General features: G+C 31.1%; 2 protein-coding genes and 1 long non-coding RNA gene across 3 annotated transcripts; 1 reads left to right on the plus strand and 2 right to left on the minus strand.

Annotated features, from left to right (window-relative positions):
• Positions 1–29,664: 29,664 nt before the first annotated feature.
• On the minus strand, positions 29,665–31,064 carry LOC124543241 (fork head domain-containing protein crocodile-like). The gene is made up of 2 exons (XM_047121385.1): positions 29,977–31,064; positions 29,665–29,818 (listed from the first exon to the last, which is right to left on the minus strand). The coding sequence occupies exon 1, from the start codon at positions 30,999–31,001 to the stop codon at positions 29,991–29,993; it is 1,011 nt and encodes a 336-aa protein (XP_046977341.1). The 5' UTR covers positions 31,002–31,064; the 3' UTR covers positions 29,665–29,818; positions 29,977–29,990.
• A 12,629-nt stretch (positions 31,065–43,693) lies between these two features.
• LOC124543307 lies at positions 43,694–45,929 on the minus strand. The gene is made up of 4 exons (XR_006967443.1): positions 45,723–45,929; positions 45,581–45,610; positions 45,345–45,478; positions 43,694–43,722 (listed from the first exon to the last, which is right to left on the minus strand). It is a non-coding gene; the product is annotated as an uncharacterized LOC124543307 (long non-coding RNA).
• Positions 45,930–47,830: 1,901 nt separating this feature from the next.
• LOC124543453 (zinc finger protein 778-like) lies at positions 47,831–50,143 on the plus strand. Its single transcript, XM_047121684.1, has 4 exons — positions 47,831–47,899; positions 48,551–48,718; positions 48,864–49,087; positions 49,170–50,143. The coding sequence occupies exons 1-4, from the start codon at positions 47,831–47,833 to the stop codon at positions 50,002–50,004; spliced, it is 1,296 nt and encodes a 431-aa protein (XP_046977640.1). The 3' UTR covers positions 50,005–50,143.
• Positions 50,144–63,493: the final 13,350 nt, after the last annotated feature.

Consider the following 63,493-nt stretch of genomic DNA (forward strand, 5'->3'; position numbering starts at 1 on the left):
AACAAAGTATATCAAGATGGCTGTTCAAGCTTGTAGAGCTACAAATCTTTGTCCATAATTTCAAGTCAAACTTTTCGAACTTCCTATATAAAAACAGCTTTTGACAGAGCTAACAATATCTTAAGAGATATAATAAGTTGCATAAATGTATTATTAACTTATTTTGTATACCACATAGGTGAAACAATAAGTAATCAATGTGGTAAATAAATAATGATTAATGCTGAAATGTGTAAGATTAATATTTAATATTGAATAAAACCTCTAAAAATACAGACAGTGACGATAGCGGATGTAATATAGACGCTACTTAAAATTTCCAAAGCAATCTGTTATCAATATTATTTATACAATTAATCTGCTTTGTAAGCATAGTATAATCTTAACAAAGGCGAGGTGAAGTTTGAACGTTTACTGAATATCGCATTATTAATATTCTGAGGGTTCTCAAGCCCGCGGTCATCTGTGGCTCAACTCAGCACCGCCTCAAGGAATCCACTTAACGCTGAATCGATATCTAATTATGCTCAATACTTGGCAGTCCGATTAAATTCAATATTCAATTTTCCGCCTTATATTGAGATGTTCTTTGTAACTGAAAGAGTCTTTTAGTGATATGAAGTATAACAATTGGATATATAGTCTAAAAACAATAAGTATTGAAAATAGTAAAAAAGTCTATATATAAAGATAGAAAAAAACCTATGCAATAAGTTTAATCCCAAGTGGCATTAAACTTATGTTGGTCTGAAGGTACAGCAGCAAAATTGGCCGTATTTCGACCACACACGATACTACAATTTCGAACCATTTAATAATACTTAATTATTATAATTACTCATGTATCTACTATGAAATTCTAAAAGATTTGTATATAGAAATATACCTAGTTGGTACTAGATCATTTCCAAAATGTTTCAATAGTCATTCTTCCAATAAAAAATATTTAGCATCGACGTTTTCAAGCCGCAGGTTTTATATTTTAACGTGGGCCGTAACGAGTGACGCAGCGACAATGCCGTCTTTCAGAAAACGGCCTTAAAGTCTGTTACATACGATTCATATTGCTTTGACATACACTCTGTGGGTACTCTATTTCGAATGTCATGGATTAAATCGACAATAAATGTGTAGTATTTACTTTACATTTACTCTTTAATTGTACATCGCGTTGACTAGTGACGAGCGGACACTCGCACGAATTCTCTTCATGACAAAGCACGTTTGACGGTAGGTGAGCCTGCACTGTTATTGTATGAAATTACCCTCAACACGACTCAGTGTGGATATATACTAAGATAATATGTTAAGGCACCTTTGAAATATATGTAACGATTACGCTTTATAAATGATTGCAAAGTGTATTGCAGAACATTTAAGATACTCACTGAATATTTTTATCATATGAATGAAACAATTTTTTTTATTTAATCCAAAGAAGCTAAGAAGAAGAAGAATATATAGAGATCATAATTTTAATAACATTATAATTATGCCTTTGTGTAGGTAGCACATCCATAATGCAATCTAAAGAACAAGAGAAGGGAAGCGAAAGCGTTCAATAATGTTACACGAAAGACGCATGCGTCAACCCCTGGCTTACTTATATACCTACCTATAATAATCATACACTATGTAAAGATACGTAATCTATACTTCTATCTTTATATACTTTTAGTTAAAACGTATTTCAATTTTAAAAATACCTTGAATATTATAAAGTAAACTACGTAAATGTACCTACTGAAAATATGGGTAAGTAGGTAACATAAAATCATAATCAATTATATTTTACGCCTCATAATACCTCTAATTCGATTTGTATCATCACATCCCGGGGGGTCTACCAACAACATGGCTGTTGTACTTCACGTCATTCACATTCAATTCATAAATCGCTACTTTTTGCACTTTATTTTGTAAATTTCGATCTTATGCCTATAGTAATAAAACAAGATTTTGCAACGTGATCTTAAAATAGTTTTGATGTTCCTAAACAAATAAATGTTTTTTTATATTTTATAAAGCACAACAATAGGAGCTTTTATTGGCCGTTTTGTAGATCAGAAACTGTCACGAAACGTTAAGTCATCATCCTATCGGCTGTGTAAACATTGGAAATTAAAACTCAAGTAGAGCGCGCTTCAGAAAGAGGTATTCTATATGTGTTAATGGAATTGTCAATGGGAATAAATATATTTATTAATTACAGTTCTAAGTACCCGTACGCCCCAAAAATAATACGTTATCAATGTTACATAATATTTTACATTTAGCTAGATAAGTTGATAAAATCTAAATAAAACATCCCTATATTAAAAAAAAATACTAACTTTTTTACGAGACAATATCTACATTATAAAAAAATATTCAATTGTTATAATACATTCGAGGTCATATATAAGTATTCTTGTTAGCATTCTTTAGAGATCTTATCTTGATTACAGTGTGACATAATTTTCTATTTAGCAAAGTACCACTAGAGGAAGTCGTATCGGATAAGGGAGAACAAACGTCTTTCCCATCACCGGAACACTAAAGTCATTCGAAAAAATTAATCTTAATCCTCATTGTGAGGTACGTCGCAATAACACTGACTCGTAAATTCGTAACCACCACAATAGGAATTAGAAGTACACTCTATTGTCGCAAATTGGGCAGTCCCTCGGCCGTGAAATCACCGTGGAACTATTGACAACGGGCGTTAATAAAAACATGACGACATGTCAAAACTGACCAGATTTGGTAGGCGACAAGTGACGAGCATTGTTCGAGGCCCATTGAAATCGGTGTGGGCCTCATCGACGCCTACGTGGTGGCGCGGAGATGACGGGAATGCGGAGTGACAATGTTTGCGCATCAGATTGCTCGAAGATTTAATCGTTGTGCCTCGAAATTAAGCACGCCCTCCATTCATAAATTTTTGTTGAAAACAATTTCAATGGGAACGTCGTTTTTACGTAAAAGAAAAGCTTAGTTATCATTGATTACGCAAACGTAGGACATAAAGGTAGGTATATGATTAAAAGTACACACAGAATAACAATTGAATTTTTAAACTAATGATTCAATTTCATGTTTTTAGAACATCTTAAAAATTTATAATTATTAACGATTTTTTTAAATTTGAATGTTGTGTGTAAAATAAATGTATCGTAGGTATACTTCGTAGTTGAGTTAATTTTCGTTTTTTTTTCATTTTACAAAAGCTTTAAGGAGTCAATAGTGTCTCAATAAGACTATTATTAATCAGGTTTTATCTATCAACTTTGATTTTGAACTACACCGATAGCGATTAGCATAAAAAAATCATAATATTTTTTTAAATATATAACAATTCGATCGTTCCGACTTCATTTAGGAACTTCGTACAAATAATATAACATTGATATACATGGTAGGTCAGCAGATTTAACTCAAGTAACCTTTGCTTGTCAACCGATTTTTTTTTTTCGTTGTATTTTTAGTATATTTCAATAAAAGGCTTTTGGTTAGGAGAATAGAAATCATCATAAAAAATTTCCTATGTTCTTAAGCATTTTTGGGGCATAAGTTTGTTTTTACAGACGAATTTAATTATATGTTATGAACTATAAAGCAGTATATACCTATTTTATAAGTTATACTTTCATAGTACCTATATAAAATAAGTATATAAGTATATATAAGTATCATACCTTGTAGGGAGAAGATTATTTTTACTAGACATATAAAAAAATTAAGTTCAAGATATCATACATATCTACAATCTTACATTTACTTAAAGTTTCGTATTAATATATATTTTGTTTTATAACTAAATACATATTTTTGTGTAAGTATTACAGAAAAATGTGACTAAGTATATACATAGGTATATATATATTTATTTCGATCTGTCTTCGGGGTAACTAAAATACAATAATAAAAGCATTTAATTGATAAATAAAAATAGATACATCACTTTTCGTTTCACATACGATCTTACATCAGCTATTTGTAAATATTAAGAAAACTGTTTTTGTCTACTAATTAATATTTGTATATATTTAGCGAAAATCTTGAACAATTTGACTTCACGTACAAATATTATTCTATAATTGTGATATTTCTTTTAAATATCATAAAATAATATAAAACATTAACTACATTTTCATGTTTTTCTAAATTATATTTGATTACATGATAAGGAGGTTGAAATATAAATTTTTCGTAGCTGGAGAAAATATACCTTATACCTTTAACCAAAATCGTAGCTTTATTTAGCGTGAAAAGTAACATTATTTATCAATAAACAATATTATTTCTATTTTTTTTAATAATATATCAATAAATAAAAATATTATTTATTTCTGAAAGTAGTTCGACAAATAAAGTGGTGTCAGAACCCGAGAGTGACTCGACACCGCTGTGTTTGTCTTGTATATTATACATACCGTCTAGGAAATCCTTCTTAAGTTTCTCGCTGTGAGGTTCCGCTTTTAATAATTTCATCCTTCTTGTTTTAAAAAAGGATGCGAGTGCTGCATCGTGCTATGTTAAAATTAAATGTAGAACACGTTAATACATAGACTAAACGTATCTACTGTGCTTATACCTGCGGATAATAAGAATGACATGAATACATAATATATTGATTTTATTAAATGAAAGAGTCATAAACAAAAATCGTCTTAAATTATAAAATTGAAACTGCAGTGAGGTGTGTTATTTTTATTTACTAATTATAGTTTCTCGTAGTATAAATTTAAGAAAAAATAAAAACCTATAATGTATGTTAAAAGTTGTATAATGTAATTTCATTTAGGTATGAATACGTGATCGTTTCGATCAAACTAAAGTTTGTTGGTTATAGTTAGGGCTACGGATTCGTGACGTGACTTGGCCAGCGGACACTTGGTGGGGCTGAGGTTAAAAATTGTTATACATTGGATTACGTCCCGTGCTCCATGTGCTCGCCACATTGCTCCGATGTGGCTGCACTGATCTAAGACAAGATATGAAATATAAATGTTTGCCTTTAACGGTATTAGGAATTCCATATCTACCTTCATACGCAGCTTCAAAAAATGGGTGTGGGAGTGTCCAAGGAATCGTCAAGTTACGAGGCGAATAATTATAAATAGTTATTATGTTTATTGCATTTGTGTAAGAAACGTATTAGATTACTTATTTTATTTATATATAATATTAATATTTATATTATCTAGTCGCATTATATGCAATATTCTTCAAAAGTTTCAAAAAAACAATGCAAGCTGTAAAAAAACAAATTCAATCGAATAAAAGACAAATTTATAAATAATATATTCGTATAAAAATTAATTAAAATTACTCAATGACTTTGCGAATAGCGCAGTTATTTCAATAAACACTCAGACAGATAAGCTCTTCTTTTACCCGATACCTATATTAGGGGAGATGTGTTTACGCAGGGGATATTTGTGTGTGTGTATTTAATGTTAAAATAAGTCTACCGACCGAAATTAGGCGTGGAGGCTAAATCCAAATTGCAGCTGTTTGCTTCAAGCCGACGGCAAATCGATTAAATGGATTGAGAATTTCTATAAGTAATAAGTGTTTAAAATATGATGTGGGTACTAGTTTTTCTTTGATTACAAACTAATTTATTATATTTATCAATATTACCTTTATGAATTTTTGAAGACTATTTCGGTTTGAGACTAAAAGAAATACCTAAGTAACTATTAGTTTATTTTTAACAACATCAATGTGATTCTTACTTCGAACTTTATTTCGGAATTAATATAAATAACATTCAGAAATTGTTATAACTTATTACTAAACCCCTATTTGTAACAAGAATGAATTTAGATAAGAATAACTTTTTCATCAATCAAGTACCTAGTTATCTAAAAACAATAATTATTGCGATACCGTGTAATAATGTAAATTGGCAAAATTATATACTGAATTTACAAATGTTTTTGACTAAACAATATTATATTATAAATTGGATTTGTTTTCGCATAATTCATTTAAAGACTTTATATAATTGAATGAGCAAAATGCAAGTGTGCGCAAATGCGCGAAAATATCAGTTAGCCGTTAGCCCGTGAAGGAGTTTGAGTGTTGGCTCTTTTTTCTTCTGAATGGCTCAATTAATTACAATGCCTTTGAAGTTATTAATGTAGGCTTATGCTCGCTTTAAAGAAACTTAAGATGTCAACTCCACGTTTTTTCTAAAATTGCAAGTGTGCACTTGCCATGCAATTGCGCTTTCATATTCATTACATGAAAATTCGGATTTTAGAATAAAATAGGCCTTGATCTAATGAATATGTTAATAAATATAGATCACTTGAGCTGTTTAGCGTTTTTATAATGTTGTCTTCGTGTATTTAAAAAAAAATTATTGTTGTAGCCTAAGTTACTCCTTATAACATCAGCTTTCTGTCAGTGTTAATTCCGCCAAAATTGTTCCAACGATTCTAGAGATAAGCCGGAACAAACAGACACACATACAGATCGATAAAAATTGAAAAAAATTGTTAACTTGGTATATACCGTGTATATGTACAATGTGCGTATGCATTTAATAAAAAAACTGTTATTTTAATATTACAAACATAAACTCCACTTTTATTGTATGTAAAATAAATAAATTATGATTATGGCGAAAAGGTTATATAGTATATCTACACTTGCAAAAAATTGCACAAACTCTAAAAAAAAGTATTCCTTAAAATAGTATTCTTTGCAAAGCTGTTTCGTGGTAATCCTGTAATAATTCAATAGCGTATTGAGTCAGGTGTCATCAATTCAGACGTCACACTTGATGACCCGCTAAAAACGTTTGATCTGATCAAAACAGATGACAGACAGATCGCTAAGTCGTTTGATTTGATCTCGCGTATCCGCCGTCAGTGTGTGAAATTTGGCGGGTTTTTATATGCCATACGGATATCCGTTTAAGCCGAGTATTTTTTATATTTCAAATATCACTTCAGTCATATTTAGTAGAATTTGAAGATCTATTCATAAATACTCATATTAATTCTTAATTATACTCAATGAAAAAAACTAGAAGTTATTCGATATATCTATATTAATAAATGTGAAAGTAACTCAGTCTATCTGTCGTCTGTCGCTCCTTCACGACCAAACCGCTGAACAGAATTTGATTAAATTTGGTATGAAGCAAACTTGAACTCCAAGAACTTGACACATGACAACCAACACCCTAAAACGCGAACAAAGCCACGGGCTACTACTAGTATTTGTATATGGATATTGTCATTGCATTGTACAAATACAATTTAGTTTCACTATAACTTTCTGAATTAAGATATAATCTAAAATAAAATAAATAGTACTAGCTACAAATTAAATAAAAAATAGAAAATACTTACTAAGGAAATTAGAATCTAGTTAAGCAGTTACACCTCAATCGAAACGCTCGAGGGGATGTTTCTCGTTTATCAACAGCGGACTCAATTGAACATCATTACAAAGGCCGCGACGCAAAATATGCTGATCCGCAGACAGTTTCGAATTAAAACCGCATCGAGGATCAAACTGAAAGGGGTTGCGGCCGTGGCGCGGTGCGATAACGCGGCGCCGCCGATGCGTGAGCGCTGATCCCCCGTTGCATGCGCTCTGAACAAACCGTGAAAAGCGAACAAATGAACAAACCTGCACTAATCCCCGCATTGTGAGTCCACGCGGGCGCCCGTCGCGAATCTACCGCGACCCACCATCCGCGATAACTTATTATCTTTATAACCTAAACTTCATACATACTTAATTAAAACATTTAAATTTAATAAAAACGCCAGTTGAATGTATATTTATTTGTTATTGGTGTTATTTTTTATAAAATATTATTGTCATGAAGTTAACAAATCAAATTTACAATAATTTTCAAATGTCGTTCTATGCACGACTCTCTTTTGTTTTTTAATAATCGGTTTGCGAGTGAAAACATCTTGTATTATTTTATACAGCCACACGATGCTAAGAAAATATGAGTTTATTAAATATATTATATATACATATGTATATATAAACATTTAGTATTAGCATAAAGAAGTATTTCTAACACATTATATTTTTTTTATTTCCATTTTTTTTCTTATTTATATTAGTCTAGGAGCTTTAGATTATTCTTGTATGTTAATAGAGTTTTGCAAACGAAATGAGTATACAACGTCATTATCTTAGTACACGAGAGCTACTTTTGACACTCGTCAACGTCATACACATACTACTTTTTTAGTGTGCTTGTACTTAGTGGCGAACTGTTGACTATTATTTATTTCAACGTGTCTTCAGCGCTGACAGTCTATCTAGTCATACAAGTAATCAAAGCTAAAAACATCTCAATAAAGTAACGTAACCATAAAGTGTTCTTCCTTTTAGTAAATACCTTATTGGAAGCACATTACATTTAATAGGGATTGTTAAATAGCGTGTGATTATTTTATAATTTACTTAAAATATATCAATTTTAATCCATACTAAAATCCATAGCCTCGACAAAAACTAAGTAATTTGTTATTTAACAAAAGTTATTGTTTACTTTTCAAATGACATGAATGGTGTTCGTAGGGATTCATTAAGAAATGTATTTAAGGAAAAAAAAGATTTTGCAAGTGTATTTTAAACTCTATTAGCGATGAAATAGAATCTTTAGAAACTACTTTTGTTTATCATTTTAGAGAAAAAATCCGGGACAAACGGACGGGATGAATGGTGTCAAAATGACATGTCAACTTTTATTTTTTCTACAATTTTTTAGACAACTCTGCCACGCTGACACGTACAGTATGGGCCTATATTCGAGACTTTTGGCCGACATTATTATTTTTATTAATTAGTATCATATTAATGTCATATTTAAAACAATACGTATTTAATATGCCGAGAATAAAAATTATAAACAAAATTACTTACTTGTTCGTTCGATTTTTTCGAGACGTGTAATTTCGATAGGTATAGTATTATTTTCTGGTGTATTTATTCGTGTAATAATGTACTATAAAAATGTCGAAACTTCTTAATTGAATTCTTACTATTAGGCGGTAAAGATCGTAATAATACCGGTGAGTAATGTAATTGTCTACCTGTTAATTTGCCAACATATTCAATCGTGTGTGATAGAGCTACCTGAAAAGCGCAGGGACCACCAACAATACATCAAAATGTTACTTTCATTGTTAAAAAATTGAATTAAAGTTATATTCCTGGGCGTATAAAAGATAAAAAAATTGCTGCTACATTTTTAACTATTGATATCTATGTTTTAAGACGCACAAAAGAAGTTTAGCCTTAGACTACAATGGCGTGTTGGTAATTGTGATATTGTTAGTTTTTGCGGATTATATTGAGCTTGGTATTGTCCCGCGGGTCGGAGCGCGAGGTGGATTATTCGCCACATTAGCCACTGCGAGATCGATTCCCAACTGACAATAGTTGCGCATTTCGAAACCGTCCATTCATTTTTAATTTTTTCACATTTTTAATACCGATTTTGTTATCTTCATTCTATCGACATTGTTATAATTACAATGTTAAACTGACTCATACGTCTAGTGACTCTAGAATTGCAGATACAGTGGGCCAACCATACGTTATTGGAAGTTTGGGATACAGCAGAAGTATAGTCCAAGGTCAACTGAATTATTTCCGGTCGTATTGGATTGCCGTCCAACTATGAAGATGAATCCAATTCGACCTATGATATTTAAGTAAAGTCATTATGGGAAATGTCTTTAAGTCTACACTTGTTTACTTAAAAGCCCTTCAAATGTGCCTACCCCAATAGTTAGTGTCGATTAAGAATGTGTGCCTTACTCAAAATCGATCAGAAAGACATTTCGTCAGGTCAGTCAGGGGAAGGAAAAACTCTGGAGCGCCAAAACGGTGATTTGTAAATGTAGTTTAATAACAGCAAACCTTAATTCCCAAGAGTAAGTTTAGCTTTTCTATCTTTCTACTCAAGATATAATAACAATACGCTTAAAAAAAATTATATCAATTGTTTGGCAGTGGTAGGTTGAACATAAATATTTTTACTTATATGGGACTAATACTTAAAACTGAAGCAGCGGTAAATTGATCGGTCGTTAGCGGTAAGCTCGACCCTGGCGCCATTGAACGCGGGTTTGTTATGATTACCGCGCCGCAGAAACATACCATAATTTTCGTCATTTTTACAATTTATCCTTCATGAACATACAACGTAATTGTGTTTTGTGTTGAAATCTTTAATGAATAGTGTAATTCTAGTGGATTTTATGATTATTGTATTGTAATAAATTTGGGGTTATATTTAGATATGGGAAGGTAAAGAAAGAGTTGGTGGTAGAGTGCACTCGGGCGTAATATACTTATGTACCTATGTAGGAAACTTACAGAAAGTTGTAAGTACCAAATCAATTTCATATTTACATAACTTTTGAAGTAAACTAACGGCAATATTTGCTACTGCAAATGAATCCGATAATGAAACGTTAGATACATTTGAATAATTTTATAATGAAAAGTGTAAATAATGAAGCAGAAAGGTGTGCCCTTCATTTTTGTAAACGACATAATTTGGTGTACACGATTTACGACTTCCAGATTGCGTAAAAACACGTCTATAACAAACTAAACAAACACAGGCGCGCGCGCAGCCGTCTATAAAGCGCAAGTTATCTACATTTAATTACATTCGGTATTTTTGTAAGTATGGTCGAGACCGCCGGCGACGCGCGCTCTGGTGGCCACCTTCCGCTACACTGCGGTTTTATCAATTAACCAATACTTTCCTGACATTTTATGTAATAAGGTTGACACGATATTTTCTATATTGAAATATGCATATTTTGACTTTCGTACTCTGATATAATATGGTAAGAAAATCGGGTATATTTTAAATCTTTTTAAAATATAATTTTTTATCTGTTATATTTGAAGCAATCATTTTTATTTATAAATCTATATAGTATACACATTTTAAATCACATTCTGGGTCTGACTAGACAAGAGATTGAATAACTAAATAAGACTATTAAATAAATAAATATCAAATTGATTTTAAAATTATAATTGATCATATTATTTCTCTTGCCTTTGTCTGTATAACGTAGATACAAAGGTAAGGAAAGCATATCTGCATCGCTTGGTACAGCGCGTAAGTAAAGTTTATTTTCATAACTCGGACAATTTTATGTGATGTTATTTGCGCCCAAATCATAATATTGTCTTTCTGTTAATCTGAAATAAAGTACCCGAAAAATACGACAATGTCACATTTATTCATTGGTGTCGCTTAATTCATAATAATGTAATTCTAGAAAGATTACTGGATTAAATGTATGTCCTCTTAATTTAAGCTGTTGTTTTGACATTGATAATATATATTGTGATGTATAAAGCAAGTTAATAATGTAGGCTAATGGACTTTCATGTCGGATATTTTAATTATCTAATGCCGTTCAAGCTGCAATTTAAAACATTGATTTAGCGTTTAAGGATATCGTTCAAAATATCTATTTTTTATAGTAACGTAACGTTATTAAATCACACTTTGACACATTGCGCCATTACAAAAGACTTCTAGATCTCAATTTTTATTTCACAAATTGTTACTCGAACTTTACGAAAATAGTGAATATTTTATTTTAATATTTTACTAAAGTGATGAATGCAGCTGTTTCGTAACGAACGTTTATAAACTTCGATCAAACAATGTGGACATTTTTGGAATTTTATATATAATATCGAAACGTAAACGAGTTCCAGCTAATTGCCGTGGCTCGTAGAAGGGGAGAGTAATACATTAGTGAGTACATAAGGGGAGTGGGCAAACATCGAGTTATAAACCGTTTCCACTGAACGCCCAGGGCGGCATTGGTCCAAAAGAGGGTTGGCGGGAATAGGCTAATATTTGCCTTAAGGGCTGAGAAGCAGCCGACTAATTGTTCTTTAAATACCTCAGACCCACCCTACACCAAACATTTCTAAAATCAATTTACCGAAGTCACATCCCGGTTATTCTACTTTTTCGATGACGATGTTAAATAAGTCAAGTCGTTCAGTGAGATACCTCTAACCGAATTCTGACAAAAAAAGTAAATTAAATTTAACTACAATAATAAACTATAACAAAATAAAATATATTCAAACAATTATCATTACCATCACCAACATTTATAAACAAGCTGTTTGAAATTTCGTACTGCAATACTGAAATGAGAATTGTACCAAATTATTTCGACGCAAGAAATGGCAATTATATCCCTATCATCTGGTCAATAAAGTTCTTATAAAAGGTCGGTAAACAGTCTACCTGTTTATTCGACATCATATTAAATCGTGTGTGATAAAACTACCTGAAAAACGCGGGGACCACCAACAATACATCAAAATGCTGCTTCGTTGTTAAAATTGAATTAAAGTTATACTCCACGACTTACGAAAGCTGCAATAATAGTACAGTTTTTTATCTCGAATAGATTTAAGACAGATACAAGTATGATATACTTAGTAAAAACAGACAAAGGTGAAGTAAAAGTACAGTATTCCCAGTTTAATAATTACTCGTTTTCTGCGACATATTTCGTAAAATATACCTATAGATAAATAGTTAATCGCTCGTGAAACTTCGCTTTTAGAGATTTTTTAAGAATTTTGAAGTCTATGACAGGTTTTGTTTTTTGGTGCCAATGATGAAATCTTATTTAAATGTTTTTTCTATACAGCACCACTCTCTAAAGGGCCAGTAACTTTGTTCCGTTCTCTAAATTTTTTTTTTAAATTGTAGCAATTTAGTAAATATCAATTAAAAATCCTCTTTAATTTTCTGCGCATTTATGGTTGGAGTGCTTAAAATAAAAACATTTTTTTTTTCATGTGCAGCTTTCGTTTCATTATCACAGGGACGGCTTACGCTATTAATGTTTTAACATTTTTATTTTTTCACATAATTTTATTTATACGAACATGATATTCACGCTTGTCACATTATATCAATAGTATAAATTAGAAGCGGCTGCTACTACTCTAAATCTTTTCCAAAACACGCTGCATCTTCTTATAAATTTTCATATCGGTTAAGGAGTTTTTTCAGTATAAAATGTTCCGTCGTTTATAAGGATAATTTACAAAGAACCTAAACTATAGTCTATAGAATAAGGCAATCATACCTGTATTTCCTGTGTTCTTTCTTCCGTTCTATAAATTCACCGTTCCGCCGCTTACAATATTGTTATAAAAGCACCTCTATTTTTAAATTAACATGAAAAATGGAATGTGAAACCATTAGGTCGGGGCTGATCGACGTTTGTTCCACTGTCAGCGTTTCTATTTCTGCCGCGTCTATTTGTCACGCTTGTCTAATTTGTGTTCATGTTGAAGTAAAGATTTATTGTTACACATCGGATAAAATTTTAACGTTTGTGACATTTTATTACAATCATTATGACTTTCATTGTTTTTTTTAATATTGTCAATATTTATTTGATTGATATTATATTAAATTTAGTAAAAATCAATAATAATCGCTATATAATTCAAAGATTATTTAAAAATAAGTATTATTACGTGCTAAAGTGTAATTTAAATGAACATAACAACTTTTTTATCAATGTAATTTGAAAACAATAAAAGATAACAATTGAACATAAGTATAGGTAATATTACAATTGTTATCTTCGAAGTTCTTCGTATAATCCACAGATGATGGATTTCCGAACGTTAGACAATCAGATAACCGCTGAGTGTTTCAACAACGAAAAGAAAGAAATTAAAATAACTAGCCGCGTGGCTGGGTCCATATGGGCCATGTCTTGGCCTACCCTTTCTGGGCCCACTATTTTTGTAATGACACTTCGCAGGCGGCCGAACCGCTCTGACGCGACCGTTCCCGGGAAACACCTAATTGTGCCGCTCGGCTCCGATTCGATGAATGAATCGTTATTAAAATCAATTTATTGCGTAGTCTAACGTTCTATCCAGATTTATTGGCGAGGAAGTATAAATCTATTCACACAATACATCGTCGAGTCCATTTTCTTTTTCCGACCCGATGGAAGATTTATATGAGTGATTTGTAGCATGGGTGACGCTCTATTAGTTAATCTTGATAAAAAAACAATCAAGATACTTTAATTTAAAATCTATAACACTATAGTACTGAAACAAAAAGCTGCTTGGCCTATTATTAAAGTCGCAATATATACATAGCATTAAAATATTTTATAACTATGATTTTAATATTGTATACTCAGTTATAAAATGAAAACGAATGTCGTCCAAAGATCTCACGGTTGCGTAAACGTTACTAAGTCAAGGATTAGTAGAATAGTTTATTTTAAAACGTCTTTATTTATTTACTTAACAAGTGCTTAGTAGTAACACGTAAACTAAAACTAAACGAAAACGTGTGCGGCGATACCCGACGCGAGAATCAAACCCGGCGACGGACGCGATGGCGGCCGAACGCGTATCATAATAAAATAATATTTAATTGAGATTATGTTTTAATAATAATTAAATATATTTCACTAGCTATTATTACAATGAACACTTGCCTATTAACGTATCGGTGTAATTGAATTCGATATCATTGTCGACTAAATCGACTTTGTAACAATTGAAAAAATACAAAGATTTAAAAATTGAATAGATATCTTTTGTTTTATGTCTTATAGCATCGTCGGCCAAAAGGAAGGCATCTCACAGTACGGTGGCCGGTTCCGTGCCAAATTAGACTCGATAAAGTAAATATTTATCTAAGTTTCAATATAAACGTAGGAGGTGAGATAACCGTCAAATCAAATTGCTTTTTCGAATCGGCTGCGGGTGGTAGCGTAGTTTCTCGGATTTCCAATAAGCTTTTAAAGTTTTAATCTATCGAGAAACTTATACTCGCTGACTCGAAACTTTACGAGACTATTTATATTGGACGTATTAACTTCTTAGGCAATTTACTCGTGCAAAATTGTTATTCGTAGTAATTATTTCAATAAAATTACAAAAGTATAGTAGAAATAATAGACACCATGAAACAATGTGTTTTTGGTAAACCGACACTTATAGGTACTATAATTAAAACAGTTATTATAATATGAATGAATATTCAAAATTATTAACTTTTGTTAGTCTAAGTAACCAGAGCAAGTCGGAAACTTGCTAAGAATACCGTTTCAAAAACAACATCAGTAGGTAGTTGCTTCTGCAATAAAATTAATTCAACGTCGTCAAGTTTCATTCGAGTCAGAAATTTGACATGAAAGCAGTCAATACGAGTGAATGGCAGTTGTGACAGGTTGGGGGAAGACTGGGGCGTATCCGGGTGAGGGTAGCGCGAACGTGGGGTCGGTTTGACGGCTTATTTTTCAGGGGTGATGTCCTGTTTCACGTCAAAACGCGTCATAATATGGACTTACAGCCGTTACTTATTTATAGCTAAATATTTTTTTATTTATTAAATTATAAACGCTCCGCCAACGTCTCAAATCATTAATTACAGATCGCAATAACTAAATACTCTTAAAATTGATGTACATTTAATGTTATGTCAACATCTCATACAGTACTCTGATCCCAATGTATGTACTTAATGTGGGCTTATAAAACCCAAAGACTAAAAAATAATTGTACCTACATATATTAATTTAAACGTTAGTTTAATCATACATTGTCATATAAAGTTTTTGTGAGTACAATATATTCACAAAATATTCGAAAATAATTGTTCACATTTGTAGGTATGTGGACTAGAAATATCTCAACTGCCCAGGGTAACAATTAGGTTTTACCTTATTATTATTACATTATATACAATACGAGATAAAAACGAATAGCATATTTAGTATTGGTATGCCAAACTGTAAATACGAGTAGGTCTTACCGTTGTATCACGTTTTCTATTGTCATACGCTTTTTCAAATATCGAATTTTAAGATGTCATATCAAAGAAAACCTTTCAATGACTACGGACATGTTTTTTAAACTTGCGTTACTATGGTTACAAAAGTAGTTGTCCGTCTGTCGATGCGCTAATGCGAGCAAGAGGAGCTATCAATTGTTGATAGCAGTGATAATTCTTAAAAGAACGGTCATTTTTTGTTGTGAGTCTTAAAACGACGTTATCAATAACAAGCGCACCTTGTTTACATAATTGAGTGATTCATTTACTTTTAAGCCGTTAACTCATATTGAATCCATTCACTCTGTAGTGAATGGATAGCTTTAAAAGCACTAGAACTCAAGTCTAAAACTCCAATACCAGAAAACCTGCATTTTTTTTCGCTCGTACTCGATGAGGAAAATTCTTCGGGCGGCTGGCATTACCACCGAAAGTAACACTATTCGAATAAAATATTGATTAGAAAAGTGTCACAGGCCTGGAGTATTTAGCTGAAAATTTGCTGTTCAGAAAACTTATACCGATTTGAATTAATTGATGAAAATATGGCTAGCTACTCTGCTATCCTACATAAGTATCGCTGTAACCCTTCAGCTTTTTGATTAAGTGTTAAAATCACAACTATTTTAGACAGTACTGATAGTGCTAATGTAAATTTAATTTTATGATTTTGTTTAACAACCTCTTGGATGTTTTAAATACTCAAAATCATCATTTTTGTGCTCTTGAAAGACTCTTGTGCTGCAAACACAAATTAGAAGACTACATTAATGCATGTGAAATAAACAAGGTTTATCAAACGACATGTCGAGACATAGATTTTCAGAATTCACGGGGACGTAATTTTGTCAATTTTGTACAGTTTCATTTTTTAAATATGTTTATATATCTAACATTAAATCGAATATCACCTACATATTTGATATCCACGGTCACACTCAAGTAAATAATATGTAAAAATTTAAAAATTGTCTTAATAAGACATAATTATAGGCTATAGGCACAATTAAATTAATTTGACTGTAAACGTAATGCGATCCGTGCGAACGCGTGCGAACTTAGTTCTCTATATAGACTCATTAAATTACATTTATATACACAATTGACGGTTTCATAAATATTGGAATTTGCTCCTGTTTGATCATCAGTTAGCGATGAAATCATTTTGATTTTGTAAGCATTTATAAAATATTCGAATAACAATACATAATACATTTGTAATCAGTCAAAAATATATAAATAAACAACATGCAGTAGACTAGACACAAGAGAAATTAAGCATTTAATTCGATATATTGATGTTCTCCGAGACTTAGGTCTAATAAGATTTTGGCGACTATAAGGCTAGTTAATGCAAAAATAATATATAGGTATATACATATATATTAAGAAAAAAAATTGCACAAATGACAAAATTCATGTGGTTGCTTTTTTTCTCATAGTCGATAGTTTAATTTTAGTATTTAAGTTTACATCTGTTGCAATATTTAAAATGGTTATTTTTTAATAATTTGGAAATGTGTCAAAAAAATGTTTATTAGAAATAATAAATGTATGTATTTTTTAAGTGTTTTGAAAATAGCGGGAAATTGTATAGATAGCCTGCGGCCTTATTACGTCGCGCAATGAAAGTAAACATAAATAATAATTAATTTTAAAAGTATCAGTAGTTACTGCATCAGGCGGTTTATTTTACATTTAATAATGTATCAGTTTTATATTAACACAACGCAAATTAGTATTGCAATAATGTATTATCTGCAATATTGATTATATTATGTTGTTATAATGATTGCCTAATCCACTTAAAACCATTACAATTATGGCCATTATCGAGCCAAATAATTTCACTATAATCTCTTCGAGAAACAAAAATAGATGAAAATTATTGTGACATTGAGCGATCGTGTCGACTGAACCCCTCCCTCCATTTCTCTTATCTTCACTGTGACATTATTTTAATTTTGAACAACTTGTTTAGTAATAAAGTAAAGTAAAGTAAAGTTGTTACTTTAAACCTGAACCTGACCTGTAAATTTCCCATTGCTGAGATAAGGCCTCCTCTTCCATTAAGGAGAGAGTTTGGAACATGTTCCACAACGCTGTTCAAATGCGGGTTGGTGGAAGGCACGTGTGGCAGAATTTCGATGAAATTAGACACATGAAGCTTTCCTCACGATGTTTTTCTTCACCGCCGAGCACGAGATGAATTATAAACACAAATTAAGCACATATATATATAGCGGTGCTTGCCTGGGTTTGAACTAACCACTGGGCCACCTCAGTTCCTGTTTAGTAATAGTTATAATAATTATGTGACAATGCATCTACTAGATAATATATCTACTCACTGTAGGTACAATTTAAACCAGTGAAAGATCCACATGTATAAATCGATGACTCTTAGGTAGAACAAGCAGTGCTTTGGATGGAAATCGTGGTCAATTGAGAATGTAATCTATGGGAATATAATAATGGAAATGGTTGAAAATACTCCTGCAGGCTCAAGTTGCTGTGACGTGAAAGTTAGACCTTGTTTTTCTATCAATTTGTGATTTAATTTGTTGTTTAACAGCAACGTATGTATATTGTACCTACACCTTCGTGCATGGTATCTATTGATATAATTATTTTTAAAGTTATGATTTGTCTTATTTTTATAATACGGTTTGAATTAAATTTGAAAAATATTTTTGTTATGATAAAGGTAATTTGATGCATCATAAAAAAAATTAAACGATTCCCTAAGAATGTAGAGTCACAAATAATGGTCAGAAGTAGCCAAGTCTGCTAAAATATGATTTTGTTGTTATAGTCTCTGTTAAGAGGAAAACACATGACATAATCTATGAGCATCATGGCTATGTTGTGATCGTTATGCATAAGATATACCCCCTCCATGGTAAATAAGTTAAAAAAAGTTAAATAAATATTACGATGTACTCTATCGCGGGTGTCTGTCTGTCTGTCTTTCTAAACGCGATAAACTTAAGTCAAGCTGACGAACAGATTTTCATTGCTTTTCCACCAAGGGATGCAGTGATTCATGTGAATTATTACAAGCCCGGGCACCACCAATGAATTTTCATGTGCCTAATATGTGCGAGTAATAATAGTCATAAATGTTATTCTGTCATGTATGTAAGGAGTTCCGAACCTTATATACACTGCTCCGTGCTATCTGCTCAGCAATCTCATATCACCCGCAATGGAATGAGTTTTACACCCAACCCTTAAAAGGAGTTTGCAATAAGACTTTAGCTAGCAGTCGGGATATTGACATGGTTGCTTTTATCAAATACATATAAACAACTTGAAATTAATAAAAATAATAAATTATAATTTTCTATTTCGGCTAAGCCTAGAAGCCTAGGTTAATGTTTAGCTATAGCTCTACATTAACCTAGGATTATTGCATTAGAAATAGACGTTTAAACTCCATGTTTTTGAGAGCATAAAATTATGCCGTCGGTCCCGACTTTGAATTTATGGAATATTAGTTGTTTTTACATACTCAATATTGTGAGTAAAAATAAAATCAATGACTATTTATAGGAGTCCTGGTATACTGTAATGTTTAAAAAAAAACAGATAGCACTATAACTTGCAACCCGTGCCCAGTGGTTAAGATGACTTCGCTCGATCCACTGGGCTATGGATGTGAACAATAATCAATAACAAGTAACCGTAATGTATAGTGTATACCTTATACCTACAACTAAAATGATGTTGTGTTGACTAGGTTTTCCTAATTGTATATTATCGTGTGTAAAATATTTACTATGCTTTTATTGAAATGTTGAATGATTAAAACAAAAACTTTAGAGCTTATATCAAAAATATATTTGGTAAATAAAGTTTTATTTTTTTAAAGCGATGATTTATTTATTAAAGGATACTTACCTTAAATATTGGAGCTCGTCACCGCACTGTCGGTCGTAATTCACGCCGCGGATTATTTTCTTATACGTATGATACATGACTGTGCTCAGATGCTTTCCATTCCGGTGCGCCGGGACTATTAGAGGCATTGGATAAACAAAGGATTAAATTATCGCGTTAAGACGGAGATAATCCATACAGATGAGGTGGTTATTGACCTTCGATCCTCTAAGAAAAGCCGTCTGACTCACTCGAGGTTAGTTTTAGGCACTTTCTTTACAATTGTCATAATTAATACCTTCTGTGACCTGCTGCTATCTCCCTAAGACTCTTGTCAGTTGGTTATTTTATATACCAAATATATTATGGCTTTTTGCGTAATTTTGTATGTGTTAGTAATTTTGAGCCTCTGATATTTTATTGCACATATTGTGTTTTGTCAAAAATATATTTTAAATAGATATTTATATTTCTATTTAATCATTAAAATACTACCGTAAATATTTCATATTTCGTCACGTTTACACGCATTATTTATTATAGTAAAACTGTAACATATCGGTGATGATCCACGCTGTTTAGATTTCGCTTTTTACAGCAATTTCATATACAATTCAATTTTATCTCCCAATTTTATTAACGTACGAACTTTGAAGTTTATTCGAGCTTAGAAACAAAGTGGAAATAAAACTGAATTAGTATTTTACAATAAATTACGGTGGTTACCTACTTACAGCGTGTTTATGGTGGAGAAAAATATAATCATCAACATTGTCGTAAACCAGAGCGTTAGATGGCGTGGGCTTTAGGCTCGGTACACGCGATCAGTAAAGCGTTTTACGATACTTTAATGTTCATCAAATTTTAAAGTTTACGGAGGATTTGATACAAACATTTACTGATTTATTTTTCTAGGAACGAATTTGTTTACATATATTGGTTTCTTAAATTGATTAATTTAATTCATATTTGTAAATGCTTAAGGATTTAATGTAAATTATTCTTATGCAAATAAACAATCATTAATTTGAATCTTTGTATGTATGTACTTAGTATTAATTACAAAGAGAAACGTCACGAAATAATTCGGCACCTATTCACGATATTGTTAAATAGATTTGAGTTTTTTTTACTGAGTTCCAATAGTGCTATAAATAATAATCGGCAATCGTTCAACAGTTAAATATTGCTCTAGAAATATGCCCTACCAAGAGATCAAAATCCCGTACAAAATCTCTTATGTTCATTTGTATATTTCTAGCGTTAAGTAATTTTGAGTCGAAATTGTAAATATATTTTCATGAAATAAATAATATCACTTTTAAAAATAATAATACGAATATCGAATGTCATTGTTACATAATAAACTTATAATATTTTTATGATTAAGCGTTTATCAAATTACTTTTTTGTTCCATTCGCAGTCGAAACGCTTGGCCCTTGGAGTAGTGGTGCAAAAAGCTTAATCATAAATAAAATTTTAACAAAAAGAAAAACCGACTTCAAACAAAACACTAATTTAAAACAAATGAATATGCACGAAAAAGTAATAAAAATAATTGCGTATTCAACATATTTTTTAGAGACTTCCTAAGTTAAATGAAATGAAAAATATTAGACTACTTAAAAGTCGATTAACGATTATATCATGTAGTTATAGTTATTGGTATATTTGGAGCCGGTGTCAGCCACGGTGCCCTTGCCCCAACAATCAAAAGAAAGAAGCGATACGAGCCCCTTGATTCATCCAGTATATTATTGTGTAAAAGGTAATTTGTAAAAAACATATTTGTTAAAGTATTCTCGTATTGTTTTTTGATAGATATACTGTAGGGTTTTATTGGCTGACACCGACTCCACATATAACAATAATTATAACTACATGATATAATCGTTAATCGACTTTTAAGTAGTCTAATATTTTTCATTTCATTTAACTTAGGAAGTCTCTAAAAAATATGTTGAATACGCAATTATTTTTATTACTTTTTCGTGCATATTCATTTGTTTTAAATTAGTGTTTTGTTTGAAGTCGGTTTTTCTTTTTGTTAAAATTTTATTTATTTTTTGATTTTAAGTGAAGCTGATGTTGACTAACTAATTTTTTTTAATATGGATAGATTAAGCGTTCCGTTTATATGAGTCAGAAACTACTTGGAGGACAATTTCAAAGGAAACTTGCGAATAAAGCAAAAATAGACTTTCGAAAATGCGGATTTAATACGTCACGCGGCGTAAACTACAAGGATCCCTCGAAAGAGCTGTAATCGAACTCAGCAAAAAAACTTTGAAAAAGGCCAACTATATTTCGTACATCATATGACATCACATCACATACACAAAATTTGATTAAAGATAGTAAGAAATTCTGCCCCATATCGCACCCTAACTGCGAGCCGTATAGGAGCTCCATCACTACATAGTATAAAACGTCGCTTTCTCTGTCCCTATATCTTTAAATCTACGCAACGGATTTTGATGCTGTTTTTTTTAAAAGATAGTGTGATTCAAGGGGAAGGTTTGTGTATATAATACATGAACAATATAGTAAAGAAACACTGATAATTTTAGAAGTTTGCGATGTGATGTCGTATATAAACAAATTCTGTAGTATATTTAGTATCAGTATTGCACCCGTGCGAAGCCGGGGTAAGTAGCTAGTTGATTATAATATTCGACTATGATAATTACATAAACATAACCACATTACGGAAGGTGACTCAAATATCCAAATAACCTATAAATAAAAGATTCGACCGAGTATCGCTAACGTGCTCCTCAGAATTGTTCCGTTCCCTCCCGTTCCGTTACTTTGTCATGGATCCTGTGCTCAGAACCTTACCAAACTTTCACCAAATTACCCTTGAAGTATATATTTTATAATAAAAAAAGAATTATCAAAATTGGTTAACGTGATTTTCAGTTATTCACCTATTTGTCGCGCATATACATAATGCAAATTTAAGTCTTATGTCGTTTTCACATGGATACCATCATCGGAAAAAAAAATAAAAAAAATGGGACCCCACGGGAAGGACTACCTTTCAAACAAAAAAAAAATTATCAAAATCGGTCCACCCACTGAAAAGTTATGAGGTAACAAACATAAAAAAAAAAAAAAAAAAAAAAAAAAAAAAAAAAAAAAAAAAAAATACAGACGAATTGATAACCTCCTCCTTTTGGAAGTCGGTTGAAAAGTATAACACCTCGCCTCATTGCCTCCACTGGTGACATGGTGGTGGCTGGTTCGTTTTTTGCCCAGAGGATCGGACTTGCGATTCAACGGGAAAATGCTGCTAGCATTCTTGCCACAATTTCACGAGTTCAAGATTTATACAGTAACTAGTTTTAGATCATATTTTTATATATTTAAGCATTTAATGTTATTAATTCTTAGGTTAATAAAATGTATTACGTATTAAGCATGAAATGACTTTTTATTGTGTTACTTTAGTGTGTTACTTTTACACTACTAGTGTGTTACAATTACAATTTTTCTTATAAGTCGTATATCATTGTCATTACGAATTGCAAGGCATGATAAAAAGGCGACGCAATGTTTTCATATCATTTTAGTAATAATGGTCACTACTAAAAATGCTTTCAACATTCATTATATTTAAACATGATTCCACAAACAAAAGAATAATACGTCATTTTCTATGTATGTGCAAGTAGGTTTCTGACAACAGCGTCAATAAGAAACGTGGGGTCCGAGCCAAATAGAATCGATGCGGTTTCAAATTCCAACCGATGTCAGTTAAGCCTGTTGGCGAAATAACATTTAATTTTAAACGCAAATATAAAAAAAAGAGATTGAAAAAAGAAAACAAAGCAATAAACATATTAACTAAAAAAAGTGTTCGATTTATTATTTAAAGGCGACCAGTTCTGCCAAAATGATGTAATTCGACCTAACTGGCCGAAATTTAGCATTTAAACAAATAATATGGATGCCAATGTAAACATGATTTTGTAGAAAAACAATAAACAGGGAGCTGGTTCACTGACCGATACAGCAGCACGCTCTGCCAAAGTAAGCACCCCTTACCTTCCACAATAACAATATATAGGTGATTATATTCGAACTGTTTACCGAATCCTCTATTTCAAAAGATATTCCTCGAAAATACTGTATCGTATTATTGTTAATTTCTATTTCGTTAATATGCTATTGTTCTTATTTAACACTAGCTGTTCCCTTGATCTTGTACGCGTTTGAATTTAACGAACAATAATATTATTGTAGCCTAAGTTACTTCTTATTGTATTGGTTGTCTGCCAGTGAAAGTCCCATCAAAATCGGTGCAGCTATTCCAGAGATTAGCCGGAACAAACAGACAGACAGACGAAAATTGTTAATTTGGTATATGTACCGTGCATACATACATATGCATTGAGTAAAAAAGGGCTATTATATGTTACAAACAGACACTCCAATTTTATTATATGTATAAATTGACACTTGTAAGAATTATTGTTTTTAGATAATAAATTAATAATTGTCCTAAAATGAACGTTTATTTTATTGCAATAAATAGGTATAGGTTTATTATTTTTGTGCATTTAATTGTGGCGTATCTCCGCCAATTTATTGATGTTTTTTTTTTCATTTACTTACTAACCTTAAGTCTTAAAATTATTAACTGAAGTTACTTCAGTTCAATTCGAGATTCAGTAAAATACATTTCCATTCAGATAGAAATTTTATTTAAACTCTTTTCTTTTGATGATAGTGGGTGGTGGACGTCAATTGAAGAATCCAACACTAAATGACAGTACGAACCCCTTGACGAACGTAGCCACCAGCTTAGAGAGACCTATACCTCTATAGAGTTATGGTACAAATAAGCCAGATTGTGGGATCATAAAAATTGGTAAGTATCCCAGCATTGTTGCGATGAAGCTCAGCTCCTTGAATCGCCACTTGTATTTTTTAGTTAGCATCGGAATGCGAGGTCTAAATCAACGCTGAAGTACCACAGGTACTCGATGTATCGAAATGATTACGATGATGACATTGCTTACTTTTTACCTCGCAGTGACGTGATGAACATTATATTATAACTCTTTTGTGCGTTTAAAATAAACCAGTTATTTATATTCTTATTTCCTCCTTACATTTATTTTTGGAAGTTAATGGAAACAAAGGATTATTTGAAAAGCTCTTTCCTTAAATATCTATATCGTAATAAAAATGTTTCATTCAGAAAGTACATTTAATGTACTATAACGTAATAATACGTAAATGTACTAGCTACCTATACTATTATTAGTAATTGTGCTATTTTTATTATTATTAACATTTTAATAGTGACACGTTCACTTTTTGCCTAACATTTGCTCTATTCTCTTTATACTCCTTCCAATAAAACTTTTGAAGTTAGCTAAAGAATTAAAATATAAATATTTACAACCATAATTTCGAAATGTAATAAACACTTAGTACTCGTTCGAATTTAAAATATGATTTGCGAAATATCTAGAATTTGTTTTATCACTATCTATTTAATTAGTTGCGTTGAATTTAGGTATGAAATGATTAATTATTATTTGCTGATGTAAGTATAAATAGTAGAAATTACTTTAGACCTTAAGTTTCTGTTTAGTTGAAAGATAAAAAACCCAGCATTTTTCCAAAACAAGAATAAATAAAAATATATAAAATAAAAACAACTTTAACTTTAATTATCTGTTGATAATATCGTTAATTTTTTAAATTGATTCAACGATTTGCAGCTAAAGCTCTCAAGAGTATCTACTTGAGCTTTTTTTTGTTTAACGAATACTCGAATTAAAATAAGGACGTATTATAATTGACAAATAAAAAAGCATGCGGTTATGCTAAATACAAATAACCATTTATTATGTAAATACATATGTACACACAATTAAGACAATTATCACAAAGTCATTAATTAAAATAATCTAAAATTTCCTTCACTACTTATTCATTTTAAATATTTTCTTACAGCATAGAATAATAATATGAGAAGTTCAGTATTGAATTGAAGTACCTAAGTGAGTAAGATCTATAAAATAACCATTTAAGAATAGTGCAATACTTCGGACTTCTGGAATTATACGGAGTACATTTCAGAATAAGCCGTTATAACTTAAATTATTTGTTGTAGACACTGTTAAAATCCATACAGTATTCGGAATTCGAATATTTGCCTTCACGCGTAATACACCATGATAGTTCGATAGAGTTGCATTGCAAGTTCATTTAAAAACAAAAATATAAAAAATAATTAAATTAATATTCTATATGTTTTCATACTTACATACAATATGGATGAATATTATTTTAATTTAATTTTACCTTTTTTTATTGGTATATTGTTATTGGAAAAATTTAGGCCAATAATTGCTTATGTTAAAAGATTTAATTATGTATCGTTTATTTTATATATACCGTACAAGGCGTTTAACTTTGGCTGATATGAGGTTTTAAATTTTAAAATAAAATGGATCGTACAAAATTTAATTGTAGTATAATATCATAATCATACCAAGTCTTATTTATATATAGGTAATCTGAACAAATAAAACTTGATGCTATTTACGAAACTACCTATGTACTATAAATATTCAACGAACATAATTAAATTTATTAGATTATTAATAGTACCATAAAAATCAATAATACGTTTACGAACGTTATTTAAGACTCACAATTAATAATTGAGTCTGGAACATATTATCGTTATATAATACAGCATAATTATACCTATATTATATATTTATGTTATGATTTCATACAATTAAATATAATATTATATGTGTTTGTATACTAACTCAATAAATACTAAGTAATGTTAAGAAGTAGGTACATTAAGATCAGTTATAGGTGAATAAAGAAAATGCTTTGTTATAAAAGATGTTCTATTTAATATAAATAAAACATAATTATCGAACGAAACACTTTATATCAGGTAAAATATTTTCGTATCAGCATTTTTATATGAGATCGTTATACAAGCATTAGGTAATATATCTTAACATTAAAATGGATTAAAAATATAATTATATCTTGTTATTCTGAATCTAAGCGGTTTTCGACATCGGTATGAACTAATACTACTTTATAATTTAATTACAAATAACTACGATTTATTTCTGTTGTATAAGTACTTAACCATTTACATTCTAAGCAAAGTCTATAAATCGTTGTTTTAAACAATAATATGACGGGCCGTAAAACATCCTCAAGATAATTTTAGATCTGATGCAGTAGGCAAATATTAGTATGGTACCTAGATTATTTGCCGTCAATATCGGCTTCGTATTATACTCGAACGGAAAAGGAATGTAACTGTTATAAAAAGCTATGTCGATATAATAACTTTAAATTATTTTCAAGACTATATATAATATATTGTAAAATTCCTCATGCGATATTTATTAATTTATTAAATCGAGTGAGTTTCGCCGATAAATTTATATTAAAATTGTTTCAGATTTACAATCACCTTAATCCTACTGCGTTCATCAATTATTATCAATGTCTTCAAAAACTTGAAGTACTGTTGTTAAACTGAGACAAAAATCTTTTATACTGAAAACGATAAGATTTCATTTTTTATTAAATAACGATATATATTACGTCGTTTTAAATTAGAGAACAGAGTAATCACGTTTACCATAATATAAGTTGGTATGTGTTTGTATTCGGTATATAAAACAATTTCCTTCATTTTTCATGTGTTGATACACCTCGAAGGTCGCAGTACAATTCGTCGAAAAAAAAAAAACATTACAAGCATTCAAGATCTTACATTAAACTAAAAATAGTTTCTTTAAGAACATCGTAATCAACGTGTAATTATTCTTACCTTAAAATGTAATTAACCACTAACTACCAACATAAAGACTAGAAAAAGATAGTTCTTAATTACATCTATAAGGTTCTATATCGCTAACTTAATTGTATTTAACAATATTTAGTCGTATGTACATTGAAGATAATGAATATGATTAAATTAATTTCGTGTAGTCTTTCACTCAAATGGATAAGATACACGATTAGAAGATCTTTATCAATACTTACTCGATGGGTAAAAGCAGAGCTGTCATTGAACTTTATAATTATATTTATAACAAAATTACATTACGATATCTAAATATTGTGTGTAATATAAAAATATATTACAACACGTTGTTAATAAGGTTCTATGATAGCACTATCGATTCATTAAGTATATTATTATATTAAGTATATTAAGGTTTCTAAGTGTGTATATCTAGTGATAATATTGAAACAAACGGTAGGACTACTTTTTATAATACGTACTAGTGTTCGAAATTCACTAGTGTCACTTATTACCTATTGTCAATAGGCATTACATCAAACACTTCCCTGCTCTTCGCCTCCCGCTGTCTTCAAACCGTTCTACCTGGGACAATAATAATAAATAAATGAATTTGTGATCGTTTGATCAATCATCATTTTATGAATTATTTCATTAAATACATAACATGTGGGTAATATCGAACATTATTTCAAAACTGTTTAAACTTTTAATCGTCGAATGGTTAAGGAATTCACGTGGAGTTTGTTTTAATGTTTCTACGATTAATATGAATACCAATTATTTAATGAGACCGTTAGGAAAAAAAGATATGAAAATAATTTTTTACAAAAAAATTAATAAACCTTTCGAAGTTATTTTTGACTAATACTATTTATCTTATACTAATGTTAGAAATAGATATAGGTGGACTAAGATGTCACACCTCCCCATTTTCAATCATATGTACTTATATAACAAATTATTTACTTACTACCTCAGATATTATAATAAAATATATTTTATTTAGAGTTAGATTTGGCAATATCTAAATAACAATCAGATAGTTTGGGTATAAATCTATTCACTAACATCTCGACTCGACTCTACGATACCTCTCTACGTTAAATTAACTGCGTTTTAATAAAAATGAATTTACTATTTTAACAAATATAATCTATTTTATTTTCGCTTATTTTATTTTATTGTTTTTACGAGCGTCAGTGAAGGGGAATTCCGTGAGTATTTAGATCAAAGGAAGTCATTTTTTATTGGTGAATAAATAATAATACTGACACGAAAAAAGTTTTCCAATTAAATTAAGACTATGTACTATTTCTACCATTAAATTTATTTAATTAGAAACTAATATCAATAAATAAACATAGATATATATGTAGTAACTTAGGAATAAAATGAAAACGTACGTTAACATAAGTTCTATAGGTAACTAGGTATCTCCAATAAGTTTATGTAATCCCTAATGAATGTGACGTGGAATTATTTTTAAGATCATCTTTTCCTTAGAAATGTTAGTTGAATATTTTAGAAATACCAGAAATGTAAATGTTTGACGATACATTTTTTCATCGACAGGATTCTACGCACTTGGTCACCAGATGGTCAGTAATGTTATTCTTCGATGCACAAAAGATAAAAGCGGATTAATGGACACCCAAAAACATTAAAACAAACTCCTATTGAATGAGAAATAATTATCTAGTATTTCTTTTAAACATGAAATTTTTAGTTTTTAATCTAAAGATAAAAATATTTACTTTAACTAACATAATATTTATATTAAACAAAAATTACAAGTATAGATTTATTTATGTTCATTCATTTGTTATGTAAGTAAACATTTAAACCGTGGAGACAAAATATCTCAACGGTTTCTTAAGATTTTAAGAAATTTTCGTATGCTCGTAATGCCATACGCATTACGAGCACGTTCGTGGAGTACCAAACAGTTCACATGTTGTCAAGCAATGTCGGGGGCTTCACGACACAAACCCTCAGCAGTGGAACGGCGCACCTCGGCGCTGCACGGACAGTCACGCCACTACTCATTGTTACGGGCAATTTTAAACACATGTGAAGTTTCGACATACCTATAGGTGTGAACGGAGCGGGAGGCGGCAGGGTCGGCCGCCGATCTGTAAACAGTGGTTATCGACGCGCCGCCACTTGGCTTCACGGCATCTCCGGCTACAGCGCTATATTTATCCGCTCTGGAACTGACGCGTACGGCTAAATCCGTTCGGCGCCGTGTGATGCCGGCCTCCTGCAACCACAACCACGTCACGAAACTACCCGACGCTTACCCCGCGGCCGCTGGGGTTGAAGTCGAACGCAACTCGCACAGCGTTATTCGCGACGCCTAAGCTAAACGGTTTAAAAACATTCGCAAGGCGCTTGCAGTACAAATAATGTTTGTCTTACCTGAGGGCAATATCTCAGTAGGATTTATGAGCTGATGCGGGTGCAGCGGCAACACATGCTTGATGATGGTAGTAGGAGGGGGCCGGCGTACGGTAGTGGTGATGAGGCGGTGGTGATGCGCGGTAGGCATCGGGAACGGGTGAGCCTCCTCGGAATCCTGCCAACTGACAACTTGGTGGCTCAAAAAGATCACGAAAAGCCGGTGGCAGTTGCTCAGCTGGTGGTTCAGGCGCAGCATACCAGCCAGTTGTAGCTGCTCGAAACTCCTCAGCAGCAAGTGAATACGGCTGGGGCGAGCAGTAAACTGCTGATGGGGGTAAACGGGGTTCACTGAACTCGTCCATGGGCTCTACTAGTTTATCGTATCTCGAGCAATCTGAGCCTGGTTCTCTTTTGGGTCTACATTCAAATATACGAGGCTTTACATCTGGCTTGACGTCGCGTGCTTGCCCCAAGGCGTCCGCGCTGCTGAGCGCCTCCTGTGCAGCCAGGGCTTCCTGCGCTTGTTGCAGTTGTTGCTGGCGCTTTAGAGCTTCTTCTTTTTCTTTCAGAGCATCTTTTTTCTTAAAGCGACGCCGCCGTCTTAAGTATGATCCGTTGTCGAACATGTTATATGAATCAGGATCCAAAGTCCAGTAGCTCCCTTTGCCTGGTTTCTTATCGTCTCTTGCCACTTTAACAAAGCATTCATTGAGACTCAGGTTGTGTCTTATTGAGTTTTGCCACCCCTGTTTGTTCTCTCTGTAGTATGGGAAACGTTCCATTATGAACTGATAAATACCGTTAAGCGTAATTCGGCGGTCAGGGGCATTTTGTATCGCCATAGCAATAAGGGCAATGTAAGAATATGGTGGTTTGACCATATCTTTAGGAGTTCCGACATGTTGTTGGTGAGGATGAAGATAGGGCGGCCCATAGCCATATCGATACTGTTCATAGGCATATGGTGTCACTCCAGCAGAGTAGCCTCCCGTGGCTCCGCTGCGGTACGCATAATGGCTCTGTTCACCGAACAACGCGTGCATCGTGATGAGTTACGTTCACTGGCACAACATGATAAAACCCGACCGCGATACCTCGACGCGCTACTCCTCCGGCAACAAAACGATGACTGACTGATTTTGTTTAGATTCACAACAAGGCTCGTTTACATAGCGGGCGCTAAACGAGAGGCGAATGAGCGGAATTGTGGGCGACACCGGTTGATGCGTTACGTCGCAGCGAGAACCGCCCACTACAATATATCGTTTGTCTCGTTTCGGCGGCTGACTGAGAACTATACCCCTCTCATTCTGATCAGAGCCAGGATGTATCAGGTGGGAGGCTAAGCGAAGTGGGTGTGGCTTAGGGCGGCACCCGACCCGAATTTAAAGGCACTTCTGAATGTATATCTCCCTTGCGTCCCTAGCTCTTAAAGCCCTTTGTTCGGCGCGATTGACAATTATTCTTGCTGCCACAATTCAGCAGAACTTGAACACTTGTTACAATTCCACATTTATGGAGTAAGGAGGTAAATATTTTTTTTATTAGTTTAATGAATACGTTTTAAAATTTGATGTATTATATACGTAGGTACGAATTCTGTTATTACATACATAAAACAAGAAAAGTTCAATAAAGTTTCATTTATAACAAAGCTGCATTATGATATAAGGAGGTAACATTAGATATCAATTGTAAGAGATTTATGAGAAATTTGGAATACTAGGTAGGTATGTCTTCTACCCATAATAACTAAAAAACAAATTAACTAACTAAAAAACACTTAATACAACCATACCTACATAGTTTTGTGTTATTTTTATTCTAAATTAATAGTAACACAATTTCCATATTTTAAACAACACAACAAATATAGGTATTATATTTAAAAGCTATCTAAGTAAGTAGGTATTTTATACTTGGGGGGCAACTAAGTTTATAGGTAGTTGTATTTATTAGTTAATAGATTTAACTGAAACAATTTATAGAAATAAAAAAAGAATTTCGTAAAGCTTCCTACTTGTGGGTACCTACTTATAATACGACAGATGATACGATACGATAAGTGAACGATGATTAAAACGTTGCAAATGTAGGTACCGTGATAAATGTTACTTATAGGTAAGTGAATCCTACAGATAAGCCTTCAAGAGTGTTTAATAAATAGTAAGTACCAATACATTTATCATACCCAGGTTTAAATAAATAGGTACATTATTAAAAATAAATATAACAACTCATATACTTATTAAGTAGTTATATTATCTATAGTATAACGTATATTTAATCTTAAGGATTATAAAATTGTTCTTATTATAGTATACTTGTTGGTTTCATCTCTTGATAGTCTTAATTAACTTTTTATTTTACGGAGGATCTACCTACTTACTTAATATAGTATTTAGCCAGCTACAAGACTAAATACATACACAAACTTAATCTATAATCAATTTACTTATAAGTGTTTATAATAAAATAACAAACAATAAGTTTAATGCAGTAAATTATTTTTACCAAACTCTATACCTACTAGTAACACCAAATACGTTGATTCCATGTACCGGCGCCCGATGTTTTTGCAGGACTATCAAATGTTTGTCGGTTACGGAAAATCAGTATTGCCACTTAAAAAATTAATTACCAACCAAATTATTGTTATCAACGTCAAAATAATGCAAGTAGCTCTTTCAAAAAGTGGCTCCCTAGTGCTACTTCTTCTCTACGTAATACTACTCTTGTTAAATTAGAAGCTCTTCCTATAGGTGACTACCTAATATAAGTAAGTAGATACACATATTTAAATGCCTATTATAATAAGACACATGTGATGCTTGTTATCGAATGAGAAAGCCTTAAATATATCTTAATCATCAATAGGTATGATAATAACATAATTCAGAAATAAAAAAAAATGTTGATTTAATTAAATTAAAAATTAAATATTTTCTAAAATTAAATAGAACCATATATAGCATGAAGACTGAATTTCTATTCAGGAAAAAAAAGTTAATACAATTTTTTTGAGTACTTTTTTTTTTAAGTAAGTAGGTACCTAAGGTCGATTTTGTTAATACTCAGGTATATTTGGCAAGACTATATGGTTGGCCGCTATATGTATGCTGTCTAAGTCTATCGTTTATTAATAGATATATTTTTCTAACTTGACTTCTTTCGTGTCAATTCAATAATTTCTTTTTTATGAATACATTTAGGTATAATAGATTCAATCAAATCAAAGCTCAGAAACCTTTTTCACCTGCTTAAGTGCTCTAGATATATGTAGGTATCTTCATATCTCTCTAAGGTTTGTTCAGCATCCCTGACCTAAGTGTAATGTCTGTTTTTGTAAATATCACAATAAGTTTATTTACTTTTAAACAATGTTATAACACACAACCAGCTCTGTTTAAAATGATGAAAGTAATAAGTCTCAATTTTTTATTTATTTTTCTGTAAATTGTACAATAAAAATGCGATCGTATTTTCATATACTTAATTAAATATTTTTATAAGCATCATGGTGTGCGTTATTTGCTAAGGTCATACGCAGGAGCGTACAATATACATATAAATAGAAAATAATAATATATGACTTAACTGAACTAAATAATTATATATAACTTAACTGAATAAATAATTCTCCAACCAAAGAGGTTGGCCTCAAACAAGTGATAGGCAGCAAGGAATTCTCTCGACTTTTCACTTCCTCCCGAGTCCCCTATTCCATCCAGTGACACGTGCTCTAAATATCCTAGGATATCACCCACACTGGTTACCTACAAATGATTTAATTTCCTAGATTCTCTGCAACTAGGTATAACAACAATGTTATAACACACAACCAGCTCTGTTTAAAATGATGAAAGTAATAAGTCTCAATTTTTTATTTATTTTTCTGTAAATTGAACAATAAAAATGCGAAATAAAATAAATGTACAATAAAATGAAAAATATTATTTGCCGAAAATAATAAAATTAAAATAACTTGGCCAAATGTTTGACTTGAATCGATAAAACACTAATATTTATTTAGACCAGCAAGCGAACAAAAATCCAATATTTATGCCATTCTTAACATGAGCTGTGCTGTATATGTACCTACTGTTATTAAATTCACAATATCACTGCAAACCTAATAATTCTGTCAAAGTTCCTTTTCTCTCATTTTGACTATAAGCCTTCGAGCCCAATTTCCAGATTTACTTGACTACGCTCTTTAACTAAGTACGTAGGTATGTTTATTAAGCAAAACATACATGTTTATTATATGGTAGGCACCAACACTTAGTGCTTGACATAATTATGTATATACATATGTAGACTGATAATATCTGAAGTAGGTATATCTATAAATATATATTTAATGACATATAAAATATTTTATGAAAGCAGTCTAGAAAGTTGGCCACATAACAGTAAATAGTCATCCAAAGGCACTGAAAGCAGAATTACTTTTGCTCTTTTGGACAAACTTATATCATAAACCACCTCCGAGAATAAGGTCTATTTAATTCTGTACACCGTGAAGTCAAACCACAGACGCCTTACAAATCATACTACGTCATGGCTACATACCTAAAGCCGAGCTCGAGTCAAGATAGCTCAGTGGCTAGAGCACGTGAATACGAATACATATCCGGGCAAGTACCACTGTAAAGTAAAAAAGTACCACTGACTTTACATAATTTGTGTTTATACCTCATTTCATAGTCGGTGATTAAAGAAGATGCTGAAGCTTAACATGCATGTCTTAACCTCTTACAATCATAAATTTTGACAACAGAATCCACCAAACTACATTAGGATAGCTTGAAGGGATAAGTTCTAAATCATTATCCCCTAGAAAAAAGGCCACTTTAGAAGTAGCCTGAAGAAGATGAGAACTCGCTGATTTTTCGGCTGCTACTGTACTTTAACTTGAATTATAAATAGAATATATTTTAATTGTTAATTTAAGATATTGACGCACCGTCAAATATATTATCATCCATTGTATTTCACAACATGTTTTTTTTGAAACTATAAATCCTTGACTTTACATAAAGTCTTTACAGCAGATCTGGAAGAAAACTATTGAAAATCAAATGTTGCGAAGTGAGAAGCATAAGAACGTCAGAAGAACGAAGGAGAAAGGAATGTATTGATATTTAGGTTAAGGTAAGGTTTGGTAAGCTAGGCCTAGGCCTAGGTCTAAGGGATGAAATACGGGCATCCTGGGAAGCCGGAATACCAAAATACGTCCTCTGGAAAAATCAAAAGTTATGCTACGCTTATAGCATTCCATTAGCTTTGTACCTATTCGTAAATGTACCTGCTTTATATAAGAGTTATCTTCGCCGAAATTAAAATGAGACAGCTGAAAAAGAAACTGATAAGAATAAAAATGAAAAATTTAGGAAATTGCAAAAGAGATTATATGAGAGAGTATAGTAAAGATTTAAAATAAAGGTATTATTTCAATAGCATTGGCCTCGGGATTGCAAAGGTAGGACTTCGCAGCGATTATGAAAATTTTGCTGTAAAATTGCATTTTCCACTCGTATGACACACAAAGTTCATTGTTATGTAAAATATAAAATATTTAACAATTAAATTAATACATATACATATGTCTTATGCTCAAATTCAAAATACGAATACAGATTGTAGCGAGACTAGCAATGGATCCGCAATTTTTCTATCGGTCGTTTTATGTAGGTGAATACGCCCAGCCAGATAAACCGTTCCTTTACCGACAATTCGACGTATCGCAACTTGTCTAACACAACATACGAAATTTTAAATTTTTAATATATCATCATAAGCCCGGCCAATCAGGAGCGTTTTCTGTCACGTGACAAACGTTTGAAAAATGCATTTTTATTTATGGATTTTTGAATAAATTAAGTATTATTGTCAACTTTCGTTAGTAAATAACCATTTTTAAACTCATAATATAAACTAATTACAAAAATTCACAATTTATTTTTCGCATTGTCAAATAGCCTATTATAGAGGTAAAAGTTGTAAATTCGTCGTCAACAAAAGAAAATTCATTTAAAATGTTTGATTAATTCCAATAACGGAGGCAAAAATTTCAATGCAAAATTGTTGGAAACTCTACTTACTTAGTTACACAGGTTTCACAAATCTTCGAAAATTCAATTACGTGATAAAAATAAAAAAAAAAACAATTTACCTACACATAAACTCATAATAGTTTATGTCAGAACATATTCCGGTTAGCTATGGTTTTTATAAAAGTCCATTTAGTATATCATAGTATTTCTAAACAAAACGAAGCTTGAGTCAATAATATGTCCGTCGAATGTTTCTAGAGTGCTGGTATAATTAAGCATTCATCATTGACCCATTGTTAAGATCTGTGTGAACAGCACATATATCTTAGATCAGAGAAACAGTGAAAATAACTGAATATGAAATTGTATAATCTAAAATATGCACACGTATATTACGAAACCACAAAAAAAACCTTTTGTACAAAATGTGTATATGTGAGGAACAGAAGTAGGTACAAGTTTTTCTTATTAAGGACCAAGTTGCTAAGACCTTAAGAACTGGACTAATTAAACGTTTTTTTTAATATGATAAAATCTAAAGTACCTGCCTTACAGTTAGTCAGTGCTTGAGAATCGTCATGAATAACTCGAGCTTACCTATGTCCGCTTAATAGACTTGCTGAATAAAAATATACGCTAATAGAAAAAACGAATCATTCTCATTCACACTTTCTCAGTTTTCAATGTCAATATATATACGAACCTGATAATACTAATATGTTGTTGTTGCTGTTGTATCTATATGGACCGTTATCAAAGATATCACTTTGATTACATTTTTTTTCAAACACATTTTACAGACAAAGGAATTATGTGGAATAATATCGATGGACAGGCATGTGAACAGATTCATTCATTACCAAACTGTCTTCTTATAAACGATATTTGTGTTTAAGACATGAATCAGAATTTAAAAAAATAACATAGGTAACTGTAGATGAGACTTATGTCCAACCAGACTTTAGTCCTAGTTCATCATGTGTGCCATAATAAGTATAATAAGTAATGTAAACATAAGTGCCATATAATATTTCCATAAATCTAATTGTAATATGTAAAATAAGTAGTAGGTACCAATTTTTATGTTTTTATTTATTTAAATATATTTTAAACCAAATGACTTAGAAATATACCTTTTTGGATACTTAATAACAATAAGTAAAGATGATATTCTGCAAAGACTATTTATTTTCTGCGTTCGTACGTTGTTACGTAGAATACTATTTATGCACATCATTTAATTAAAACTTCAATTTTACTTGGTCAAATTCAGAAATTATGGCGGGTGCAGAATTAATTTATGTAAATCGAAGCCGTAAGTATTAACCTGTATATAAACAACTACATCACAGATAGACTTCTAATGCCTTAAAGGCCAGTAACGCACCTACAAGCCCCTCGATGTTACTGATGTCTATATGCAGAGGTAGTCATAGAAAGGGACTACCATTGTCTATATCCAGCTCGCGATATATAACGTGACTAAAATCGATAGTGTCAGGTAAATGACTCAAAGTGGTACTAAAAGGTTTTTCAGATGACACTTGCGTTAATATCTATCGATGAGATGGGACTACTAATCGATAAATATTAACTACTACTACTGGTAATTTCAAAGTCGAGAAAATCGAGAATGGTCCTCGATACGTGAATATGAAGGTTTACATACATATATATTTGTATTAATACAAATAATTCTCAGTATTATAAATGCAAAAGTGAGTATTTTTGTTTGTTTTCAAGACTTGAGCGATCATCAACTACTCAACTGAGTATCATAAAATTGAAATACACGTTGTTAGGGATCCAGAAAAGACTAACGGACTGAAATACAGCGCCTAAGGCGGTGTGTCGTATCATGAACTTTATACAGAACAACCTGATGGTAAGTACTAAAGAACATTTACATGACCATAACTTGTTACAGAAAAAAGGGTAGAGCCAGAGCAGGTTTTTCAGATCTCATATTTTTCGTAGTTGTAAGATGTTGCCAATGGGAAATCCCGCTGGGCATATGCACACGTCTAGTGAAACTTTGTTTTTCGATTTTCAAACCAGAACTCAGTGTGCGATATTTTTTAAGAGTAAAGTAAAGTAAATAACAACCTATGTAACTCAAGTTGACTTAAAGATATTAACGACTGAAGTAGGTATAAACACCTCCTATTAATGAAAAATATAAAAATTTCTTTATTTATATTTAAAGTGAGCATACTCGTATAGTTGCGATGATACTTTGAAGGACGATATGTTATTGCTCTGTATCATTACCACTTATTTATTTATTTTTACTCATATAATATTACATTTTTAAATATAAAATACAAACATATGTATAAAATATATTTAAAAATATAAAATACAGAGGCCAACCAGTGGCGGGAACAGGGTCTAAGCCACCCGTGGTCAGGGCTCCAAAGAGAGGAACTTCCTCACAATACGCGCCGTGCCGAGGAGTACTGCCTTCTGCATCAGGCCCTTGACCCAGCTGCCTAACGAGAGCCTCTTAAGATGTTGGTCGAGGCTCTTGGCCATTAGGCCATTCGCTGAAACAACTATCGGCACAATAACTGCTGTATCCACATCCCACATGTCGACAACCTCGTGAGCTAAGTCAAAATATTTTCATTACCACTATTTTTTGGATTTTAATAAACTCAATTTCAAAAGTTTACCAGCTGCGCCAGAGACATTAGACACAAGAGGAAATTTTTTTTTTCTATAATGACAATACCAACCCTTTAGGTCTCAGTAAGGGTTACTATGTCCTAAAGGGTTGGTATTATTAATATAATTTTATTGACTCCACGTACATTTGATCGAAGGCGCTGATATATAAAAAAACTACAACAACAACAACAACAGCCTGTCAATTCCCACTGCTGGGCTAAAGGCCTCCTCTCCCTTTGAGGAGAAGATTTTGGAACTTATTCCACCACGCTGTTCCAATGCGGGTTGGTGGAATACACATGTGGCATAATTTCTATGAAATTTGTCACATGCAGGTTTCCTTACGAAGTTTTCTTTCACCGCTGAGCACGAGATGAATTATAAAGACAAATTAAGCACATGAATCAGCGGTGCTTGCCTGGGTTTGAACCCGCAATCATCGGTTAAGATGCACGCGTTCTAACTGACTCTTAAAATATAAAAAAAACTGCTATAGGTCTATCACTGCACGCTATAAGGAATCTCATGTTGTAGAAAAGTCTCGTCTGTAGGTGTTACAGTTTCTGAGATTTCGTGGTTTATCAGTGAGTTGTATTTCACTTTTATACACATAGAAGATTATATTGTATGTGGTCAGGAAGAAAAATCATGTCAAAAATTACGTAAGGTTTTGATGGGGATCAAAAGAGCATCGTGTTTTAAATTTCTTAACATTCAAAGTAAATGTTAACCAAACTAGCTATTATTATCTCCGTAAATAAAAATGAAATAACATGCGAAAATTATATCATGACAACTCAAATAATGGATACTTTTAGAGAAGAATGATAATTTAAAATTGTGAAGCTACCTTATACTTAGGTAGGTACCTATATATAAATGGACACTTGCAAAAACATTTAAAATAAATATTAAATTCAAAAATTACGACCTTAATAAGTTATTTTATTATTATAGCTTAAATTATATTGACAAAATCCGAAAGACGGAAACAGGCTAATCTTAGGTCGGCTTTTGTTAAATAATAGGATGAATGGATCTTTTTTTGTCTCCTCCCAACAAAGCCCACGCACGGTCGCCTGAATCAACAGTGCCGTTACAACTTCCGAGGCATTTCGTTAATCACTTATATATTACTAATTAATCAGTACTGTCTGTCAAATTGCAAAAATGTTAAGATTACCATTTTTGCGATTATTAAGTACTTTTTTTCGTCATTGATAGATTGAACTAATTTACCAAAACTGACGAAAATTCTAACTAAACACAAATAAACAGCTATTACTAATAAGGACTTTTTAAGGACTTCCATACAAGGAAAACAAATTAAAAAACTGATTTGTCTAACATATACCTAATTCAGAACACACGCACGTCAACTATTTTATTTGAGTAGGTACGGTGCCAGCACTGCCAGCCAGCAGCAGACGCGTGTTAGTATTATGTTAATATTTGTTATAATTAAGGACATTACATAATTTGATTTGTTCTGTGCTCGATTCATACTCAAATATTGGTCAAATTTAACACTTAAATCACTGAAACGATTTAAATAAATTTCGTATAAGATAGTCCCCAGAAAGACAAGGTCACCTTTTTCTTTCACCCCTCGTGGTGGTGACCGTTTATTTTGTATAGGTAGGTAAATCTAGATTTAATATGATAAATAAAAACTTGGAAAATATTACTGTCTCAATTGGAAAAACTTGCGAACTTTCCTATAAAAATATATTTCTGTTAACTATAACCATTTTGCTTTTTAAATTAAGAATAATTTTAGAATCGTACTTATCAACGGATCGATGTCAGTTGTGTGTAGATCTGTGTAAATGCGCAAACGAGCAAACTATTTGCTGATTTTCATAGGCCGCTGTTAACTTTACTCCGAATCCGTACTGTGCACTTGCAAGAAAAATCGCAATAAACTTATATTGGTCCGAGTATAGGGTTTTGAATCGAGAACCTCATAATTTTCTGCCTATATCTCCGAGTTCATGTTAGATTACATTAAACACATCATTCAAATGATCTCACAACGTAGGACTTACGATATCTACTAGGGATTTACTACTAATTTACCTATTGAATTATCACTTAGGTACTTTTAAATTGAGAAATTTATTTTTATACCAACCTATCACGGGTTCAATAAGGATCTAAGTCAATATACAAACAACTTCTTATACATTGATGAACGAACCTAAAATTAAAAACATTTCGCCTAGGTGAGTAGGCATATAATGCGCTGCTTATTGATGAAAGCGTATGAAAGTCAGTTAAAAGATCTAAGCGCATAAACGCGGAAATGATTTCTATTCGACTATATTTAGACTTATAATATTTATCACATAAGATATTTATCTTAAATCAAACATAATAAAAAAAATTAAAATTAATTTATAATTTTATAATAGGTAAAACAAGACGGTCATTTTGCTTTTTTTAAATTATTTTTTTTAAATATTACTAGTATATTTTTTAAGTAAAATTTTCAAAATAACGAGCACTTAAGAATTTTTTTTTTATATGTTCGTTTTGCATATCTAAAAAAACATAGTCTTGAATACGCGAAATCTTTAAATAATTTCATTATGCATAAACGCATTTGCTACCACGTCAGTTTTTCTCATTACGTTGACCGAAAAGAATTAATATTAGAAGTAGCTCATACATCATTCATAAAATATTTGTGCTTGCTAGTCGTATAAAATACTCTATTATAAACAGAAAAACATATTAAAAATAATGTGTTTTTGTATTTATATTAAAGCAATCATGAAATAACATGTAAATAGTATTTATAGTCTTTTGTAATCGTATGTCGCTGTGTGAGTATTTTTGACGTACAAGAAATAATAATTAAAAAATATATAAATTCTAAAAAAACTGTTATTTTTTTATCTTAATACATTTACATTTGTTCCTACTTTCTGTATTTATAACGTGGAAAAAAGGTAATAAAAAAACTAAGCATAGTGGATTAATTTCATAAATTTTATCTGGTTACACAAACGATAAAATTTGTAATTTTTCAGAAGAGCGATTTTTAAATTTCTTTAATCATTGCATTGCTTAGCCACCAAATACAGTATGTGATTGATTTTGGAACACGGTACAGATTGTATGTTAGATAGTATAATATGGATTTTTCGTTTAATTAAAAATTAATATTTTAAGTTACGACTATATTCATGTTGTCACATCTCAAATACGAATCGTTTTAGTTATGAAACATTTTTTGGCTAATATATATCACATAATATAATCTGTACGTCAAGGCCATCTATCGATAATAATAAGTCGCGATAATTTCTAGGAACTAAAATTCACTAGATGGCATACATTGCTACTACAGCCATCTACTGGTAAATAATCAAGTTTTGTTTTTTCGATAGATGGAGCCATAATTATACTTACTTCGTAAGATGGCGCTGCTGTTGTTTACACAACATATTTATGTTTCATTAAATCTGCTAGGCCAGTAAAGCAAGGCATTCATTAACAAAAATTATAACACGGTTATACGATAGGTACGTGTATTTTTTATCAAATAAACAATCAATTATTTTAATATTTATTTTCATATAGAAATAGAAGTTAACAGAAGTATTTTTATAAAATATGTAACATACATGAATGTAAATCCAATTAGTTAGATCCGAACAGTAATTTCATATAGACCGTCAAGTATAAGTTGGCGTTCCTGTGGCAGCACCTGCTACACCTTTGTTTTGCCACTTTTTTGTTTATTTTACCAATATCTCACTAGAAAATAATTCAATACGTCTCATTTTTAATAGATTTTGGGTAAGTTTCCTAATAAGGGTAAATAGAACAAATAAGATATTAAATGAACAAAAAAAAATTAGTACATGTTTTTGCCACACGCCAACTTACACTTGACGCGCTATAGTAAGACATGATCAAGACCAGCGGCGGAATTAGACATTTTACAGTACTGATAGGATGTTGATTTTGAAATAATGTGCTGAACTTGATTATCTAATACGAGTATTGACCGGCTTCAATTGTTTGACTTACAATTTGGAAATTATTTCTGCATTAAAAATACTAAAACTTTTCAACAATCATGACAAAATATTATTATGGTTGAAATGTATTCGATTATTATTTTTATAAGATTTAATCTGTAAAGATTATTTGTATCTTAACATTTTTCTAAACAATATTTTTTTTCAGAATACAGTATCAACCATCAGACACCAAACAGTCACCAACATTCAATCAGACAGGCAGTCAGACAATGGCTATGATTGGTGGTCATCAAAATCAAATCAGTCATAAAAAAGGAGGATTGAAAATTAATTTCCACAAGACAAGAAATCCCTTGAAGAGAATTTTATTTATTGTTAATGCCGCATCACAACATCCTGCCAGTTAATCTGCCAATGATCAAGTGTACAGTATAGTTAATTTTATTTTATCTACAATATTATTCTATTTAACCAGAAATTGAAAAAAGCTTAAAGGAGCCTTTAGTATGAAATACTCATAGTTATATGTATATTAGTAAATATTTTATTTAAAATTGAATAAATAAATGCATTTTTTTAACTGTTTTCAATGTCGTGAAACATTCAATTGTATAAATAAATTTAATTAAGAAAACTTTATTTACAATACAGCTAAATAGCTGTGGTTAATTTACTATAAGTATAAACCATGACATACATGAAAATCACATTAAAATTAGACTTTCATTATTAAAATATAATATAACATTTAATTTTACTTATATAATTAAAGTTTTTATGTGCGTATTAGTTCTCACTTATGACCCAAAATATTAATGTAAAGAAAAAAAAACAGAGTCAATATAGAAAAGTTGTGTTTTCGATTCTATAATTGGCCCCTTAATATTACTTAATTTTTCATTTTAATACATTATTCCAATTGACAATAAATAGTAACATAATTAAATATTTTTTTTAATATTATCCACACTATCTTGTCTTACTTTATCATATCCCTCTTTGACTTTTTTACACTCACTTTGAAGATCTTCAAATTGACTCTGAAAAAAATATTTTAGTATAAATAATAAGAATTTGCTTAAAATAAACATCGAGACAAACAAATGTTTGATTGAAATATAGAGTGTGATTTGGTAAAAGCAGTTAGCTCTGCTATAATATGCACTGCAAATAGTTTTTAGTAGGCATCTTCATTTATCTATTTATATCAGCCATAATTTGACCTCCTAAGTTCTGAAAAACTATGCCAATACTAAAAATATATTTTAGATAATGATCAGTCATCAATCAATGATTATAATATAGTGATCATGTCAACCAATGGTCAAAATTACTAGTCGTCTATAATGTCATTGGGTTAGACTATGGGTAATTTAATTAATGTAAATTTCAATATATAAACTATTTAATTTAACAAAATATTGACAGAATTCGACAATACATATTATATACACATACTATTCACTTTTATACTAATTAGCCAAAAAAAATTCATTTAATTGCACATTTGACATATTTAGCAACATATTATTTGAATTTTATATATAAACAAACGGACATTATCATTTAACATTAAGCCATAATTTGAACAAATTCGCTTTGCTAACTTTTTTATTATTTGCATTTTCTAAGTAATTTACACAATATGGTAAGAGTAAATTCGCAAGCTTTTTCATTATGAATTCCACACAAAGAAAATTATAAAATTATAAACAATGACAAGATTGGTTAAATTTGCAATTTTTTAATTTTATATTCTTTAGTTTGGATTATATAAAATTAAATACTCAATTAAAAAGAAAATGTAATAATATTATTATTCCAAGTTAGAAAAATTATTGTGTCTTTTAATTTATATTTAATTCATAGAACAAATAAAATGTTGCTGCAGAACAGCAATAACTAACTAGTATTTAAGTGTCATATGAAAGAGTGTTAGTTACCTAAATTGATTATTAACTTTTTCATGTATTATGAGTAAATATACCATAAATTAAGATCTGAGGCAATCTTGCCATATCATAATGAAACTAGAACTACTCACAACATATTCGTTCATAAGTTGAATCTTACTTTATCATGTGGTCAAATTTGTAAAAGCAAAAAGAACAATTATAATCTTTTATATAAATAATCAAGAAAATACTTCCTCAGAACATAACCTAGAAAGTTCCTTTCTCAAAATCTGAATCCTCTATAATTTTAAATTTTATATATTAGACTATCATGAAATTTTCACAACCCTTCATGTCTTTGTTTCATAATAATTTTCATACAAATAACTCTTCAACTTAATAATGCATACTTTAATAATATTTGCAGCTAGAAGACAACATAAGAGAGAAGGCAAGCAAATTAAGATCATATCATACTAAATTTATAATAACAAAAGACACTCATAAGCATCTGTTATAATAATCATGGATAAGAATTATCATCAAAGATATTATTTATTGCATGACACAATGTTAAAAAACAGCAAAAACATGATCAATTAAATGTGAAGAAAAGATGTGTATCTCTTTTGAATAAACAAGAGTAGGGAAGCACTTTTAAAATAAAGGATATGGGGAGCATAGGAGCATAAATATTCACATAGCAGGTATAATAAAAATGTTCATACGCATACAAAAACTAAAAAGGTAAAAAAATATCATAGTACCTGACATATTATAGATTGCTGTTTCATAGCAACACAACTCTCCATTATATCTCTGAAGCGTTCTTTATCTAACTTATGTTTCTTCTCTGTTTCAGTCAATAGTTTGTCAATTCTGTTTTTGTATTCCGTTACCACTGAAATATATTATATATTAATAGGAGTAATAGTAGACACTTCTATATTTTTTTACAATATTTATAAGATATAGCTCAAATGTTAATATCATCGGTACTCACCATTAAGTTGGTATTTCACTGATGTCAATTCTGTGAAACATCGATCATTAGACACCTGTGATCTTTCATAATTTTCTTGAATATAATTTAAATAAAAATATATAACGCTAACAACCACTAATAAAATAATAAACGAAATTACCAGTCTTTGTTTTGTAAACATGCGGGAAACCATTTTTATTGAAATTGATGATATATTACCCGTTAAAAGCTAAAAGCTTACGTATTTATTCTGAATTACATCTTACTATAAATCAATATACTGGGACCCATGTAGGTACTAGGTAATCTAGGTATTGATCCTGATGCACTTTTCCATCCAAATTCAAAAGTCAAAACTAAACGTCATAGATAAGTAATGCAATAACCATAACTACAGAGCAGAAATATTATGTGTAGTACCATAAGCTATATTATATTTTATCAGTTCCATAATAACAAAATTATGACTAATTTAAACAAATTTAAACAGCTTAAGGTAATCGTTTACTCTTTTTGAAATTACTAAACAGAAATAGGTAAAAATTCATAAACTGTAAAGATTTTCGAAAAATCTTATAAAATGCTCATTAATTCATTTGAAAAACAAATATACACTACGTAATGAAAGATATTTTTAAGAGTTTGTGACAATACAAGCAAGAATTTACAGTACTACTATTTGGAATAAACAAATGGATGTTTAGATTTATTAAATGTAACAGCTGACTATATTAATCTACTTTTTCCCGTTCAAGGAAAAGTTGCATATTTGCTTCAATTATTTATTTTAGTTTCAAAACATTCTTATTTTGTCTGACATCTTTCTAACACAAAATATTTTAATTGCGCAAATTTAGATGGATGGATGTTTTTAACTCAATTACGCCAGACTCCCAAAGTGAGAGCGATCTGAATGAAATTTAGCACATATCATTTTATAATCGTAATTGTCAAAAGCGCCATCTATTATGATACGTTTACACTAATTTGTAAAATACGCTTTCAAAATGAATTACCTCTCTCTTACTCTCTCTCTCATTAGATACAGCAAAGATACAACTAGATGGCACCACACGAGGAAGTGAAACTTTAATGTCTAATAAAATATTAAAATGGATAATATACTGTACCTTTAAATATTGATATCAAATTACACCATACACAATAATTTTAGGATAGAATGAAAACTAGGTCGGTACCTACTTAGGTTTTTTTTTACATGTTATGCACATGTAAAAAATTATTAAACGGCTTTGTCGCAAATAATAGGCTATTTGAGTGGTTTTACAAATCCATTTTAAATTATTTATATAGTAGACTTATAGTAGACTAGATCTTGTGCCGAATAATAGATAGGTGCAATTTTAATATGATACAAAAAATATCTTTAATAGATACACTGATATTTTAACATATTAAAAATTCCCATTTAAATAGCGCGCGATAACGGTACTTTGACAATATGGCGCTGAAATGGGGTCGATGAAGTCAGTTGCCTGTATTTTAATCTGTGGTACATATAGTAGGCAAGCAAGGTCAATAAGCAAGTGACTTTCGTTAGTAACTAACCATTTTTAAACTCATTAGATATACCGATTATGTAAGTTAATTATATTAATAAGCCGAAAGTAGCAGAAAGTAGTATCTGTATTACATAATATAATATATAACAAAAAATTGAAGCATTATAGTAGTTGATTTTATTTACTTCATATTGTTACTTTATTTATTTTGTTGATATATTTTTTCTACTTAATTAAATTACATTGTTAATAATACATAATACGATACATAATTATAATAATGGACATTTTAAAAAATTTAAAATCTGTTTCTATAAGCTTCACATAGCATGAATGAAAGATTTTTTTATGTAACAATAAATTATAAAATAGTTTTGTTTATTTATTTATTTTTAATTAATACTAAACCTTTTTATTTTGTTATTTTACAAAATAAAATGATATTATTATTATTATGGAAATATAAATTTAAGATTGTATTGTAACTTTACTTGTACTTAACTATACAAATAAACTTGTGTTTTTTTACTCTACAATTTTTAAATCTGATCCTACGTGTTTTTTAATCTACAAAATGGTGGACAATTGGGCATCTTTATAAATATTGAAATTTGAATGTCATGAAATAAATAATTATTTATCAGTTTATCTATTAAATAATTACACATTTGTAAATAAAAAAAAGCATTTTGGAGAATCAAAATATATTTTGTGAATTTAATAATATCAGTAGGTATTCAGATAAATGAATCTTAGTAAAAATACTGATTCAATGGAAGCGTCAACAAATGATTTTTTTCTTCCATATCTAGAGGTAATAGATTTTTTGTTATTGGTCAAAAGTGGCAGTAAATAGACTAGATATATATTTCAGAAAAATAGTTATGTAGTAGTAAAGTCGATTTAAAAACATTAAATTTATATTTATACTAATCCTTCGTCAATACATCACTAATCTTGGTATATTTCAGAAAAATAGTTATGTAGTAGTAAAGTCGATTTAAAAACATTAAATTTATATTTATACTAATCCTTCGTCAATACATCACTAATCTTGGAAACTCACTCTTCATTAAAACCGAAACCTAACAATACTATGTATTGCTGTTTCGCGGTAGAATATTTGATGAATGGGTAGTACCCACCAAGACGAGCATGCAAGAAGATTATTGCTAGTATCATCTGATATTTGTATCATATATCTATTACTCCGCTTTGAACCAGCTTAGTAAGAAAGGCTCGTCTAATCTTTTGCCTTAAAAAAGAGAAGATACTCTGCCCAGCATTGGATCAATAATGGGTTATTGCAGCCAGAGGAGCAAGCGATCAGGATTGTGACGGACTTTTGCTAACTTAATGCAGTTGGTGCTAAACTGCATAGATAAAATAAACTTAGAGCCTATATGTAAAGAGAAAAAAATCTAACTTACACTTTTATTATTAATTCAAGTTAATAAAGTTTCAGAAACCATTACCACAGGAGGATGAATCGGCTAATTTTATTTGTTATATTTGTAAGAAAACGTTCTATAATGCTAATGCCTTGCGGAATCATAAAACTATGCAGCACGATTCAAGAGACTCTGGCACTGAAGACGAACAAGCTCTCTACTCTACTAATGCTAACGATCAGGTAATACAGGAAATGATGTGGATGATACTGATAGGGATGAGAAATATTAGACCTGTGCTGTTCTCTAACCGAGATTTATTTTTTACAATTTTTCTGACCATTTGTATAATATCCAATATTACGTTTTACGTTTTTTATTGTTTAGGTTCTTGATGGTATTTGCGATTTTAAGTTCATACCGTTAAATAACTGCGAAAAAGATCCCGTAACGGAACAAGACGGTATTACTAAGCGCACCTTTAGTGTTGATACGAGTTATTTGATCATAAGGTACGAGAGTCATGAGAGTGTTCGTGTGAAAAGATCGCGTTTAGACAATATGATCAAAAAAATTCAGTCAAAGCCCGAGAAGAAGCCCGTTGATTTACGGTAAATAATTATTGTGAACTAATAACTGCGGTTACAGTGTACACCTACTGATACACGAATATAACAAAGTATGTCTTTCTAGGGGTCCCTTTACGTGTACTCTCCCTTCAACTTCGTACCCTAGCACGCAATGTCGGCAGATCTTTTTTAATTGTTGCGAATATTCTTTACATTATCGGGAAGAGCATACGAAGAGGCGCAAGGCTGCGTTGCGATGCCAAGTTTGCGAGAAACGTTTGGACAGAAACTTGTATCAATCGAGTGCCCTAACGGCACAGCTCGAGCCTCGCAACGGTCCGTCCTTTTCGTGTCGCACCTGCGGGTTTACGTTCTTAGACAGTTTTCAATTCGACGAACACAATCGTATATTACACGCCAAAATGAAACCGCACCAGTGTAGTATTTGCACAAAACGTTTTACCCAACTCGGAGGTCTCCAGCAGCACATGCGTATGCACTCGGGTATTCGCCCATTCGTTTGTAAGTTTTGCACTAAAGCGTTCACACAGAAGGCCGGATTGGATCAGCATTTGCGGACCCATACAAAGGTGAAGCCGTTTAAATGTATAATTTGCTGCAAATGCTTCTCGCAATCCGTTCACCTCCGACAGCATATGCGTACTCACACTAACATACAACCGTTCGGGTGTCCGATTTGCAAAAGAAGATTTAAACAAAGCAGTCATTTGAATTTTCATATGCGTTCTCACTTCGGGGAGGCGAGTGCTCTTATAATGGAGCAGTACGCCCAGGCAATTCAGCGCCAAGGGCAAATGGATTACCTCAACTTATCCAATGTACAGCCAGTCCAAGATGGCGAAACCATATATTATGAAGCGCAGTTGACAACGACACCAATAGAGAATACACCTACAACTCCTTACTTCCTCCCTTTGCCTTCTAACGACGTACTGTAGATATTTTATTCGAAGTTACATGATTACGTCCTGCAATATCTAATTTATATATTCCCAGTTCTTTTTTATTTCTTGGAAAAAATCCTTTAATTTTTGGAAGAGTAATAACATATAAAAATAATACTTTTAAGTATTTGTATAAGCACTCATAAGTATTTAACTATTATGATCGAAGTTTTATCCTATAATGTTATTGATCTTTAGTGAAACTTGTAACTCTCATTTGTATTTGTTCTACAAGGAACGTTATGCTTTGATTAGGTATTTTATTAGCAATACGTATTATAATTTTTATTGACATTAAAGTAGTAAAATTGAGGAAAATTATTTAGTTTTTCAATGAACCGACTTTGTTCTTATCGAAAACAAAATTATTACAGATTTGAAAATTATTAACTTGGTTTTAAGAGAAGCAACCTGTATTATACTCAACTACAATTTTAAGATTCTTCGACTGTAATATATTCTTCATTACATATATATCGATTTCGTTGGAGGTCTTTCCTGGACATAATTTTAAGCCATAAATTATTTATAAATAGATTCTTATTTCTGAATTTCGTTGTTAATAGAGAAAATCTAGGGATTCAGTGGCCTTGCTCGCTACGACGGAGAAAAATGTGTTGTAATGAAAAAATTGCGAATTAACAACACTTATTATGCAGCTACTAGTCTCTAGAACATAATTTTGCCAAATAATAATAGTTGGCTTAAAGTAAAAAAAAATACCCCGGATAATATAAAGCTATTTCTAACATTAACACTGGAATGGTTAGCAATCATCCAGGATCCGATATTGTTTTATCATTAAATTGTCGAATTGAAATTTAATAATTTCAATTCGATAAAATTATACGACTCTAATGAGTCGTATAAAGATCTATTGGTTACTTTTATTTGTAAAAATAAATGATTAATAAATGCTTATAATATTAAATAAGATCATAAAGTGTATCTAAAAAAAATGTAATTCGAAAAGGGGAACCAATTTCATTCAAGCAAGTCTTAAATTTATACTGCCATATCATATTATTTATGTGATATATTTAAATTCCACCTGTATATACATATTTTATATACAAATATATCCAGTAGTTATCTATGAAGTTATGTTACCTTAGCAATTAATAGGTTTGCAGAAAGAGGCGTCTCAAGGCGGAGCTAAAATATGTTAGTGCATGCCCATTTCTTTTTATTGTAGTTCGTGTTGCATTCGCAACATGCGATGATTCAGATACCTGCTGTGAAAATATATCTCAAAAGTTTTGTTATATTTGTTTTAATCACTTATTGAATCCATACTCACAAGCCGATTTTTCGGAATTTCGTTAAGGAATTTATTTATCGAATAATAATATGAAATCCATCTATATGAATGCTTACTAACAATATTTTTTTAACTATAAAGCAATAATCATAATTATTATATTCTTATAATACATACGTCAAAAAAGATTAGAAGCTTAATAATAATAATATTATCTTCTTCATTATACCACTGAGTGAGTACAAGTGAATATTAGTCTATAACAGATAAAAAACTCGAATACCCCAAACCTAATATTATATTACTTTACTGCAACTAAAGTTTTATAGCTACGCTAAATACAAGTTCCAAAGCATATGTTGACTTCGAAGAAAAAAACTTACAACGGGCTCAAAAGACAAACAAACACGAGCCACACAAAATGATGTGCGAGATCGACTTTTGCAACGAGATCGCAAATGATATTCGTTCGACAAATAATGCAGTCGAGTGAAATGCGGTGTTGCAATCTATGCAACAATGTATATCCGGTGCATTCTGAACACTAGGAAAGCATAACCAGGCAGGAGTTACGACGGTGAGAGAATGCATTTTCCATCCTTTATTAGCGCGATGTGTTAACGGGCTGCATGTCTTCCTACTCACACGGTGCATCTGCGATTGCGCCGTACACAATTCAATCTGTCACTGTCTATCGTATGCAGTTTTAGCATAATAAAATTCAGTCGTACCGATATTACTAGTACTGCTACACGTGTTGTCATATTTTTGAAGTAAACAGTTTAGTGTCGAACTACGCAGCTTACATAAATTAATCTAGTGCAGAGTTTTTACTAATTACTTCTCACGCCAAAAGTAAGTAATGGAAAACTTTATTACTAGTGGCTAGATGTATAGCGAACCTGCTGCAAGCTGTTCAATACCATGACTAATGAGTAGTCAATATATATTATATAATTATACAGTATTGTAACGTGTGGGCACGGCGCGGTTACATTTTGGTCTTTTGTATATTTTGTTAGAGCCGCGCATGGCGGTGTAGAGAAAACAAAGGGTACGCGCTGATGGCTGTATCCTGAAGAATAAACTATTCCTTTGTCTTATTTTGACCTTTCAAACATTCAACAATAGTCTATCTTATTAATTTGAATATTGTATAGAAATTAATTGAAATATCATAATGTATTAAATTATTTGTCTATTTTTTTGCAACTAGCAACATTGTAGTTTGTAAGACGCGATTTCTTCTAACAAATAAGTTTAATACTTGGATGTATGTACATACATATATAAAACTAGATTGTAAAGTACTTATTTTAAAAAATGTGTTATTTTTTGGATGCTTAATAGCTTAAGATTTAAGGGGTTAAATGAGATACCTTACGTTGTTCAATTAATTATTTTATCAGCGATAAAAATACGCACTGTAATGTAACTTTTGTGCGAATAAGCATTGTTTTTTACTAAGATGATTTATGAGTCATAACTGGATTTCGTTGAATATTGTAGTACAATTTATAGACGTTTTCGCTGTTTCCACTTCAAATTTATCACTCAAATCACTAGTTTAGTGATCTGGTATGTTTCTGCGCAGTTCGCACCCGGATCGTTCTTGTAGTTATCTCGCCAGACATGTTGTAAAACATCAGTTTTTTTGTTGGCTTCATACCCACAAGTTTTTTAACCTCGGTTAGCGCACATGTGGCCGAATGCGCCAGGCGTGATTTACTTTTGTTTACATCCGCCGTCCGAGGGTTAATTTACCTATGTGATGCAAGGGTTGGCTCCTAAAATGGCATACAAAAAATAGTTGGCTACCATAGACGATTAAACTTCATGTAATTTTATTTTTTAAAGGCTAACAATTTTTCTTATAATATAGTCGTATTTAATCACCATTCTTACAAAAAGAAATTTAATTTTATAAGTAAAGTATTGTAAATATTATAATACAATAAAATATTTAAATTAATGTGTGTTTTTTATTTTATTCACCTTTAACTTAAGTTGCAAAGAAGATGTATTTATTATTACATGTCCAAATCAATATAAAAATACTTTCCTTTAGCCGACCCGAGATATTAAATAAATTTAACGGATCGTAAGATTTTTCCTCCTTATTAAATGACGATACGAGTAAAAACGTTTGATGTACGATTGCCAATGAATTTAGAACTATTTGTGGAACATTTTACTTTTCTGTCTTTGATCTCCACGGTGCAAATTCCCAAGACTGAAATTCAAATAATTTTATAACTTTGTGTTTTATATAAGTATAAAAAATGTATGAATGCTAGAAGTTATTACACTAGCAACTTGCAAGGATGGTGTTATCTGGTTTTATTTATACCTACATAATATAGATTTATTCTGTAGATCATAATTGAAGAGTACGTTAAATTCAAATCAGAAAAAGATTTTGGAGTTTAAAGAGAATTTATTATTAAAAAATACCGTACGTAACACAGATAAAATAACAATTTGAGCCCGTACTATTTTTGACAATTATATCTAATATCACAATAGCCAACGAATCTATTGGTCTGTACTGTGTACAGTGTCTGTAGTGAGTACTCAAAGTATATATATATATATATACATATAATACAGGGTGTATTGTATGTTTTATACTTTGAGTAATAAGTTTTTCAAAAGTTTTCTTATAATCCTTAATATTCCTAAAACTACTGGTTAAAATTTCAAAATGTAAAAGACAATATTATTTTATTTATGAATTAATATATATATATAACTCTTTTGGTAGGGTTTTCCATCTTAAAGAGTAATAAATTTATTACTCTTTAAGATGGAAAACCCTACCAAGACACTAAAAGTTGCCATTAATTTTTATTTCAATTTCATATTACTGAAATGGTCACTTTATTCAATCAATAAAAGATAGAAGTTTAGGAGACTTACAAAACTGATATTAAATTTACTTTATCTGTTATATTTTTGGCGAACGCTTCGTTTTATAAAGCTCCTGCTCCGACAGTCACCGACTACATTCAGATGTCCCACAAATGTTCTACATGAGGATATTCTATATAATCTATGTAAAATAAACAAACAACAATTTTAATGTTCCTTTTTCATTTCGATTAATGTAACAATTGTTGTCTACTTTCTATGATATAGGTACATGTCTATTTTTATTTCTATTATATAGTGTTGATTATAATATTATATATGTGTATAATAAACTTGTACTTCTTCTTATATAAATGGGTTAAATGGTTTTTTTTATTTTAAGTTCGGCATTATGTGAAAGTTAGAATCATGTTTAACAACGATCGAGCTAGGAAATATACGTGAGTCGAGAATATTTTGTCAATGTGTATCTACCGACCAATTGGGACAATTTCTAACCTTCATAGAAGATAGGGCCTAACTCAGCACTGGATTATTAAGGGGTTAGGAATGTTACTTAAAAATAATCTGTATTTGCCTAGATCACGTAGCAAAATTATTTTAATGCTGTACAAAGCGTTTACTCTCGATTTATCTTTGTCTTCAGCAGCTAAGTTAAGCCTACACCAGACTAAACTCAATTACCTGTTTCCAATCCATTATCTCATACAACATAATTATTTGCAGTAGCTTTTTGTGTAATAATTATAAATCAATGTTAAAATAAATATATTTAAGACTGCACTAAATGTTCTGTTGTAATACTAATTTATCTTAACATCATCCCTTTTTAAACTGAGCCTCGTTATTTTATCAGAATGTTTTTCCACTATAAAATTATTTACAGCTGAAATATTATTCCGTGGACAATTATATAGTTGGCACTATATACTTATATGTAATATATTTACATATTTTTTATCTTGGTTTCGGTCTAATTCAGCTTATTTCAAACTAAGGTGTACATAACTGTGCGATGACGTGATTTATATATTTGTTATTATAACATATGGAACTAAATACCGTCTTAAATTAAATCTTCTTGTGCGGTACGAACAAAAAGCGTTTCAAAGACTCAGTTTCTCTGTAATGCCTTTAAAGTCGCCGTCCGATGGTGTTGTTTACATTTGCCGTCTAGTAATGGATCTTGCTCTATGCGAATGTAGGCGTGACTGGCAATGTAGTAATAGCTTGTGATTACAACTGTGTAGTGAATTGATACGTAATGTACCGATGGGTTACAATTCGTTTCATTTTAATTCAAATGCATTTTACTGTCTAATATGCAATATACCCACACTAACTTTTAATATTAAAAAAAATATATAATCAGACGTATTACCTTTAAATAGTTTTTTTTTTGAAGAAATAACAAAACAATGTAATAAAAATATCATTAAATTTTGTCATATATACCTAAAGAGTGTAAATTAATTACAGGCACCGCATTATTTTTATTATTAAATTCTAATAATATGGCTGATATTATAACTACCTAACTTCTTTGTAGTATTGTGTGAAGTAAATTATGTTTGATGATTTTTTTCGGATTAATATAAAAGCTACTAATACGAATACCGCGAAACTTAACATTAGGTTAGACTAAATGGACCTTTATGTAGTGTGTTTGATATTGTGTTCTATGTTGTTTGATATAAAGCTTGTTCTTTCAACATTGCAGATAAAATATCGCCGGTTCAGTGAAACTGTCAAAATGGTCACTTCCTATCCCAAATAGCACCTTATGACTTAATTAATTTACAACAATCAATCCTTTTACTGAGTATTTGTAAACAACACTATATAACAATTTCATAAGCGTTCATTCATTACAATTAATAATTAACACGGCATTTTGTTATATTTATTTTTAATAAAACTCTTTGCAAAATAATTAAAGATATTACATGTGAAAATATCGTATACTGACATTTTATTTTTATAGTAAGAATTTATGGTTTGAGCAATGTGATTAAAACCAGGTTTACGTGTTTTAATGTAAATAGAACATTCTACAGATGTACAATGTATAAGTATACTTTCCAACTCTCCTCCCGATACAATACAGCATTATTAGATGGTGTTTTTGTTGGAAAAACGCCGAGACAACCACCACATGTTCTCTTTATCGATTACTGTTATCTGGAAATTGATCAAACAAAAATATGATCTGAAGCCGAACAACCTCTTCGATCGTGTACACATTCGCATGCATTTCCAATAAGTACTCTAAAGACATTGCATATTTGTTTACATTTTGTCAATTTCTGCATAAATAGTTTTGCATTAATTAATTTTTGAACGTAAAGCGAAGCTAAAAACTTCGTCGCCAACATCAGTCGTTTTCAAAGGTTAATCTTTTGTTATTATGAATTTCCTAGTAGATCACTTTCCCCTATTTCCATTGTTCTACCTCGAATGAAATTATCGAAATAAATTTACTGACCGCTTCCTGAAACCGAACTGACCGCTTACTGTTTCATATTAAAACAATTGCTCACAAAGCAATGTTGGTTGTGAGCCTCGTCGCGAATTGCGCGGCGCGGGGCAGGGGCGTCGTCGATGGACGTAATGCACATGGCCGCGTCGTCATAAAACGTAATTTACGGTCCTGCTTTACTCGCCCGAAGCGTACGTCTTTTGTGCCGTCACTGCGTCGAGTTTTGGAGATCAAATGATGAATGCTGCTTTCAACACGTGAACATGTTGTTTTTGGAGCAAATTATGTCAATACTGAAAGCATGTGTGGGTAAAACTCACGTCTGCTTGGAAACTTGTACAATGAGTATATAGATACTAAATATTTAGGATACAAAAACATATATCGCATGTTATAAAGAATTAATGATCGTCATTTTTAATGAACTGTTACTAAGTTTGCTATAGCTATGTATATATCATTTGGCGCATTGCTCAGCTAATGGGAAGGCTTATATACCGACCTCCATGAGCAAAAGTGACATATGATAAGATATTTCATTAAAATACTTACTAATGCCTCATCTTTTAAATGAAATAAACGTGATCGTCAATAGCTACAATGATGAGTCAATAGCGCCTTGGCTAACGGGCCGCCTAGTAATGTAATAAGTCGTGGGATCGATCTAGACTGTTGGATTATTGTCGTCCCCACTCCTATCGTAAGTGATAATCAAGAGAGGTAAATAGGAATATTAGTCATTACTTCGTTAATTTGGAACATTTCTACTAGTTCTTAAAAAAAAGGATTGCAACGTGGATTAAATAATATGTTATTACATGGACCTATTTACTGTTGAGGTTGATGTCAAATTTAAAGAAAAGAGCAAGAGTTCTATACCAAACATGATGGTAATCAAAACCAAAATATCCCTTAATCTAACACTCCTCTTATAGGAAGGATAAGAGACTTATTTTACATGTAAATGAAAATAAACCAGCCTCGGATTGTAGATATCGTGAAGGACTCGCCGGAGATCTTGTAGTAATTCTATTTTATCTTCCTGTACAAATATTATAAAGACGTAAAATTCGTATCTTTGTATTGTATTTGTATGTAGGGAATTAGTCTCCAGAACTTATAATTTCTACTGTTAGCTTCTTTATTCCTACTAATAATCAATTTCGACTGTACGAAGTCGGAACATTTTGCAAAATAATTTGTTAATTCCTTTTTCAAAATTGTTTAGGGTTTAAAAATCTACATAAGTAATAGATAGTAATGTTAAATAGCTTACTGTTTATAGAATTACCTAACTCTGGGTAGAATGTATTCACAAACCGAAATCAGTAACTTGGTATTATTATATTAAGTTTATTTTAAGTATTGCTGTTTACAAAGTATGTTTGTCACAGTTTTTTTTATAAATAATCGATTACGTTTTTGGATACATATGATCTTGTCTCTTGATAATAATATATATTGTAAAGATGACACAAAATATAGTTTCCAAGATTACAAAATATTCATTACAGAAGAAAAATTGCGGCTTTTATGACTGCACATTAATCTATAATATTTTATACCATATAATGTGCAGATAAGACATGCTATTGTGAAAATAACAATAATACCACTTACATATTGAGCTACTTTAATACACTCATATATAACAAACATAACAAATGAGGTGATCCGTCAAAGAACCAAAGTCATCGACATAGCTCACCGGATTAGTAAGCTGACGTGGGCTGGTCATATTTGTCGCAGAACCGATAACCGTTGGGGAAAACGCGTTCTAGAGTGGAAAGCGTCTAGGCAAACGTATTGTATGTCGTCCTCAGGCACGGTGGAGTGACGATTTACGCAAGGCGGCAGGCAGGGGCTGGATGCGAGTAGCCGGAGAAAGACCACAGTGGCGTGCACTTGGCCTATGGCCTATGTCCAGCAGTTCACATGTACGGGCTGATGAAGATGATGATCTGATTCGAAAGCACGAGGGATTATAATTCAATTGAATAAGGACTGTATTGTAAGGGATATCCATAAAAATACTATAATATAATTATTTACAGCCAGATCTTTATTTTTAAGCGTTAACTGAATATTTTGTACTTCAATATCACATAAAGTAAAAATAATAAATGTTTATTTTGTGTTCCAAACGAAACTATTTGTCGTAAACCAATTCTGTGTACTGACACAGATTTTTGATACTGATCAAAGAATCATCTATATGTACCAAAAATAGAAATGAAATTTATAAAATATAAGATTAAAGATAAACTTTTAGAACTAAAGTACATAAAGTAGTGTATAACGAACTTTTACGTTTAGCTTTATATTTTGCTATTATTCAGCCTTATTAGCATATGGTGAAATATACATAGACTGCATTTAAATTAACATTCACAAATCAAATTTTACAATGGTATTTATTGTACAAAATATGGTTTGGACAAAAAGTTTCATAACCTACATAACCTAGATTGAAACAACTACTAAAAGTTTTAGTCAAAGTACTAGGGAACTAGATTCCACGAGGATGTTGAAATCTAGATTTAGCGCATGCGTTTATAAGGGGGGGGGGGTAATTGGAGGGATATCAAGGGGATGGTATGACGGTGGGTAGGGGTGGTTTTGTTATGCAGTTGCATATAGAGCAATTGACCGTTGCATTAGCCTGCCCTTTTATTACACACTTTTGATATTGCTCTATAATTCTATAAAAAGTTCGTATAATTTCATGAAAGCTATAATATAAATTATTAAGTTTTTTTTTCTAATTCAAATTCGTGGTTTATGTTTTACACCGTTAGCTCAGTCCCATACATTATAAGTTACCATTGGCTCAAAAATAATAAAGCATATAAAACATTTTGTACTTTATTTAAAAAAAGAAGGATGCAATTCAATTTATTTTATTACTTTATAATTAAACCTAAGGATAATAATATTCAGGTGAAATTTTTAGAGGCTCGAATTATTTATTAATTATAGAATATTGTGCGAAGTTGTTTTTTTCTTACCATTCTACATTTGTAGATAAATATTTAAACAAATCTTTAAAACCATTATGAAAAACATATACGAGTACATACATATACCTATATACTTATTTTTACCTAATTAATTATTCGGTTTGGGTGTTGAGTACGATGCGTAAATTGTCACAATTAAAATGACATTAATTAATTTAATTAAATTATACAAGTGATATTTTTAATTAAAACTAAATTTTGTTTTGTAAAATAATTTCAAATTGTATGTCCACTAGCCCTTCAGATACCCTAAAAATAATGCAGCACAAAAAAACACAGCAGATTTTATTTTACTTTAATTATTATAAATGCACATTTTTGCTGATTCTCCTGTTGATTAAGGCAAAAATGAGACTATAGTTATATATTATAGAAATAAAAAAAAAAAAACAATTGTTTGTCCCTACATATGAAATAACGCAACGGACTTTGATGCGATTTTGTTAGTAGATAGATTCATTCGAGAGGAAGGTTTTTGTATATGATACATGGAGAATATACTAAAGAACAACTGATAATTTTGAAGTTTCTACTTAGCTCGCTTCCAAAAGAGCTTATCTTATACCGAGCGACCGGAACGTTTTATGGGACAAATTAAAATTTAAAAGTGTCAGTACATTCGGACGGACTTTGATGCGATTTTGTTAGTAGATAGATTCATTGGAGAGGAAGGTTTTTGTATATGATACATGGAGAATATACTAAAGAACAACTGATAATTTTGAAGTTTCTATTTAGCTCGCTCCCAAAAGAGCTTATCTTATACCGAGCGACCGGAACGTTTTATGGGACAAATTAAAATTTAAAAGTGTCAGTACATTTGTGAGTCGGTAACATTGTTACATCTATAATATAGATAAGACATTATTGCTTCCATAAGTATTTCTGAGAGAGGTGTCGTATAACTACGGACATAATTATGAGTGCGGTCGTGTCAGATCGCAAAAAGCATCTTGTCCATTTATCCAGGCATCCGTTATTTCGTAGTGATTCTATGCGTAGGCACGTATTACTTTACTCCTTATCGACATGTACAGCAAAATAAGTTTGTTTATTTATGTTCTGACTTTATAAAGTTTATCAACGAAAACGGAATTTGTATTACGTCCTGCTATTTTTAATCTGCGTCAAAAACATTTAATAAGACATAGCTTCACCATCATTTTTATTATAATTATGATAGCTGAAAAAAAAAGAAAAAAGACTGATCGTCAGATGGCAGACCTTAATCATACTTTTGCTGATATAAGAATTCTCGGCCAAATAATCGGTTGAAGAGAGTATGGGCGTGATTTATGATGAGATTGTGCTTATTGATTCTTTTTTAATAAACTTTAGTTAGCTCACGGATTAAGTAGGACTCCGTTTCTTTTTAAACCAAAACATAAAGCATAATCTTTTTCAATCGGAAATGAAGTAAAACAAACACTATAATTTTACTTCCAAAGTTCCGATGGCAGCTTTGAAAATATTGAAAACGCAATTTATTTAAGAATCCAAAGATTATTTAATGTCTCGAAAATAGAATTGTATTCATTAAATGTTAAAATTTCATTGACTTTACTAATGCACAGTGATTGGAAAACATGCCTTATTTAGTATTATAAGGTCTTGTTGTTAGAATAATAAAAGAAAGATATTTCAATTTTGTTCGTGAGGATGCAGTCAATTAATGAAATGATCGATTAAATGATTTATGTATAAAATTAATTGAAAACTCTTAATGCAATTGTTTACTACATAAAAAATATATGATTATTAGAGATCTATTCAGTAACAAAGGCGTGCACCTGCAAGTGTAATTAATTAGTTTTAAATTTAATTCAGATTTTTTGCCGTTTTGCCTTTTAGTTGCGTCACGCATATGAAGACTCTATATACCTATCTATAAACTCAAGCATGATCTCTCTCATAATACATTATATTTTTACGTCAATAACAGTAGCGTCCCTTCATGAATAATTAGCTCTAAGTATTCGTTTTTAATGAGGATATTAAGAGTTATACGAATACGTTCAGAATATAGGTACATCTATACTAATTAATGCGTCAACCAAGTAGCTAGCCTCTTATAGAACAAATTTTAATCATAAGGTATAATTTGGATGTTAACTTATTAATTATATAACTTACTTTTAATTCTTAAATTGTTATTACATTACATATATGCAAACATTGTGCCGACTTGATTATCAAGTAGATATAAAAATCATTTTGTAACATACAAATAGTTACGTGATATCATTGTTTTGGTCTTCAATCCTAAATGTATTGCACTATTCTTCGATATATATTCTTTCAGTTATTCTTCAGTTTTCTTACCGAGAAGAGAGAAGGTATAGGTACGTGAGTTCTTATTAATTTATATAACTGTTACTTTAGTTTAAGTCTGTGTGTGGGTTTATACAAACGATCGAATTGACCTAAGAGCCACCAACATAGTACCGTACTAGATATAGAAAAAATAGTTCGAAAATACATTTGTTATGTCATTTAAAACTAATATGCAGAATAATGTAGACGATTTTTATAAAAGAAAATATGACATAACTTTTAAATATAAAACTATTATTAAGTAATTTCACACGTGGATGGAATGTAGTGACGAAACCGACAATTAATTTACATAGAACTATAAACGTCTAATTGCATACCAATTTTAAGACGAAACCGTAAAAACCTCAAAGAAAAACATAGCTTGCTCGTAAATGGTGATGAATGGAGGGTTCAAGATCAGGCAGCGGTTTGCGCGTGCGTCTCACTACCGCGCCATCTTTTGGGCGGAGCTTCGCGTTCCGACGCTCACGTCATAGACATCTCCCTCTCTTCGCTCTGCAATAAATAAAATCCGAGTAAGAGGGAGGGAAATAGATGAACACTGATTTATCGTTCACGTTACATTTTTCAGAGTAAATTCCTTTTGAATAAAAAAATTAATGATTTTTACATATGCTGATATGTAAAAATATAATTATTTGAGTTGTTTGTTTATAACTATTGAATAAAGATATAAATATTAGTCAAATAAGAGAAGAGTGAAAAAAAAACCAATTATTAAATATAAAAAGTCATTTAACAGTAGCAAGGCTACACATCAACGTATGATGGAGGTAATGTTTACTACAGAGGCGGCGGCGGTGATTGTTTATAGCAGAGATCAGCAACCCGGCGGAGCGGGTCTATCAGCGGACTGGTATTTATAGATAGAGCAAATATTATTTATTTACAGGAGACCCACACGCGATTTAAAAGTAACAAACATTATTGTTACGGTTCAACATTGACTGTAATGGCTAGACTAATGTACTGGGTAATACAGAAACACCTACTTATTCTCTTTTAACGACTATATTGTACCTACTTTTAAATACATTTGTATCACTTATAAATAAGTTGCTTATTTTTCAAAATTATTCGTTGCTTTTCTAGGTTTTATTTAGGTTAAATAAAAGTTCATCCAATATTAGCACGAAATTAAATATAAATCGTTGCATTAAAAATAATTGTACATATTCTATTTTACTTATCAGTATGACATACCTACTTATAGAAGTAAGGTAAGGTAAGGTACATAGGTAATGATAATAATGTCTATAATATCATTCTCGACAGCGACCAACCAGCTGCCCAGAACATGTAGCACTGTTCAAGCAAATATTAATTGTTTGTTTCCTTACTTTTAGAACAGAACGGTAATCTGATACGATAAGAGAGAGAGAGCTCAGACGCATGAACAACGTGCTATCAACTAAGTATATTGAATCAACTTTCAATACGTGCCTTCGGAGGAATATTTTTGGTGTTACGCTGCCAATTGCCGAACACCAGGATCGGTTACTGAGTATTTCTTGT

This window comes from Vanessa cardui, chromosome Z (genome assembly GCF_905220365.1).
Source record: "Vanessa cardui chromosome Z, ilVanCard2.1, whole genome shotgun sequence".
NCBI classification, from domain to species: domain Eukaryota; kingdom Metazoa; phylum Arthropoda; class Insecta; order Lepidoptera; family Nymphalidae; genus Vanessa; species Vanessa cardui.

Coding starts and splice junctions, on each gene's coding strand:
- LOC124543241 (XM_047121385.1), bottom strand. CDS start 31,001: ATGCACGCGTTGTTCGGTGAACAGAGCCATTATGCGTACCGCAGCGGA.
- LOC124543453 (XM_047121684.1), top strand. CDS start 47,831: ATGAATCTTAGTAAAAATACTGATTCAATGGAAGCGTCAACAAATGAT. Junction 47,900..48,550: donor TTTTTCTTCCATATCTAGAG/GTAATAGATTTT, acceptor ATAAAGTTTCAG/AAACCATTACCACAGGAGGA. Junction 48,719..48,863: donor CTACTAATGCTAACGATCAG/GTAATACAGGAA, acceptor TTTATTGTTTAG/GTTCTTGATGGTATTTGCGA.